Here is a 70,677-nt window from a genome sequence, read left to right on the forward strand (position 1 = left end):
AGCTAATCAGAAGACTGAACTGGGGTGGGGGGAGGAGCACAGTTCAAAGCCAGCCTGGGCAAGAAAATCCAGCCAAAAGCCTGAGTAGATGTGTGTCTCTAGTGGTAGAGCTCCCGCTCTGAGCCACAAAGAGCTCAGAGACTACGGCCCAGAACTCCAGGCCAAACCCCAGAAATGGCACAAAATGAAAAGAAAAGATAGAAGAAGAGCGCTATTCACCAAGGTGCCCCTGGTGCCCCTGACTGGAGCGCAGTGATCAGAGCTCTGGCCTAAGTGTGGATGACTTCCCAGAGCCAAGGTTCACCCCTGGTGCTAAGAATAAACCGCCAGGGCTTCCTCTCCCCTCCAGGGCGCTCGCCCAGGCGCCGGTCCCTGCGGACGCCGCCCTCTGGTGTCCATTTGCGGAACTTCAGCTGCCGGCCGCCTGGCCCTCACCTGGCAATTTGGGTACCAAAAGCCAGCCAAAGATGCTGACGGGGTGGAGCATGAGAGTGGGTGGGAAGAAGAGCTGTTCACCACACCCCCCAGAGGTGCCTCCCGCCTTAAGCTCCTCCCATAAGAGGCTCCTCCCGCCAGAGGCACCCTGGAGGAGAGAATGGAAGGCCGCTCCCCCACCCCCCACCCCCCCACCCCCAGATCTAGCCTGCGGCCTGGTGCAGTTACAGAACTTCAGCTGCCTGTGCAGCAAGCCTACAGCACATGGAGACCCCTCGGGCTGGGTCACAGGGCCCTGAGGAGCAGTGAGGAGATTTGATGCCCTTTAGTGGGCGGGGCGGAGGGGTGGGGGTGGGGTGGGGACGGTTTGGGTTTGCTTGTGAGGGCCTGAGGAGGGTGAGGCTAAGCCACAGCATGTCCTCCCCTCAGTCCTCCTCGCCTTTGTCCTCCTCCTCTGGTCTCCTCTTGTCCTGCAACTTCATCCTTGCCCTCCTCCCTCCTTCATTCCTCTTTCTTCCTTTCCGCTACCCCTCCCTCCCATCTCAGAGAACTTTACACAAACTAAGCCATCACATCACCCCTAAGCTATACTACAGCTCATTAAGCCAGCTTTCTTTCTTTGCCTCCCTCCCTTCCTTCCTCTCTTTTTCTTTCTTTTCTCTGGTCCAGAGCTTGAACTCAGGGCCAGGGCACTGTCCCTGAGCTTTTCTGCTCAAGGATACCACTGTACCACTTTGAGCCACAGGTCCACTTCTGGCATTTTGGGGTTTCATTGGAGATCACAGTTTCACAGACTTTCCCACCTGGCTTTGAACAACAATCCTCAGATCTCAGCCTCCTGGCTAGCTAGAGTGACAGGAGTGAGCCACCAGCACCTGGCCATTCTTTCAACTTCTAGTTAATGCCAATCAAAGTGCTCCATCCCCTTTCCTGGCTCCCACACCAGCAAACATGGACAGAGGAACTCTCCTGCCGGCTCCTCTTCCAGACAAGGGAGGAGGGCATGTTGTCCAGAGAAACAAGGTGTCTCTTTAGGGCCCTGGAAGTCCCAGAGAAAGAGAAAGATGAGCAAGGCAAGCACCATTCAGGGCTGCAATGATCTGATTTAAAAAAGAACAAAAGCCAGCCCAGGAAGGAAAGTCCATGAGACCCTTAGATCCAGTTAACCAGCAAAAAGCCAGAAGTGGAGGTGTGGCTCAAGTGGTAGAGCACCAGCCTTGAGCACTAAAAGCTAAACAAGAGCTGGAGGCCCTGAGTTCAAGTCCCAATACCTGTACACACACACACACATCCTGAGTGGTTTCCTTTCAAATTTGTTGCTGTATTGTGTGACCATTCTTTGCACAACTTGGCGTCCATATGGTGAGACTTTTCCCTTGTGCTCACAATTCTGTCTCCCAGATAGATGGGGCACAGATGCGAATCCCAGCCCAAGTGTGGGCAAGTGGAACGAGGGAGAAGGCCCGGCCATGCTGCAGGGGCTCACAGTGTCACACACAGAAATAGAGCAGGCATCTTCCATCCTCAGAAGAGTCTGCGATGAAGTTCACACCTTTTCCCTTCTCCTCACTTAAAATCAAGTGTTCACCCTGAACAATTCCTTTCAGAATGGCTCCAAAATGATGATGCGCCCTCCTGCATATGAATTACCCAACAAAAAGCATTTAGTCCTCCCCTGAGCTCACTAAAGCCTTTAAATCAAGTACATTTACAATTTCTAAGCCCGATGAAGCCAAAGGTGTGTGTGTGTGTGTGTGTGTGTGTGTGTGTGTGTGTGTGTGTGTGTGTGTGTGGTCTGTCCTGGGGCTTGAACTCAGGGCCTGGGCACTGTTCCTCAGCTATTTTGCTCTACCACCTGAGCCTCAGCTTCACTTCTGGCTTTTAAAAGTTCATTGGACATAAGAGTCTGACAGACTTTCCTGCCCAGGCTGACTTTGAACCATGATCCTCTAGATGTCAGCCTCTTGAGTAGCTAGGATTACAGGTGTGAGACACCAGTGCCAAGATGGCAAACCTTTATTCTAAACACACAGGCAGCACAGGTTTAAGATGTAAACAGCAGGTAACTTCTGAGGCAACAAGCCAGACAGAAAATCTCCTGAAGCCAATTGTCACCACTAAGTAGGGTTTTTCCTATTCCAGCTTTGCAGGGAGCTCAGGACATTAATGGAAACTGACACTAGGGGGTGCTGCCAGACAGGAAATCTGGGCCTGGAAGCCTCTCTGGGAGGCACGGGGTGCTGTTCCCCTCCTGAGTTCAACCTAAGGAAAGGAAGCATGGTGTTGTGCGGAGGACAGATTACAACAGCAGGACTTTCCTATTTGTTTGTTTTATTTCTTCCTGGTATCAAGTCTTGAACTCAGAGCCTGAGTGCTGTCCCTGAGCTCTTTTGCTCAAGGCTCATGCTCTACCGCTTTGAATCAGAGGTCCACTTAACTGGTTTTCTGGTGGTTCACTGCAGATAAGAATCTCCTTGGGCTGGGGATATGGCCTAGTGGCAAGAGTGCCTGCCTCGGATTCACGAGGTCCTGGGTTCGATTCCCCAGCACCACATATACAGAAAACAGCCAGAAGTGGCGCTGTGGCTCAAGTGGCAGAGTGCTAGCCTTGAGCGGGAAGAAGCCAGGGACAGTGCTCAGGCCCTGAGTCCAAGGCCCAGGACTGGCCAAAAAACAAACAAAAAAAAAACAAAAAACAAAAAGAATCTCCTTGACTTTCCTGCCAGGCTGGTTTTGAACCTCAGTCCTCCCTTCTCAGCCTCCTGAGCAACGAGGATGACAGGCAAGAGCCACTAGAGCCCAGCTCTTCTCATTCCTTCTTGCTTAGACTCTTGGTGACTGCTAGTCTACATCCTGCTCTTGCTTCTTCCCTTCATCCCTTTCTCCCTTCCTTCCTCCCTCCCTCCCTCCCTTCCTTCCTTCCTTCCTTCCTTCCTTCCTTCCTTCCTTCCGTCCTTCCTTCCTTCCTTCCCTCCCTTCCCTTCCCTTCCCTTCCCTTCCTTCCTGCTTTCCATTTTTCCATCCTTTCTTGCTTGCTTTCTCTCCTCCCCTCTCATATCTTTTTTGGTTGGACTGGGGTTCCAACCTACGGCCTTGATAAAAGAGGAAGGAGGGAAGGAAGAGAGGGAGGGAGGGAATCCACTTTAAATTGCTATAAAATAAGTCATTCTCCGTGATTCATGACTGTAATTCCAGCAACAGGAGGGGTAGGCAGGAAGGTCATAGTCTTGGACAAGACTAAAAATAACTAAAGCAAAAATGGAAGGAGGGGGGGAGGGGAGGAGGGAGGGAGAGAGGGAAGAAAGGAAGGGAAAAGAAAAGAAAAGCCGGGCACCAGTGGCTCACACCTTTAATCCTAGCTACTCAGGAGGATGAAATCTGAGAGAGTGGTTCAAAGTTATCCTGGGCAGAAACATCCCTGTGAGACTCTTATCTTCAATTAACCACTCAAAAATGGGAAGTAGAGCTGTGGCTCAAAGTGTTAGAGCACTAGCCTTGAGCAAAAGAGCTCAGGGACAGTGCCCAGGCCCTGAGTTTAAGCCCCACAACTGACCAAGAAAAGAAAAAGAAAGGCTGAGAGCATGGGTCAAATGGTAAAGAGCTTGTCTAGCAAACACAAGACTTAGTTCAAACCTATTAAAATTGGTTATTATATTCAAAATTGAACTACTGAAAACTAATTTATTTTCAATAGCATGGAACTAAATTAAATTTTAGTTATAACTGCCACTATTTTCTAATTCTTCAGGCAAAGAATGAGAGAAACTGTTCATCTTCCTTTCTGAAAGAAGGAAAAGGACAGACAGTTCCCAGCTGCAGTGGCTCATGCCTGTAATCCCAGCTACTCAGGAGGCCGAGATCTGAGGATTGTGCTTCAAAACCAGCCAAGGCAGGAAAGTCCATGAGACTCTTATCTCTAATGAACTAGCAAAAGCCCAAAAGCAGAGGTGTGGTTCATTGAGGAAAAAAAAACAAAAAAACAAAAAAAACTTGGGGACAGTGCTCAGGCCCTGAGCTCAAATCCCAGGACTGGCACCAAAAACAAAAAACAAACAAAAGTAAGGGGAATTATATTTGACTATATCTGTGACTTGTAAGATGTATCATATTTACTTCTGACCTCCATAGAGGTGGTCACCAAAACATTCATTTTTCTAAAAACGATAGCGGCTTTACCTAGTGAAATTTGAAAAACTCCCTTTTGATCCCCTATCCAACCAGTGCCCCATAATGTCTTTCTTTCTTTTTTTTTTCTTTTTGACGTTATCTGGGCAGACTGGCTCAAAGGTTTCACTGTGAGTGGTGCAAGGACTGATTGCTATCTGTCTGCCCGCTTTAGGAGATCCCGATGACTGACGGGCTCTTTACCCCTTTAGGATGCGATTCCATCTGGCCTGCTGCATTCTGTTGGCAGGCAAGGACCAGATCTTGAGGTCTTGATGTTGCCCTGATAGAGGGAAGGATTTTGGTACTAAGTTTGATTGTGTATGTATGTGTGTGTGTGTGTGTGTGTGTGTGTATGTGTGTAGTTGGCTGGAAGTGTTGGTTGAATTATTCTTAGGTTATTAATGATGATGCGCTATTCCTTCCAGGTCTGCTGGCCAGCTTTGAAATGGCAGAATAGTAGCGGGGGGGGGGGGAGGGAGAAAGACAGACATGTAAAAGACATGTGTCTGATTTTCCAGGCACTGGTTGCTCTCACCTGTAATCTACTCAGGAGGCTGAGATCTGAGGCTCACTCTCTGAGCCAGCCTGGGCAGCCAAATCCAAGAGACTCTTATCCCCAGTTTATCAGCCAAATGTTAGAAGTAGAGGCAGAGTACAGACCTTGAATGAAAAAGCTAAAGGAGAGCTCAAGGGCCTGAGTTCAAATCCCAGCACCTATAGACACACACACACACACACACACACAAACACATACACACATTCTCCACTCTGAAGCATCCTGTTTGAATCCTGAGAGATCTCTGATTCTTAAATTTGGGGGGCTCAAAGCAATGAATGTGAAAGAAAATTGGGGGACCTGGGGAAAATAAATAATTAAATGTCAATGCTTAAAGTGGCAGACTGTCATTATCGCCACTTCTTTCAGCTGGGGTGTGGGCTCTGGGTGATGACCTTTAACCTCCCTAATCCTGCAGCTACTTCTTATCTCAATAATGCCAAAAAATATAAAAAATGAAATTACTTTATTTCCTCAAAGATTGCCCCCCTTCCTTCCATTTTGTGCATCTTCTCCCTCCAGGTACTACCTCCCAGGCACCTCTGGTGCCTAAAGATCTCCATCTAAAAGGTAAACTGAGGGCTGGGGATATGGCCTAGTGGCAAGAGTGCTTGCCTCGTATACATGAGGCCCTGGGTTCAATTCCCCAGCACCACATATACAGAAAACGGCAGAAGTGGCGCTGTGGCTCAAATGGCAGAGTGCTAGCCTTGAGCAAAAAAAAAGAAGCCAGGGACAGTGCTCAGGCCCTGAGTCCAAGCCCCAGGACTGGCCAAAAAATAAATAAATAAATAAATAAAAATAAAAATAAATAAAAAAATAAAAGGTAAACTGAGGTCATTTGGGCCCCATGGTATACCCAAGGCCTGTCTCTACCCTAATTCCACCCCCTTTTGTTGTCCTTGGTCCTAGGGCTTGAACTCAGGTCCTGAGCCCTATTCCTGAGCTCTTTGTGCTCAAGGCTAGCACTCTAGCACTTTGAGCCACAGCTCCACTTCTGGTTTTCTGGGGGTTCAGTGGAGATAAGAGTCTCACGGGGGGGAAAGGGAAAGGGGGAGGAGGGAGGGGGGTATGAGGGACAGGGTAACAAACAGTACAAGAAATGTATCCAATGCCTAACGTATGAAACTGTAACCTCTCTGTATATCAGTTTGATAATAAAAATTTGGAAAAAAAAGAGTCTCACAGACGTTCCTGCCCAGGCTGGTTTCAAACTGTGACCTTCCAGATCTCAGCCTCCTGAGTAGCTAAGACAGTAGGAGTGAGCAACCAGTACTCTTCAGGGCCTTGATTGACTCCATCTCTAACCCAGCCCTTACGGCCTCTCTCTTAAAGGCCTGCAGGGAGCAGGGTGACATAGAACCTGCTTCTTGCTTTGAGGCAAATGATCCCTTTCAGCTTCATTATTTGGGACAAACCAAAAAGTTCATTCTGTTTAAACCAAGGCCTGTGTGTGTCTCTGTGGCCACGTCTACATTAGCATGGTGGCTGGGACTCATGCAAGGCCCGCCAAAAGGTGTGCCGCTGACTTCATGCCATGGCCAGCAAACAGCCTGGAGAAGTGGGGACAGCTCCCCAACACCTGATATGCCCACCCCCACCCCAGTCTCCAGGTGACCCATGTTTTTGTTTCTGTAAAAAGGGAGTAGGGTGACCTCAGCAATCTCCCAAAGACCACCAAGTCCCCATTAGGAACCCCACACCCGAGCCAGGCACAGGTTGCTCATGCCTGTCATCCTAGCTACTTGGGAGGCCAAGATCTGAGGATCATGGTTCAAAGCCAGCCCAGGAAGAAAAGGAAGGCTGAGAGACTCTTACCTTCAGGGGACCACCAAGAAGCTGGAAATGGAACTTTAGTGCAAATGGCAAAGTGCTAGACTTGAGCAAAAAAGCTCAGAGACAACACCCAGGCCCTGAGTTCAAGCCCCAGGATGAGCACCAACCAGCCCTGGGGTTATATGACAGGGCCACCATTGCCCTGGGACAGAGGGAAAGCAGGTGGGCCATTCATCAGGTGCCTTCCTAGTAAGTCTTCTTTCTCCTGGACACAGGTCTCCTGGGAGGCATCACACCCTGCCTTGGTGGTCAAAGAAACTTCCAGACTTCCCATCCCCCTCCACTGCTCCCGAATTCCCTTCCTTTGCTAGGCTGGGCAGCCACACAAGTGCCAGAAAAATCCTTGGGCTAAAAACCTGTTCCTGCCACACAGCTGGCACAGGGGTGCACTCCTTAGGGCAGCTGGCTTGGCACAAGTGTAAGAGTGTCAGCCCAAGGTTAAGAGTGCCGGCAGCCCTGCCCACAGGGCTGGGCTGTGTGCCACCCATTATAGCCCCTGCTATGCAGAAATGAAAGCAGAAGCTGGGAGAGGGCAGGGGTGTGCATGCCCAGGGCCACACAGCCCAGAAAAGGGCTTTCCCTCAAGCCTCCCTGGCCTACCAGTCTTTCTCTCCACTCTCCATGCCCCTGGCCTCACACAACACTGGTCAGGCCCCAAGATGTGTCACAGGGGCTGGGGAAGGGGGAATGGAATCAGCGTGCGCGTGCATGCTGCTTGCACACTCATCTGGTTTGCTGTGCCAGGGACCCTGAGCACCAACTCTGCCTCCAGTGAGCCCCTAGGGTTTGAGAAGACTGAGACAGGGGTTCTAGTGCCTGTCTGAAGTCTTTCTGCCTTTCTTCTCTTCCCCACACCCCTTCCCACCCTGGCTGGTCCTGGGGTTTGAACTCCAGGCCTGAGCCCTGTCCCTAAGCTTTTGTGCTCACAGCCAACACTCTCCCATTTGAGCCTTAGCTCCCCTTCAAGATTTGGGGTGACTAATTGGAGATAAGAGTCTTATGTACTTTCCTACCCCAGCTGGCTTTGAACCTACATCCTCAGATCTCAGCCTCTGAGTAGCCAGTATTACAGGCGTGAGCTAATCATGCCTGGCATAAACTTTTTCATTAGCACAGATGGTTTGTACAGAAGGTTTCATTGTGGTATTTCCAGACGTGCATACAATGTCTCCATTTTCTCTCTCCTTTACCCCATATTTCATTATTTCAGATATTTCAATATTTCTTAGAAATATTTCAGCTAGTTGCTCAAGCCTGTAATGGTAGCTACTCAGGAAGGTGAGATCTGAGGATCACAGTTCAAAGCCAGTCTGGGCAGGAAAGTCCACAAGACTCTTATCTCCAATTAACCACCAAAAAGCTGGAAATGGGGCTGTGGTTCAAGCAGTAGAATGCTAGCCTTGAAGGAAAAATCTTAAGGAAGGCACCCAGGTCCTGAATTCAAGTACCAGTCCCAGCATAAATAGATGAATCAATGAATGAATATTTTAAAATATGATCTCCAGAACAACCTCAGGGCTTGACAAAAATTACAGACCTGAGAGGCTGGGAATATGGCCTAGTGGTAGAGTGCTTGCCCCACATAAATGAAGCCCTGGGTTCGATTCCTCAGCACCACATATATACAAAAAGCTGGAAATGGCACTGTGGCTCAAGTGGAAGATTGCTAATCTTAAGCAAAAAGAAGCTGGGACAGTGCTTAGGCCCTGAGTTCAAGCCCCAGGACTGGCCAAAAAAAAAAAAAAAAGAAGAAGAAGAAAGAAAGAAATTACAAGCTTGAAGCCAGGGACTGGTGTCTCATACTTGTCATTCTATTTACTCAGGAGACTGAGATCTGAGAATCATGGTTCGAAGCCAGCCTGGGCAGAAAAGTCTGTGAGACTCTTACTACCAATAAACCAGCAGAAAGCCAGAAGGTGGAGCTGTGGCCCAAGTGATAGAGCTCTAGCCTTGAGCAAATAATGCTCAGGGACAGCACCCAGGATCTGAGTTCAAGCCCCAGGACTGGCACCAAAAAAATGTCTGAAAGAGGGTCTGCCAAGAATTAGCCAACAGGCCTGGCACTTGACACGTGGCATGCCCAGGGCCCAGGCACCCTGCATCAGCTCCTGGCAGGCACAGAGGGCCTGGGCTCAGTAGGCAGGAGGCAGCCTGGTCTTCAGTGTGCACCCAGCTTGGACGTCTGCATTGTCTGTTTCATAGTTTTACATTCTGATTATTTCATAAATGGCCTTGTGATGGAGTCGCTTGCTGGGAAGCTAAAGATATCCGTAAGTGCCTAAAAATATACCAGAGCTGCTAAAAATTCAGTGTTCTTCTCTGGCATGCGGTCTCTACCAGCTGGGCCTGTCTGCTTTTACGCCACCGCCATCAACAGCCATGAACAAGATGGAGAAAAGCCAGCAACTTCCTCAGGCTGAGGAGCGGGTCCACGCAGGTCTGCACTGGGCTAAAACATCCTGCCAATGTTGCAATGACTTTCCTTTCCTTTTTTTTTTTTTTAATGCCAGTCCTGGGGCTTGAACTCAGGGCCTGGGCACTGTCCTTGAGCTTTTTCACTCAAGACCAGTGATTTATCACCTGAGCCACAGCTCCACTTCTGGCTTTTTGCTGGTTTGTTGGAGAAAAGAGTCTCACAGACTTTCTGGCTAAGGATTGGCTTCAAACTTTGATCCTCAGATCTCAGTCTCTTGAATAGCTAGGATTACAGACATGAGCCACTGGTGCCTGATGAGACTTTCTTTCTCTCTCTGTTTCTCTCTTCCTCCACTTACTTCCCCCTTCCTTTCCTTCCCTTTCCTGTCCCTTCACTCCTCCATCCTCAATTCTTTCTGCCCTCCTTTCCTTCCTTCTTTCCACCCTTCTTCCCTCTCTCTCCCTCTCCTATCATCCCCCACCTTCCTTAAAAAAATATTGCTTCACTTTTCTACTTGTTTTTGTATTTAGGGAACAAGTTTTAACCAAGTGCCACCTTCCCCAATCGTTCCCTTCTAATCTATTACACCCCCATTTGCTACCAATATTTATTTTCAGACTAGAGGAAAGGTCCTTTAGTTTTTATGTGCATCACCTGAAGGCCAAGTAAGAATCAATCTATGAGCCAAGTGCTCATGCCTGTCTTCCTAGCTACTCAGGAGATTGAGATCTGAGGATTGTGGTTCAAGGCCCGCCCAGGCAGGAAAGGCCATGAAACTCTGATCTCCAGTGAACTACCAAAAGGTCAAAGTAGAGCTGTGGCTCATGTGGTGTAGAGCAGTAGCCTTGAGCAAAAATAGCTAAGGGACAGTGTCTAGGAGGCCCTGAGTTCAAGTCTTAGGACCAACAATCACACACACACACACACACACACACACACACACACACACACACACACACACAAAGGATAAATCTACAAAACCAATAAATTACATTCACCTTCATTTCCAAAGGAACCCTTTTATGCAAATATCTGCTAGAGAAATAAATCAGATAAATTAATCAGAACGCCTGCCCCACCCCAAACCAGACAGTGAAACGGTAATGGTTAACAGACCAGCTAAAAGAATCAACCTATTAGATAAATAAATTTGCTCAACACCAATTTCTGTCAGCAGTGTGGTTCAGGGAACCCTTTTAAGGAGGAGATTTACAGCGTACCCTGGGGCCTGGTAATTCCACCACGGAAGGCCTTACTTTGGGAGAGGATGAACAGCCGATACCTTTTTGATTTACTGGTTGGAACAGAAAAATGGTAAGTGGTATGAAATCAGCACTCATGGACTCATTTCACAAGACAGGAAATTTGCCTGATTTAGATCCAGAGCCCATCCACGATCTGTATTTCAGATCCAAGGAGATAAATGGCTGCACAAGTGGATATTTCGGCAGGGGATGGGGCGGGGGGAGAGGAAAAGAATCCGTAAAATGTTTGGAAGGCAAATGTAATGGATGCAGAGAAGAGTCCTGGATCGGGTACTCAACCTGCAGTCGGCAAAGGTGGGAGAAGTAAGGACGTCAGAAGCAAGAGGGAGGCTGGTGCTGTCCCAATGCTGCCTCGTTCTAATGGCTCCCAGCCCTGCTGCTCCACCAGCTATCAGACAGACAGACAGATGGACGCCCCACACAGGGGAGAGAGCAGGAAGCCATGGGCATCTTTAACTCACCAATACCTTAGTGGAATGCCATCTGTGCACCATCACAGTCCGGGCAGTGACTGCTCCTCCATTTCCTTCAAGGTGTGTGTGTGCACTGTGAAGCTGGATAACTCAGCACAGGCCTGCAGTCCCAGCACTCCAGAGGCCAAGGCAGATCCAGCAAGGCACCATCTGTAAAACCAAAAACAAACAATAACGGGCACTGGGGGCTCACATTTATAATCCTAGCTACTAAGGAGGCTGCGATCTGGAGGATCACAATTACAGGCTAGCTAGGGTTACATAGCAAGACAATGTCTCAAAACAGAATGAAAAAAGACCACCAGGTACACCAGCACCTGTAATTCTGGCTACTCAAGAGGCTGAAAGCTGAGGATCAGAATTCAAAGCTGGCCAAGGCAGGGAAGTCTGCTATTTCCAATTAGACTACAAAGACTCTTTGTTTTTTTTTAATTGTTGTTGTTGTTGTTGTTGTTGTTGTTGTTGTTGTTGTTGTGTGTGTGTGTTGGCCAGTCCTGGGCCTTGAACTCCAGGCCTGAGCACTATCCCTGGCTTCTTTTTGCTCCAGGCTAGCACTCTGCCACTTAAGCTACAGTGCCACTTCTGGCCGTTTTCTATATATGTGGTGCTGAGAAATCGAACCCAGGGCTTCATGTATATGAGGCATGCACTCTGGCCACTAGGCCATATTCCCAGCCCTCCAAAGACTCTTATCTCCAATTACACACACACATACACACACACACACACACACACACACTAGGCAATGATAGCTCACATCTGTAATCCAAGCGACTCAAGAGGCTGAGACCTGGAGGATCATTGTTTGAGGCCAGCTGGACAAAAGAATTCACAAGACTTCATCCCCAAAACTAACCTTCAAAAAAACAAACTGAAGGCCTGGTTCAAGTGGTTGAACACTAGCCAAGAAATACTCTGAACTCAAATCCCAGAACTAGCAAAAACAATTGTACTTCATATAACTCATCTAGAAACACCCTGAAACAGCCTCAGGAAGCACATTGTGAAAAGTACATGCCCCACATGTTTTCTCTTTCATTTTTAGTGCCAATCCCAGGCCTTGAACTCAAAAGAAGTTCAAGGTTAGTGCTCTACCACTTGAGCCACAGCTCCACTTTTTTTGGTGTTTAATTAGAGGTAAGCATGCCATAGACTTTCCTGCCTGGGCTGGCTTTGAACCACAATCCTCATCTCTCAGCATCCTGAGTAGCTAGGATGACAGGTGTGAGCCACCAGTGCCCAGACTCAAGGTGGTTGTTTGTTCTGTTTTTTGTTTGCTTTTCTTCTCAGTGGGCTGACACAGGCTTTCCGGGAGCCATTCTCCTGTTTGTCTGAGCATGTTGGACACAGAGTGAAAGGTAAGCCAGTGGGCAGGCAGGGTCTCCACGCTGATGTTCAGCCCAGCTCTGCCTGCCCAGCTGGAGCCATGACTTCTCAGAGCCCTTTCCCCAGGTCCACATCAGAACCCATTCTGGAGAGGTGAAGCCAAGTATTCCACCAACTCTCAGAAGTGGACTCTTCTGCTTATTTGATTTTCTTTTGTGCCAGTCCTGAGGCTTGAACTTAGGGTCTCATATGCTCAATTTGTCTTTTTCACTTAAGGCTGACACTCTACCACCTCCACTTCTGGGTTTGTGCTGGCTCTTTGGATGTAAGTCTCCCCGATGTGTCTCTTTGGCCTGGCTTTGTACCACGGTCCTCTGATCTCAGCCTCCTGAGTAGCTGGGATTACAGGTGTGAGCCAGCAGTGTTCTGCTCTTCTGCTGGTTTTTATCCAAGGGCAATAGACGAATGGTGCCAGCCCTGTGCTATGAGGTCTGCCTCAAGGTGGATGGATTCTTGTCCACAAAAAATGAAAAGGAAGCCAAGTGCTGGTGACTCATACCTTTCTTCCTCACTACTCAGGAGGCTGAGATCTGAGGAATGCAGTTCAAAGCCATCCCAGGCAAGAAAATCCATGAGACTATAATCTCCAATTGTCTACCAAAAGCTGGAAATGGAGCTGTGGTTCAAAGTGGTAAAGCACTAGCCTTGAGTTCAAAAGCTCTGACAATAATAATTATTAATTAGTTAATTAATTAATGAACAATAAGCCAAGCACCAGTGACTCACACCTGTTATGCTAGCAACTTGGGAGCTTGCAATTAGAAGTGAGCCAGGACAAGAAAGTCCACAGGACTCATCTCCAATCAACCACCCAAAAGCCAGAGTGGAGCTGTGGCTTAAGTAGTAGAGCATCAGCCATGAGCAAAAAAAGCTCAGGGGCTGGGGATATGGCCTAGTGGCAAGAGTGTCTGCCTCATATACATGAGGCCCTGGGTTCGATTCCCCAGCACTACATATACAGAAAATGGCCAGAAGTGGCGCTGTGGCTCAAGTGGCAGAGTGCTAGCATTGAGCAAAAAGAAGCCAGGGACAGTGCTCAGGCCCTGAGTCCAAGCCCCAGGACTGGCAAAAAAAAAAAAAAAAAAAAAAAAGCTCAGGGACAGTACCCCAGCCCTGAGTTGAAGCCCCAGAACTGGCACACACACACACACACACACACACACACACACACACACACACACACTGCTCTCCCATGACAACTATGCCCCTGAGTGCCACCCCGTGCCAACCCAGGGGAGTCCTCCTGTGAGGCAGGCAACACAGCCCGGGCTCTGCCCGCTGAGCTGTCCCTGGCTGAGACAGGAGGCCTCCCAGGGCACCCAGGCTCAGGAGCTGCCATAATTACCCGCTGGAAGTAGGCTAATATCCTTTGACCAGCTTCAGAAGAAATATGGTCCAACCAATTGTCAGTTTTATGGGTATTTACAACCAAAGCACTTTGCAAAACCTAAGGACTACTATTTCCCAGAGGAACTGTGGCTGTCAATTCTTGATAAGTGATTAAATACCCAAATCAGCTGAATGCTGGCGGCTCACGCCTGGAATCCTGAATCCTGGCTATTCAGGAGGCTGAGATGTGAGGGTCACGGTCAAAGCCAGCACGGGCAGGAAAGTCGGTGAGGCTCTTAGCTCCAATGAACCAGCAAAAAGCTATGGCTCAAATGGTAGAGCACTAACTAGCCTAGAGGGGAAAAAAATCATGATAAAGCTCAGGGACAGCACCCAGGCCTGGAGTTCAAGCCCTAGAATCAGCACAACAAAAGCAATGAAAATAACAGCAATTTTAGCCAGGCCTGTGTCCCCTGGATTACATAACTTTAGCTAAATAGGGGAAGAAAACAGCATTTGTTTCCCTGAGGTCATTTGCCCAAGCCTGGAGATTTTTTTTCTTTTACTTTTCCACAAGGGCAGGTGCTGGTGGGATGTAGTAGGGACTGATTAAAATTGCCATGGCCCCCACAAGCCGCCAGAACCAAGGACCATGGGGCCAAGGGTGGGAAGAGGGGAGGCCTTGCCCCAGGATTGCCTGGAGGAACAGGGTTTGGAGGTAGAGGGGTGCAGGGGCAGAATCTAGACTCACACCCTAGTTTTCCTTGGCCATAGGGAGTGCATGCAGGATAGAGTGGATGGTGGGGAGGAGGTTGAGGGAAATCAGGGCAGAGCCATCTCTCTACTCCCGTGTTCCAGCGGGGGCCACAACAGAGGTTGAGGAGTCCCAACCCTGAACTTGGCCTTGTGGGTCTTCATGGCTCCCTCAGAGGCACTTCCGGTAAGTATTTGTCCAGTTGGTTTGACAGGGTTGGAGACTGAGATGCAGGACAATGGGAACTATGTTGGCTGGAAGGCTGGGAATGGAGAGGAATCTGGATGGCAAGAGGCCAGGCCTGCTGGAGGGGCTCACCAGCACAAACTTGGGGGTCTACCCTGTATGTGTGGCTTGTACTTGCCAAGTCAGCCTGCTCCATAGGCAGGGGACACTCACAGTCTGGGTGGAGAGCCTGGGTGGGTGGGGCATGATTACCAGCCTTCCTTCTGGGTTCCCAACTCCAGCCCTGGGGCCTCCGTTGCCCTGCTGCCCTTTTGTGCCCACACAGGATTCTTCTTTCCAGAGCAACCCTGCTGTGTGGGGTGCCCTCACTCAGTCAGCACTCCCCCACTTCCCAATTCTTTTTTTGAGTTTGAATTTATAGCCTCACTTTCTCTCTTCCTTCCCTCCTTCTTTCCTTCCTTCCTTCTCTCTCTCTTTCTCTCTTTCCTTCCCTCTTTCTCCTTTTTTTTTTTTTTTTGGTCAGTGAGGAATCAAACCCAGGGCTTCATGTATGTGAGGCAAGCACTCTCCCATTAGGCTACATCCCCAGCTCCTAACCTCACTTTCTTGTTTGGCTATTTTTTTTTCTCAAGTCTGGTGCTCTACCACTCCATTTCTGGCTTTTTGCTGGTTCATGGGAGATAAGAGTTTCACAGACTTTCCTGCCCAGGCTGGCCTTGAACTATGATCCTCAGGACTTCTACTTCCTGAATAACTAGGATTATAGGTGTGAGCTACCAGTGCCTGACTTGCCAATGTTCTTGAGTCTCAGAAGTTTCGCCCTGACTCTATTACCATAAAGAGTTCCTCTTTCCACCCCCACCCCGATCTAAAAGTTTCAAACTTTAGGGGGTAACCTAAGGTGAGCCTGTCAGAGGCTCTGTTTCTCTGTGGGCATCCCAAGTATCCCAAAACCAGGGGTGGGGGGCTGGGAGTGTGGCTTAGTGGTACAGTGCTGGCCTGGCATGCATAAGCCCTGGGATCGATTCCTCAACACCACATGAACAGAAAAAGCCAGAAGTGGAGCTGTGGTCCAAGTGGTAGCCTTGAGCAAAAGAAGCTTAGGGACAGTGCTCAGGCCCTGAGTTCAAGCCCCAGGATTGGCAAAAAAATAAAATGCAGGGGGAGGGGTGCTCAGCTCTGCCCGTGACCCTCCTCCGTCCTCTGGAAATCATTTTTTTTTTTTGTTTTGCCAGTCCTGGGGCTTGGACTCAGAGCCTGAGCACTGTCCCTGGCTTCTTCCCGCTCAAGGCTAGCACTCTGCCACTTGAGCCACAGCGCCGCTTCTGGCCGTTTTTCTGTATATGTGGTGCTGGGGAATCGAACCTAGGGCCTCATGTATCCGAGGCAGGCACTCTTGCCACTGGGCCATATCCCCAGCCCTGGAAATCATTTTTTAATGCTGGTACTGAGGCTTGAATCCAGGGCCAGGATGTTGTCCCTTCGCTGGTCACTCAAAGCTGGTCACTCAAGGCTGGTGCTCTGTCATCATTTGAGCATCTGCCCTTTGGGTGGCTAATTGGAGATAAGAGTCTCATTATCTTTCCTGCCTAGGCTGGCTTTGAACCGTCGCTATCCTTAGATCTCAGCCTCAAATAGCCAGGATGACATGCCTCGGGCTTCCTGCTGAATATGTTCCTTCTTGTCTATTGCTGGCCACAGGGCCTGCTGGGGACTGAGACCAAGTGCATTTTTACAAATGACCAGCAGAGGGCACCAGACCCCAGGTTCTTATGGACATGATGGCCCTGTCTTAATTATAGAGCGCTTTGAGGCTTTATCCGTTTCTTCTTTCCTTCTTTTCTTTCTTTTCCTTCCTTCCTTTCCTTTCCTTCTTTCCTCCTTTGTTCCATCTTCCTTCCTCCTTCCTTTCTTCCCTGCTTCCTTTCTTACTCCTTCCTTTCTTTCCTTATGCTTGTCTGTCTGTCTCTGTCTCTCTGCCATCTCTGTGTCTCTGTCTGTTTCACTCTCTCTTGTACCAATACTGAGGCTTGAACTTAGGACCTATGCAGTATACCTTAGCTTTTCCACTCAAGGCTGGTGCTCTAGCACTTGGCTAAATGGAGGTAAGAGTCTCACAGACTTTCCTGACCAATGCTGGCTTTGAACTACAATCCTCAGATCTCAGCCTTCTGAGTAGCTAGGATTACAGGCCTGAGCCGCCGGCACCCCAGCCATCAAATTTTCTTTGGGTTTTTTTCTTTTTTGTTTTTTCATTCACACATTTAAAACCACCACAGAGACCCCTGAGCCAGGAAAGCTCATGTTTGTTGTCCTAGCTATTCAGGAGGCTGAGATCCAGAGGATCTCAGTTTTGAGACTAGCTTGGGTAGAAAAGTCTGTGAGATTCCATTGCTAAAATAACCAGCAACCTGACTAATAAGGAGATCTGAGAATTCATCGTTTGAAGTCAGCCTGAGCAGACAAATCTGAAAGAATTTTTACTTTCAATTAACAAGCCCAAAACAAGGTACAGATCAAGTGGAGAACACCAGCCTGGAGCAATAACGCCAAGCAAGAGCATGATGTCCTGTAGAACTAGAATACATAAAATAAAATAAAAATAAATTAAGTAATCAGCAAAAAGGAGGGACAGAGGCATAGATCAAGTGGTAGAGCAGCAACCGAGACTGAGAGTGTAAGTCCCGGAGTTCAAGGCCCAGTACTAGCACAAAAATTAAATAAATAAAATAAAATAAAGCAGCTTGTAATCCTAACTACTCAAGAGGCTGAGATCTGAAGGCTCGAGGCTGGAAGCCAGACCATGCAGCAAAGTTTGTGTGGAGACTTATCTTCAATGAACCACACACACAAATGCTGAAAGTGGCGCTGTGGCTCAAGCAGTAGAGTGCTAACCTTGAGCAAACAAAAGCTCAGGGGCTGCATCCAGACCCAGAGGTCAAGCCCCAGGACTGGTATCAACATAAAAAGGATAAAATAACCATCAAAAAGCAAAACTGGAAGTGTGACTCAAGTGGTGGAATACCAGCCATGAGCAAGGAAACTGAATAAACCTCGGAAGCCCTACCACACGTAATCTTCAGGTCTTCCCTACAGGGGGGAGTGGGGCTGAATTCAGATCCCAAGGAATTCCAGTGGATCCCAGGTCTGAGTCTGAGCTATTCTGTGGACCCCTGTGCACAATATGCTGTCCCCCCCAGATGCCTTACTGCCAGGCTGAGGGCCACAAGCGGACTTTGTCCTGGAGAAATATATGAGTCTCTACAGCACATCAAGCGACACCCAGGCAGGGATGAAATAGCAATATTTTATAAGTTTTAAAATAAGATTTTAACACAACTATAGCATAAGTCAACAGAGACACCCAAAAGAATGTTTGTGCAAGAAATGGAATAAGCTGATACGAAAAAGTGCCAACCGACACAGATGGCAGAGAAAGCCAATATTCTAATGTATGCTCTTTTATTCACACATTGAAATAAACATTTTACTACCTACTGCTCGTGATAGCAGGATTAAACACACACACACACACATACACACACACACACACACACCACACAGCCGGGTGTCAGTGGCTCACGCCTGCCATCCTAGCCACTCAGAAGGCTGAGATCTAGAGGATCATGGCTTCGAAGGCAGCCTAGACAGAAAAGTCAATGAGACATTTATCTCCAGTAAACCACCAGAAAACCAGAAGTGCAGCTCTGGCTCAAGTGATAGAGTGCTAGCCTTGAGCAAAAAAGCTCAGAGACAGTGCCCAGACCCTGAGTTCAAGCCCCAGGATCAGCACACACATGTGCGCGCACGCACACATACACACACACACACACACACACCACATAACACGAACTCATGTGATATCCTGACCCAGTTAGTGAAGACTCTTACAAAGAACTGTCAAGGGCTGGGAACGAGGCTTTGTAGTAGGTAGAGTGCTTGCCTAGCATGCAACAAGTCCTGGGTTCAATTCCTCAGTACCGCATAAACAGAAAAGGCCAGAAGTGGCGCTCTGGCGCAAGTGGTAGAGTGCTAGCCTTGAGCAAAAGAAGCTCAGGGACAGTGCTCAGGCCCTGAGTTCAAGCCCCAAGACTGGCAGAAAAAAATTGTCAAGCTCTTTCTAACTTGTGTGTGTATGTGTGCGCACACACGTGTGCACGTGTGTGCATGTGCATGCACATGAGTGTGTGTGTTTGTGTGTGCACCAGTACTGAGACTTGAGCTCAGAGCCAGGGTACTGTCCTTGAACTTTTCACACAAGGCTGGCACTCTAACACTTGAGCTGTCACTCCACTTCCAGCTTTCTGCGGGTTCATTACAGATAAGAGTCTCACAGACTTTCCTGCCTGGGCTGGCTTCAAACCTCAGTCCTCAGATCTCAGCCTCCTGAGTAGCTAGGGTGACAGGTGTGAATCACTGGCCCCTGGTTGGATGCAAGTTTTGTTTTTCTGCCAGTCCTGGGGGCTTGAACTCAGGGCCTAAGCATTGTCCTTGGCTTCTTTTTGCTCAAGGCTAGCACTCTACCACTTGAGCCACAGTGCCACTTCTGGCTTTTTCTGTATATGTAGTGCTCAGGAATTAAATCAAGGGCTTCATGTGTATGAGGCAAGCACTCCACCACTAGGCCATATTCCCAGCCCCTAGATGCAAGCTTTGGTAAGAGTGCTGAGAGTTTGCAAACAGCCTACTTGCCAAATCACCACTGCCAGGAAATTTACTACAGTTCCCAGACCATCCTGTAGTCCCTGTGCTTACAGCGTGTCCCTGTGTTCCTGGCCAGGGCAAACCATCCAGACAGTGCAATGAGGAGGAGCAGGGACATTCTGAGGACACCCTCCCACCCTGTAAAGCATCTGCAGATTTCTGGACAGGTGTGAGGCCTGAGACTGAGAGTCCTGTCATCACCCTTACCTATGAAAAACATGGCAGCAGGCTGGAGCCCCGTGCACCCCTTCCCCAAGAGAGAACCAGTCAGTGTATTCACACGGGTGGATGGGGATAAAGAGACGGATGCACCAGGTGGACAGAGAGATGGCAGGTGGATGGATGAAAGGATGATAGATGGGTAGGTAGATGAGGGGGTGGATGAGAGGATGGATGGGCAGGTGGATGGGTGAGTGCATGGGTGGATGGATGGATGGATGAATGGGTGATAAAGAGATGGATGCATTGGATGGATATGAGTGGCAGATGGGAGATGAGTGATGAAAGGATGATAAATGGGTGGATGGATGAGGTAGATGGACAGGTGAGTAAGTGAATGAATGGATGGATTAATAGGTGGATGAATGGATGAGTGGGTGGGTAGGTGGGTGGATGGATGGATAAGTGAATGAATGGATAGGTTAATTGATGATGGATGTGTAGATGGGTGGGTTGGATGGTTGGGTGGATGGATGGGGAGATAGATGGATAAGTAGATGGATGAATTGATGGGTGGGTTGGATGGTTGGGTGGATGGATGGGTAGATAGATGGATACGTAGATGGATGAATTGATGGATGGCTTGGTGGTGTGTGGATGAGTGGATAATGGGTGGATGGGTGGGTGGATGGATAGATGGATGGATTGGTGGTGGGTGGATGAATCGATGGATGGGATGGGTGGATGGATGGGTGGATGGGTAGATGGATGGATGGATAGATGGATTGTGTGGTGGGTGGGTAGGTGGATGGATAGATGGATAGATGGATGGATTGAAGGTGGGTGGATGGATGGATGGGTGGGTGGGTATACGGATGGAAGGATAGAAGAATGGCTTGGTAGTGGGTGGATAGATGGGTAGATGGATGGATGGATTGGTGGTGGGTGGAAGGATGGATGGATGGGATGGGTGGATGGGTAGATGGATGGATTAGTGGGGGGTGGATGGATGGATGGGTGCACAGATGGATGTGTGGATAGATGACTTGATGGATGGCTTGGTGGTCGGTGGATGAATAGATGGATGGGATAGGTGGGTGGATGGATGGATGGATGGGTGGATGAGTGGGTGGGTGGGTGGCTGGATAGATGGGTAGATGGGTGGATGAATAGATGGATGGATTGGTAGTAGGTGGATGGATGGATGGGTGCACAGACAGATGTGTAGATAGATGAATTGATGAATGGCTTGGTGGTGGGTGAGGACCTCACACTCTAATTTGTCTGGGCTGGGGATATAGCCTAGTGGCAAGAGTGCCTGCCTCGGATACACGAGGCCCTAGGTTCGATTCCCCAGCACCACATATACAGAAAACGGCCAGAAGCGGCGCCGTGGCTCAAGTGGCAGAGTGCTAGCCTTGAGCGGGAAGAAGCCAGGGACAGTGCTCAGGCCCTGAGTCCAAGGCCCAGGACTGGCCAAAAAAAAAAAAAAAAAAAAACACAGTCTAATTTGTCTTTTTCCACTGAAGGCTAGTTAGTGCTTTACCACTTGGGCCATAGCTCCCCTTAATGCTTTTTTTTTTTTTTTTTTGCCAGTCCTGGGGCTTGGACTCAGGGCCTGAGCACTGTCCCTGGCTTCTTTTTGCTCAAGGCTAGCACTCTGCCACTTGAGCCACAGCGCCACTTCTGGCCATTTTCTGTACATGTGGTGCTGGAAAATTGAACCCAGGGCCTCATGTATACGAGGCGAGCACTCTTGACACTAGGCCATATTCCCAGCCCCCCTTAATGCTTTTTGATGGTTTATTGGAGATAAGAATCTCACAGACTTTCCTGCCTGGGCTGACCACGAACTGCGATCCTCAGATCTCAGCCTCCTGAGTAGCTAGGATGACAGGCGTGAGCCACCAACGCATGCCACCTCATGCTTCTTTATCATCTCCTGGCAGCTAGACCAGGTGGTGCCAGAGCATGCCCACCCTGAGTGCCACATCTGTCATGTCCACCCAGAAAGGGATCTGAGGTAGAGAGAGGTGAGCACCCTGAACCTCACAACACTCCAGGACATCAGAAACACCCACTTCCTCCCACAGTGGGCTCCCACAGCATCCAGGCAGCCCAGACAGCCACACAAGGGCCCTGCCCACTTCCCTTCAACCCAGCCTGGGTGCGGGGCCAAAGGACAGGCCAGCGACAGGCCCTGGGAACTCTGGAGAATTCTCAGAAATTCTTGAGATTCCCCTGGGCTTTTATTATTATTATTATTTTGTGTGTGTGCTGATCCTAGGGCTTGAACTCAGGGCCTGAGCTCTGTCCCTAAGCTCTTTTTTGCTCAAGGCTAGTGCTCTACCACTTGAGCCACACCTCTACTTCTGGCATTTAGGCGATTCATTGGAGATAACAGTATCACGGACTTTTCTTCCTGGGCTGGTTTTGAATTGCGACCCTCAGATCTCAGCCTCCTGAGCAGCTAGGATGACAGGTGTGAGCCACTAGTGCCTGGCCCATGTTCTTGTGCACTAACCAAGATGTGAAGATGAGAATGGATAGACTCAAGGCCACTCTGTAGAACTCAAGTAAGTGTGTGTGTGTGTGTGTGTGTGTGTGTGTGTGTGTGTGTGTGTGTGTTCTAGCCTCTTGCAACGAGGTGCAAATGAAAAGCAACCACTGCCCCCCACCCCCCACCGGAGCCAGGCAGGTCAGCTCTGAATACCAGCCGCGTGCCTGATGTGCAGCTCACTCCCAGCGGATCCTCCCAGATCAACAAAAAGTGCTCACGCCTCGCTCAGGGAGCCACAGGCAGAGGACGAGCCTCCAGCCTCCCACCAAGAGGCCAGGAGCCGCTCCACGCGCCAATTACCAGCTCCAATTAATTCACACTTAATGGGGATATTTCCTTTTACTGCGCAGCTTTCAGGGGGGACATAAAAGCCCACTTCGTCTTCTGTGGCTTGATCTGTCTCTGCGAGCTCATAGAATTAAACAGCTCGGAGTGGCCCAGGGGTGTGCGTCAGGAGAGGTACAGGGGAGCCATGCCGGTGTCTCCCCATTTCCAATCTGGTGAGGAAGCCAGCTTGTTCCCTCTCCACTGCTACTTACAGATGTAAGGTCATCAAAACCTGCCTGGCTTGAGCTTTGCTTTCCCCCCAAAGTTTCTCCCTAGCCGTTTCCTCTGCTGGGGCTCAGAGCTCCAAAAGCATCTTAAACACAGTCCTGAAATGTCTCCCCAGAAATGGAGGCTCCCTCGCTGGCAGACTCCGAAATCACCTGCCAGGTATTTTAGGGTCGATAATCATAGAAATTCCCCTAGCTGCTAGTTGTACACACCTGTAATCCCAGCTACTCAGAAAGCTGAGATGGAGAGGATCATGACTTGAACTCTGTTAGCACCCAGGTCCTCCCCAGAATCTGACCAATGGGAGCTGAGGGAGGGCGCTCATGAGGGACACACTGAACCACCGGTTCCCACTTGATCCAAGCCACACCAATGTCGACCACCACCCTAGGGTGTCTCCTGAGATAGCTGAGATAGCTGCCTTTCCTACGGGTAAGGAAGATCCAGCCAGGACTCAAAGTGAGCATGGTCCTGACTGATGGGGCCCTGGATCCAGCTGTATCTGAAGCCCTTAGGGATTCAGTAAAATGTGACAGAAAAGGGTTAAAGAAGGGGGAAATTAAAAAATTGTAGCGACTGAGGATTTAGCTTAGTGAAAGAATACTTGCCTGGCAAGTGCAAGGCCCTGAGTTCAGTCCTCAGCTCTGCAAAAATAAACAAATGCATAAATAAATAGTGTAATACAGGATGCAAATGTGATCAATGTATAGCAAATAAATGTGTGGAAATCACAGAGTAAAACCCCACCCTCTACACTCTACAATTAATATTTGCTAACGAAATTTTGAAAAAAGAAACTTTCTTACTTAACAAGCTGGCTGCCAGTGACTCATGCCTGCAATCCTAGCTACTCTGGAGGCCAAGATCTGAGGATAGCAGTTCGAAGCCAGCCTGGGCAGGGAAGTCCCCATGATACTCTTATCTCCCGCCACTCAAAAACTGGAAGTGGAGTTGTGGCTCAAAGTGGTAGAGTGCTAGCCTTGAGCAAAAATCTCAGGGACAGCACACAAGCCCCATGACCAAGTCCCAAAAAAGTATTTCTTGCCAGGCTCCAGTGGCTAATGCCTATAATCTTAGCTACTCAGGAGGCTGAGATCTGAGGATAGTGGTTCAAAGCCAGGCTAAGCAGAAAAGTTTGTGAGACTCTCATCTTCAATTAACCACCTGCAAACCTAAAGTAGAGCTGTGGCTCAAGTGGAAGATCACTAGCCTTGAACAAAAAAGCTCTGGGACAGCTCCCAGGCCCTGAGTTCAGGCCCCAGGACCGGCACACACACAAAAATAAGTAAGTGAATAAGTAAACAAATAAATTAGATTAATAGATTCACCATCTCAGAAAGGAAACAGCAAGAGACAAGAGGGCTCCAAGGCCCAGAGTTATCTGTCTTCTAAACCACAAGATATCGTGGAGTGTGCTGAAGAACTTGGGGTCCTGGCCTCCAAGTTTCTACTTTAGTTTATTATTTTTTGTTGTTCTTTGTTTGTGCCAGTCCTGGGGCTTGAACTCGGGGCCTGAGCACTATCCCTGGCTTCTTTTTGCTCAAGGCTAGCACTCTACCACTTGAGCCACAGTGCCACTTCCAGCTTTTTCTATATATGTGGTGCTGAGGAATCGAACCCAGGGCTTCATGTATGTGAGGCAGGCACTTTACCACTAGGCCATATTCCCAGCCCATAGTTTATTATTTTTTGAACTGGTACCAGGGTTTGAATGCAGGGTCTGAAGGTTGGTTGTCCCTTAGCTTTTCCACAGAAGGCTGGTGCTCTACCACTTGTGCCACACACCCCCCCCTTTTAGCTGGTTCATTGGAGATAAGAATCACATATTTTTCTGCCTGGACTGGCTTGGAGCCGCCATCCTCCAGATTTCAGGCTCTGAGTAGTTAAGCCAGCAGTACCTGGCTGCCTCCCAGAATCCCTCAGTGCACACCCCTAGCAGCAGTGACCTTTCACACCTGGAAACCAAGTGAGTCACCACACTGCTTAAAAAACCCTCTGCAACTTTCAGGGGATGATGAGCGTGCAAACGCCCTGCACAGCTGCCCCGCCTGCGTCCCCCGTGCTCCCCCAGTCACTGTGCTCCCACAGACACTAAAGCCATTTCTGCTGCTGGGCCTTTGCACATACGACCCACTGGGCCGTAAATACTTGCTTGTAGTTCTTCTGGCTGGATTTTCCCCATGCCTTGGGTCACAGGTCAAACGTGGCCTCTTGTGAAAGAATTCATCTGGTGACGGACCTACCTGCCTCTGTCTCCCTATCTCTTTGCCCAGACACTCTCAAAAGCTCTCTGTCTCTGTCTCTGTCTGTCTCTGTCTCTATGTTTGTCTGTCTGTCTGTCTTTGTCCCTGTCTCTATCTGTCTCTGATTCTATTTCTGACTGTCTCTATCTTTGTCTCTGTCTGTCTGTCTCTGACTCTGTCTCTGTCTGTCTCTATCTTTCTGTCTCTCTCTGGCTGGCTGTGTCTGTCGGTCTTTGTCTAGACTCTGTCTGTCTCTGCCTCTCTCTCTCTCTCTCCCTTGCTGTCTCTGTCTCTGTCTGACTCTATCTTTCTGTCTCTCTCTGTCTGTCTTTGTCTAGACTCTGTCTGTCTGTCTCTGCCTCTATATCTCTCTCTCTCCCTCGCTGTCTCTGTCTCTGATTGTCTCTATCTTTTTGTCTCTCTCTGGCTGTCTTTGTTAGACCCTGTCTGTCTGTCTCTGCCTTTCTCTCTCTCTCTCCCCTTGCTGTCTGTCGGTCTCTATCTTTCTGTCTCTCTCTGTCTATCTGTCTGTCTTTGTCTAGACTCTGTCTCTGTCGCTCTCTCTCTTTCTCTCTCTCTCTCCCCCCCCTTGCTGTCTCTGGCTGTCTATCTGTCTCTGTCTGTGACTCTGCCTGTCTCTCCCTGTCTTTATCTCTATCTGTCTCTGTCTTTCTGGCTGTCTCTGTCAGCCTCTATCTCTGGTTGTGTGTCTTTGTCTGTTCCTGTCTTTCTGTCTGGACTTGAACTCAGGGCCTAAACGCTGTCCCTGAGCTTTCTTACTCTAGGTTAGCACTCTACCACTTGAGCCACAGCTCCACTTTCAACCTTGTACTGGTTCATTGGAGATGAGTCACAGATTTTCCTGCCTGCGCTGGCTTTGAACTGTGAACTGTGATCCTCCAACTCTCAGCCTTCTAAGTAGCGAGGGTTACAGGTAGGAGCCACTGGAGCCCAGCTGGAGCCTGGCTGTGGCACCTGAAACCGTTTGTGTTTTTCATGTCTACAGCAGGGATGGCCCTTGACCTGTGTCAGAAATCTCCTGAATGAAAGAATGTACATGGTTTAACTGGAGGCCATCTTGCTTTTGTGTTAACAGCATAGGGATGGACTAGAACTCACCATGTATCTTGTGCTTGCTGACTATCTATGCATATAGAAAACAGACTTAAAAAGAAAACAAACCTGGAAGGGCTAGGAATATGGCCTACTGGTAGAGTGCTTGCCTAGCATGCATGAAGCCCTGGATTCGATTCCTCAGCACCACATACACAGAAAAGGCCAGAAGTGGCGCTGTGGCTCAAGTGGTAGAGTGCTAGCCTTGAGCAAAAAGAAGCCAGGGACAGTGCTCAGGCCCTAAGTTCAAGCCCCACAACTGACCAAAAATAAAAGAAAGTACAAAAGGAAACAGAGTTCAGTGTTACTTAGCCAACCCTGTGTGAAGTGGGAGGAAAATATTACAATTAGGGAAAGAAGAGAACTTTGGTCCTAGCAGCTTGTGCCTGTAATCTCAGATACTCAGGGAGGCTGTGATCTGAGGATCCCAGTTCAAAGCCAGCCAGAGAAGGAAAGTCCATGAAACTCTTATCTTCGATTAACCAACAAAAAGTCAGCAATTGAATTGACATGTTGAACAGAAATCCCTTTGTACAATTATTTATTGATAATAAAATTAAAAATTAAATCATTAAAAAGACAAAACAAGGGGCTGGGAATATGGCCTAATGGTAAAGTGCTTGCCTATCATGCATGAAACCCCGGGTTCGATTAGCGCCACATATATAGAAAAAGCCAGAAGTGGTGCTGTGACTCAAGTGGTAGAGTGCTAGCCTTGAGCAAAAAGAAGCCAGGGACAGTGCTCAGGCCCAGAGTTCAAGCCCCAGGATTGGCAAAAAAAAAAAAAAAAAAAAAGACAAAACAAAACAGGAAGTGGCTCTGTGGCTCAAGGGATAGACTGCTAACCTTGAGCTGAAGAGCTCACTTAACAGAGCCCAGGCTCAAGAGTTCAAGCCTCACAACCGACAGATGAAAGAAGGAAGGAAGGGAGGGAAGAAGGGAGGGAGGGGAAGGAATAGGGAAGGGAAGAAAGAAAAGAAAAGAAAAGAGGAGAGAAAACCTTTCTTGGAGCACTTATTTGTGTCTTTGTTTAGTTTTGTAACAAAGCCTTACAGACAGATACACATAGTAAATCCACCTTTGCAACCCAGAACTCATTGTTGAATATGAGATTTTGGTACATGTAAGAAGGAATATGATTACTGGCCCAGTGGGGGTTTATTAACTCACAGAGGTTGGCTCTATGAATAAAGTTGATGTAAAAGCTCAAAAAACAACCTAAAAAACAAAAAACCTGGAAATGAAGGTGTGACTCCAGGGGTAAAATGCCAGCCTTGAGTGAAAAAGCTAAGCTGGAATGTGAAGCCTCAAGTTCAAGCCTCAGTATGGGCACAAATTCAATGAATGAATGAATCTGTCAATCAGTCAGTCAACAAACCCAAAACCAGGCACTGGTGTCTTACATCTGTAATCCCAACTACTCAGAAATCTGAGACCTGGAGGATAGAATTGGAAACTGGCTCAAGCAAGAAAATCCATGAGACTCTTAATTCCACTGAGTCATCAAAAAGCCAGACTGGAGGTGTGGCTCACGTGGCAGAGTATCAACTCAGCAAGCAAGCCTGAGAGAGCATGAGGCCCTGAGTTCAAACCCCAGTACCATTACAAAAAAAAATCACTGAAGCCATCAATGGCTTCTCCCACATATGAGGTCAGAGTCCTCTTAATCTAGTCACTTCTCCTCTCAGCACCAGAGCCAGGGTCCAGTCCTTCACCCCAGGAGCTCCAGGGGCCATTTTATATCCAAATGAAGGCCTCACCTCCTTCCTCCACTACTTGGTGAGGTTAGGATTTCAGATAAACTTTTTTTTTTTGGCCAGTCCTGGGGCTTGGACTCAGGGCCTGAGCACTGTCCCTGGCTTCTTTTTGCTCAAGGATAGCACTCTGCCACTTGAGCCACAGCACCACTTCTGGCCATTTTCTGTATATGTAGTGCTGGGGAATCGAACCCAGGGCCTCATGTATATGAGGCAGGCACTCTTGCCACTAGGCCATATCCCCAGCCCCGAGGTTAGGATTTCAGACACAATTCTGTGTATGTGTGCCAGTATTAGGGCTTGAACTCAGTTCCTAGATACTGTTCCTTAGCTTTTCCACTCAAGGCTGGTACTCTACCATACCTCCATTTCTGGCTTTGTGTGGAGATGAGAATCTCCTGGGACTTTCCAGTTTGTGCTAGCTTTGAACTGAGCTCCTCAGATCTCAGCCTCCTGAGTAGCTAGGATTATACGTGTGCTCTACCACACTTGGCTTTTGGTAGGATTTTATTTCTTTTTTTGCGGTACTGGTGATGGAAGCCAGGGCCTTGCACCTCTTGGGCAAGCCTTGTATCGCTGAGCCATGCCCTTTCCCGAGTCCCTTCGCCATTTTTCAGTGGGCTGCCATTGCTCTGGACCTCCATAGATGTCTTCCTTTGGCACAGCTAGGAACTCGTCCCCTTTTAACTGAGACTCTCAACTCACTTTTTGTGGCTCATTGGAGACAAAAGTCTCTCAGATTTTTCTGCCCAGGATGGCTTTGAACCATGATCAATCCTCAGATCTCAGCCTCCTGAGTAGCTGGGATGACAGGTGTGAGCCACTGCACCTGGTGAAGATTTCCTTTGCGTCCTCAAAGGCAGCAGAAGAGTGGGGCCTGAAATGGGTGCGTGCTCCCCGTTGCCTGTACAGCTGCAAAAGCTCTTTGCTGCTTTTACCTTTGCATCCATCGGTTTATTTACCAAGCAGATCTGGTTTGCCAGCAACTTGGCTGGGCCCAGGGGAATGTTTCCTGCCCATCCCATCCCCAATGCCACCCTCGCCACCTCTCCCTTTTCCCTCTCCTTCTGTCCTCCTCCTCCTAGTTTTTTCAAATCCAGACACTCCCTCATTCAGGATCCAACCTAGCAGGCTGAGTCAGCTCTGACAAGCACAGGGCCACATTGACCCCTACAGGAGTAAAGATGTGAGAAAGAAAAGAAAAAGCAGGCACGTGGTGGCTCATGCTGTATTCTTAGCTGCTCAGGAGACTGAGATCTAAAGATCATCAGGTGAAGCCAAGCTGGGCAGGGAAGTCCATGAGACCCTTATCTTCAAGGAACCACCAAAAGCCCAGAGGTGGAGGTATGGCTCAAGTGGTAGAATGCCAGCCCTGAGCAGAAGAAAAAGTTCAGAGATATCACCCAGGCTCTGAGTTCAAGTTCCAAGTATTGGCACCAAAAAAAAAAAAAAAAGAGTTAAAAGGAAAGTACATGCAGGAAGCTTTCTCAGTGCAGTGCCAAGGGCAACACCCTCCTGCTAGCCTGCCTGCAGTGGCAGCACACAAATGTGGCTGTCACTTTGCCAAATTGTTGCCCTTGTGTGTACAAGAATTCACTTCTGTCCAGTGGTGTTTGGGGTGGGGTGGGGTGAATATGGAGGGGTGGGGGGTCCAAATTGTTCACAAGTTGAGACTCCTTGGAGCTCCTGGGGGGATGGGGAGGCAGGATCCACTGATGCTGGACCTTAGGAAAGGAAGCACCCTTGAAGTTATCCGGCTGCTTCATTAGTGAATCCCAGTGGACCAAATGGTGACTAAGGGGTGCTGTCAGGGAGGCAGGGATTTGGGGGGAGCAGGGAAACTCATATCTGTTCTCTTCCCTAGATCCTGCATGCTAGTCAGTTGCATTCCAGGGCATGTATTGAAGAGTCTCAGGTTTGTGGCGCATGCCTATAATCCCAGCTACCAGGACCCAAGGATCACAGTTGGAAGCCAGCCCTAAGGCAAGAAAGTCCAGGAGACTCTTATCTCCAATTAATCAGCAAAAACAAGTCTGAAATGGAGGTGTGGCTCTAGTGGTAGAGCACCAGCCTTGAGCAAAATATAGCTAAGGAACAGCACTTCGGTTCTGAGTTCAAGTCCCACGACCAGTGGCACGCGTGCGCACATACACACACGGGTCTGGGTAATGAGCGTGGCATCTGTGGCTGGCTGAATAATGGGACACTACCCTTTGCTTAGTAGCTGAAACTGACTCTTGGTTGTCAGTAATAAGAAACTTCACCCCAACTGCCTATAAATCCGTGCAAACAATTAATTGGTTCCAGCATCCAGAACGTTCCTAGGATTCCCATCTTGAGCCGGATTGGCTCACAAAGGTTCAGCACATCAGAGGCCCGCCTAGCAGCTCCACTGGCTTTGCTCTCCAGGAAGAACTTCCCTTCCCAGCAGGTCAAATTATGTGGCAAGATGGCCTCATGGCTCCAGGCCCACTTCCAAGTTAGCCTAGCAACTCCTGAGGCTTGTCATTGGTCTGATCTAGGCCCTGGGTCTAAGTCTTAACCAATCACAGAGCTAGGAATGCGCTGCTCTGATTGGTCAAATTCCTCCCTAGCTTCAAAGTACAGAGAAGGGAGGTGCTTTTCAGAAAAATGTTGCTTGCTGACCAGGGGGAGATGTCTGGGCTGGCTGTCTCCAATCCCCCCTCCCTCTTCTGCAGCTGTGCCTTTTTTTTTTTTTTTTTTAGTCCAAAACGAGGAGATTTAACTTAAAGCTGGGGGATATGGTGGTCTTGAATAGAACAAAGCCCCCTTGTACCTTTGGCCAAGCAAGGAAAGTAACTGGATGCTGTCATAGTTGCCCTCCCCCAGTACCCTCTTCCCCAAGCCGGGACACACATCCCCAATTCTGGAAGTGTCTACAGAGTTAGTCTCTGTTCTTTTCCAGTCTTGAGTTTAGTGCAGGGTACATCCGTAGTTGCTGTATCCTATACTAAGTAGAAAAGCCCATGTTAATGTCCTTGGAAATGTCTAATTGATCACAGATTTCAGCTTGGTGGACAGGCTCTCCAGTAGTAAGAGGGGCTGATGCAAGAGCCAGAGCTGCCTATTGGCTTGAAGGTGTGCACAGAAATGTGAGCTCTAGGAATTATAGCCAGGTCTCAGCAACCCTATCCCCCTTCTCACCAGCCTTTTCCCACACCAGACTTCCCTATTCTGTTTGCGTGTCCGTGCGTCCTTAGAAAGTTGGTTACAAGTGGCAATAGGCAGTTTGGGGGGGGTCTCTAAAGCCTGTCAGAAATTGGGCACTAGTATGACTCATGCCTGTTATTCTATCTACTCAGGAGGCTGAGATTTAGAGGGTGCAGGTTCAAAACCAGCCTGGGCAGGAAAATCTGTGAGACTATTATCTCCAATGAACCAATTAAAAGTTGGAGAAGTGGAGGAGCTGTGGCTCAAGTAGTAGAGGTCTGGCCTTGAGGAGAAAACAAAAGAGCCAAGTGAGAGCCTGAGGCCCTGAGTTCAAGCCTCAGTACAGACACACACAAAAAAGAGCCAGGTAGGGCCAGGTTAAGGAAGAAAATGCTCTAAGTTTGCACTGAGTGTGGACTTGCTTCTCTGTAACCTTTGTATCTTGGCTCCTGTCCTGACTTTTCCACCAACAATCAGAGCCAGAGTCACACAGAAAGCTAAGCAAAAGCACCCCCAACTTTCATTCTTGAGGCATGGCTCAAGTAGAACACCAACCTTGAGTGAAAGAGCTAAGAGACAGCACACCAGGCCCTGAGTTCAAGCCCCAGCAATCTGTCTGTCTCTCTCACACACAAGAAAGCAAGCAAGCAAGAGAAAGAAAAAGAAAGGAAAGAAGGGAGGAAGGGAGGGAGGGAGGGAGGGAGGAAAGGAAAGGAAAGGGAGGGAGGGAGGGAGGGAGGGAGGGAGGGAGGAAGGAGGGAGGGAAAGGAAAGAAAGAAAAAAGAGCAATTTACACACTCACTCAAGGTGAATTAATGCTTTATGCTCTGGACCTACTGGAGACGTGCACTGAATAAAACTCACACCCCTGAGACAAGCTACCCCAGGCTAGTGGGCACCAGTAACTTGGGAAAACTCCAACTGTTAGGCCAGGCTATTGTGTCGCCTTGGCAATTTGCTCATCCTCTGCTTCACATTCTTCTCCCTTCATGTACACTCAGTGCCCAAGCCTGGGTTGGATTCCCCATCCTCACATGAAGTCATAGCCCAGGACTTTTTCATTCTAGCCCTCACTCAGCACAGCCACCTCTAGTTTAAACCTTTCCAAAGTATTTATCATTGATACCTCACGTGCCAGCTCCATTTCCGATGGAAAAGTCCAGCAGATGCAGTAAAACTATCCATATTAACTTTTTTTTTCTTCTGTTGTTGGTGTGATACTGAGGCTTGAACTCAAGGCTTGGGCTTTTTCTCTCGAGGGGGGGTGCTCTACCTCTTGAGCCACAGCTCCACTTTCAGCTTTTTGGTGGTTCATTGGAGATGAGTCTCATGGACTTTTCTGCCTGGGTTGGCATTGAACAGTGATCCGGGGACTCCTTGGGCCAGGACGGACTGGCTAGGCCCGATGATAAATAATTTGGAAGGGTTAAATTAGGGGTGGCTTCAGCGAGAATTCTCCCTGATCAGAAAGGCCAAACTCAAAAGGATGAATTCGTGGGGGAGGGGCCAGCAGGGTAGGAGCATATGGAAGGCCCCTGAAAAGTACAATGAATGAATGAATGAAAGAAAGAATGAATGGACGGGAAGCGCGAAGCTGGATAAACGCACTCACGGCCAGGAGTAGCAGCTGGGGCCTGAAGCTCCTGAGAAGGACCATGCACTTGACCGTGGGGACAGCCAGACTCTGGATTCAGGGTCCCAGAAACTTCATAAGGGGTGGGGGGCGGGGGGAACGAGAAGGGGATGTGGCGGGAAAAACGCGCGGCACAGCGGATGCCAGGCGGGTCTCTGCACCCAGACGGTCCTGCACCTGTTCCCAGCCCGCCCCGACCCTCCGGACTAGAAAATCCACCCGCGCGGAACACGTGGCTGTCCCCGCTGAGCTCCGCCTCCAAGGCCTCCAAGCCCCGCCCCCTCCTCTGGCGCCCGCGCCAGGCTTCTCCCGCGTGCGGCCCGCCCCTCCCCTCCGTCAAGCGCGCGCGCGCCAAGGCCGCGTAGCCCCGCCCATCACGCCAGACCCCGCCCACCACGCCTGGCTCTTTTGCCTTGTCACACGGCCCCGCCTTCCTCTCCGACAGGCCACGCCCACTCCCCCACCCTCCAATCAGACCCCGCCTCTTGTGTTGGCCCCGCCCCCTCGAGGTCCCGGGTGCGGGGCGGGCTGGCTGCGCGGCGCGGCGGGGCGGTGCCGTGGGCGGACGCTAGGCGGGCCCGGGCCCGGAGGCGGCCGCTCAGCTGCTTCGCGGCCGGGAGAGGCGGGGCTTTGGCGGTGTCAGGGCGGGCTTCGTAGGCGGGTCGTGCCGGTTCCGCGCGCAGGGAGTTTTAAATGTCCCGCTCTGAGCCGGGCGCAGGAGCAGCCGGCTGGGCCGCCCGCGCGGTGTAGGGGGCAGGCGCGGATCCCGCCACCACCACCACCGCCACCGCCGCCGCCGCCGCCACCACCACCACCACCACCACTACCACCACCACCATCATCGCGCCGCTGCCACCACGGTCACCATCACCACCATCACTGCCGCTGCCCAGCCCCGGCTTGTGCCTCGGTTTCCCGCGGACTTCGCTTCGGGTAGGGAGCGCGCTGGGGGCCGCCAGGCCCGGGGCCTGGGGCATGGGGGGGGGGGTCGAGGCCGGGTCGCTGGGACTTGGGGGTCGGAGGGATCCCCGAGACTTACAGAGCGGGAAGCCCGACCCGGAGACGCAGGACTGGGGGGGGGGTGTCCTGAAAGGGACACTGAGGCAGCGCGGGCCCCCTGGAGGAGATGGGTGCGGTGGTGGTGAGCGGGGGAGAGGAACCCCGTCTCCCCCCGTCTCTACCTCGGACTCGGGATCGTGGGCCGTGCCGGAGGCGCCACGGGGGTGACAGGGCCACCCGGGGCCCCATCGGCCATTTTCCAAGGCGGGCCAGGCCAAGAGAGACTCCCGCCGCCGCCCGCCCGCGCGGGAGGGGGAGGGGAGGGGAGGCCGGGGAGGGCGGCGGGGCCTGGTCCCCCACCCGGCCTGCTGCTTAGCCCCACGCTCCCCCTCCGCCCTTCCCCGCCAGGCCTCAGGTCGGAGCCTCCACCCCGCGCCATGCCGAGGGAACTGAAGGAGAGGTGAGTGGCTGTGGCCTGAGCCCCGCTGCGGGACGGGCTGGGCGGGGAGGGCCCGGCGAGATTGGGGAGCACTTATCGCCATCCCCCTCCCCCGCCACCCCGGTCCCCCCGGCTTGTGCAGGGATGCGGACGCGCAGGACACCGCGAAAGAAGAGGGTGGCATCGAGTCCACTGTCCGCTCCAGAAAAAGAAAGGCAGATGTGGCGGTGGTAAGCTACAAAAGACACAGGTGGGGGGCGGGGAGGGCACCCCACCCCCGTCATTTTACCTGGGTACCACACTTGGGTCTATGCACACGTGGATCGATGGGGATCGTGGGGGAGGGGAGCTCCCAGGATAGAAATGGTGCTCAGACCCTAATCAACTTTTTCCTCCTGTCTCTTCTCTCTGTTGGCCTTTTTTCCCTTTTTTTTTTTTGTCTTCGGTATTTTCTTAGTTTTTGCAGGATCCAGATGAAGAAATTGCTAAAATTGACAAGACTACAAAGAAAAGCCAGTGTGACAGTCAGGTAGGTCAGGGGAACTTTGCTGGGCTTGCCTATATGTGTCTTGGGGGGCCCACTTGGAGGTGCTGGAGTTGGAACTCAGGACCTCACTCACACTCTCCACATTTGGCTTCTAGCTCAAGGCCAGTGTTCTATCTCTTGAGCCACACCTCCACTTCCTGCTTTTTGCTGGTTCATTGGAGACAAAAGCCTCATGGATGTTTCCTGCCTGGGCTGGCTTTACTATGATCCTCAGATCTCAGCTTCCCAAGGAGCTGGGCTTACAGTCATCAAGGCCAGGCTGCAACCACTTGTTCCATAAACACATGGGGTGTTTTGTCTCTGGGCTTTCTGAATTTCTTCCCATCCCCTTTAGGTTAGATTTCTTGTACCTCTTCCCCTTTGTGGCTTTGAACATCCCCTCAGGCCACCAAGCTACTCCTTCCTATCTTTAACCTGCCCCTAGTCAGAGCCTTTGCTGGTGATTGAGTACATTTTTTTTTTTTTTTGCCCCTGCTAAGGGAGGGCTCACCAGATCTCTGCCTTTCCAATGTGGTACTATTGTAATGTGAAACGCGCCTTACAGAGAGAGCTTGTTTTATCTCTGCCTCCAGAGATGGCTGGAGCCTGTAGTTATGACTCTGGTAAAGGAGTAGCTTATCTCCAAACTAACTAGCCAGGCCTTTGGCCTTTATCACAGATAAAGCTGAGCAGGAGCAGAATCCAACCTCTGTGCTGTGGTCCCTAGGGAGTCAGCAGTGGACAACACATGACTAGCAGCCAGGGACAGCTGGTCTGGATGGGTGACCACTACAGAGTTGACAGCCAGCCACGTGGGGGGCGGTAGATCCTGGAAATAAGAATTTCTGGGAAGGTACTCTGCTGTGGGAGTCTGTCATAGACTTTCTAGTCCCAGCTGGCCTCAAACCACAATTCTCAGATCTTAGCCTTCTGAGTAGCTAGGATTACCTGCCTTTCTACACCTGTGGTAGAGTAGATTACTTACAATGTTCCCCATCAATTTATAGAGCAATGTCTTTACTCTTGTCTGTAAAGCAGCCCAAGCCTGCCTTGAATGCAGAATTCTCCTGCTTGGGCCTCTCAAGTCTGGGGTTGCAGGCATGTGCTACCATTACTGGTTTTGAGACTATTGTTAATGAAGAGAATGACCTCTGCACTATCTAAAAGCTATTTCACATGTCATTCTGTTCTAATTTTCACAAGATAATAATATTTTTATTGTCTTTTTAGTGAGCAGGTGAATTCTCATTTTTTAAAAAACATTTTTATTATTTTGAAGTAGTTGTACAGAGTTTCCATTCAACAAAGCAGTTTATGAATACAGCATATCTCGATCAATGTCATCCCGTTCAATATTCTCATCCACCCCTCCCAAACTACCCCCTCCCTCATTTTTCTTAATTCTACAGTATATGAATTGAAATTTTTCATTTTATAATTTTTTTTTGTTAAAACAAAAAGGGGGGGGGGACCCTTGGCTCACACTTGTAATCCTAACCATTCAGGAGGCTGAGATCTGAGGATCCAATTCAGCCCAGGCAGACACATGATGCATGGGACTATTATCTCTAGTTAACAAGCTAAAAGCCAGAAGTGGAGCTGTGGCCTAAGTGGTAAAGTGCTAGTCTTGAACAAAAAAAGCTAAGGGAGAACACATAGGCCCTGAGTACAGGTCCCAGTACTGGTACCCAAAAAAGGACAGGGAGTCAGGAACTTAGCAGTCTCTCACGGCTTGCCCTTTTCTTCCTAAACAATATTTGAGAGATGATCTTTTTGAAGGAAAGACTCAAGCTGGAGCATAGGTGGACTGTTCTGCCATATGCCCCCCCCCCCTTGAAAAGACCAACTTCATGGTTTACCTGATTGGTGTGTGAATTATAGATTGGGAAGTTCAATGGCTTTGCTTTTGTCCAGTGGCTGTCAGTGTAGCATCTGACCTTGAAGGCTGGCACATGGCTGTGCCTTTAAAACTTAGATTCAGTGGGCTGGGAACTTAGATTCACATTGTGTGTGTGTGTGTGTGCGTGTGTGCGTGTGTGTGCGCGCGCGCGCGTGCATGTGCATGCATGCCTGTACTGGTACTGGGGCTTGAACCTGGCCTGGGTACTATCCCTTAGCTTTTTTGCTCAAGGCTGCTGCTCTGCCACTTAAGCCACAGCTCTACTTTTGACTTTTGCTAGTAAGTTCGAGATAAAGAATTTCACTGACTTCCTGGTTGGCTTCAAGCCTGTCGACCTCGATTTCTCAGCCTCCTGAGTGGCTGGGACGGCAGGGGTGAGCCACCAGCATCCAGCTTGAGTGCACTCTTGAATGGGAACTACTTAAATCAAGGCACTGCTCGCAAGCCCAGAGCACCGGAACTGAAAGGAAGTGGCTGTTCTCAATATTTGGGCACAGCTGTTGGCGGGGACAGTGGTAGATAATTTGCATGCCCAATGCTTTGTGTATGTCAAGTGCAGAGGAATTTTGTCCAGCTTTACTCTTCCCACTCCTGAACAGCACATGGGCCTCTGAGGGCAACTTAATAGCTTACTTAGTCCTTTTTTCTTTCTTTCTTCTTTCTTTTAAACTTAGTCCTTTTTGTTTTGTTTTGTTTTTACTTTTTTGTTGGTTCTGGGGCTTGAACTTGGCCTGGGTGCTGTCCCTGAGTCTCTTTGGGTCAAGGATAGTGGTCTACCATTTGACCCACAGTGCCACTTCCAGCTTTTTTCTAAGTAGTTTTGTTGGAGATAAGAGTTTCACAGACTTTCCTGCCCAGGCTGGCTTTGAACTGCAATCCTCAGATCTCAGCCTTCTGAGTAGCTAGGACTACAGGCGTGAGCCACTGGTGCCCAGGGGCACTCTACTACTTGAGCCAGCCTCCTTCTGGCTTTTTAGTGGTTCACTGGAGATAAGATTCCCAAAGATTTTCCTGCACTCAAACCCCCTTTGAACCACAATTCTCAGAACTCAGCCTCTCCTGAATAGCTGGGATTACAAGCATGAAAGAACCCCTGCTCGGCTGATTTCCTAGCTTTTTAGGGATTTTACTGCATAGATTCCCAAGTTGTTAATATAAGGGAACTGGAAACCCCAAGTGATCCCCATAGATTTTACTTAACCATGTTAGGCGTCTAGGGTGCCGTCCTTCCCCCCACCCCCAAACTACTCCAGTTGAAATCCTGCCTCATTCATTCATAAATAATCAGTGAGTGTAAAATGAATGAGGTGTTTCACAAGCAATAATTTCCTATTGTGTTGTTTTTTTGACAGCCTTGGGATAGCAGTTTGGTTTGTGCAGATCCCTGCTCCTTGATCCCCACACCCGACAAAGAGGAGGATGAGGAGTCACTGTTCCCCATTTCCATGTTCCAGCCTCGCAAGCGTTCACCACCCAGAGCCTCACCACTGCCTTTACTGAAGTAGGTGTGGGCTTTGCCACATGATACACACACATACACACATGTGTTCTTACTCTTGTTCTTACTCCTGGCCATACATCCTAACACCTGTCTGCAGGCCATTTGACTTTTCTGTTTTTTTTTTTTTTCTATAGCTGGGCGAATCGAGATGAAGTCTGGAACATTATGTTGAACAAAGAGCATGTGTATTTAAGGGATGAGCACTTTCTGCAGAGACACCCTCTCCTGCAGGCTAGAATGCGAACTGTTCTTCTGGATTGGCTAATGGAGGTGAGTTGGGGCTTTGTGGTTTCTAGAACCTTCTGTGCCATTACTGTTTCTGCATGCGGTATGTGTATGTATGTACTGGAGCTTGAGCTCGACCCAGGCACTTGAGCTTTTTTCTTTCCTTAAGGCTAGTGCTCTACCACTTAAGCCACAGCTTTTCCAGCTTTTAGCTTGTTTACTGAAGATAAGATTCTCACAGACTCCTGCCCAGGCTGGCTTTAAACCATGATCCTCTAGATCTCAGCCTCTTGAGTAGCTAGGATTATAGGTGTGAGCCACCACTTCCTGGCTTTTTTTTTTTCCTTCAAGTATCTGTTTTAAAGTGCATTTATTATTTTTTTCCAGGTGTGTGAAGTCTATAAGCTTCACAGGGAGACATTTTACTTGGCTCAAGACTTCTTTGATCGGTATATGGCAACACAAGAAAACATTGTGAAAACCCTCCTACAGCTCATCGGGATCTCAGCCTTATTTATTGCTGCCAAATTAGAGGTAAGTGATGATCACATACTTGTTTGCATAGTAAGAGCTTGTTTTTGAGCTCCAGAGAGATAGAACGGCTGTCTATCATATATATTTTTTCTTTTGTTGGTCCTGGGGCTTGACCTCAGGACCTGGGCACTATTCCTGAGCTTTATTTGCTCAAGGCTAGTGTTCTAAGTCTACTTGAGCAACAGTTCTACTTCTGGCTTTCTGATAGTTCATTAGTGTCTCATAAGAGTCATCTCTACTTAACCAGCAAAAAAGCTCGAAGTTGAGCATTTGAAAAAAAAAAAGCTAAGGGCTAGCAGTAGAGTGCTTGCCCTGCATACCCGAAGACCTGGGTTCAATTCCCCAGCACCACATATATAGAAAAGGCCAGAAGTGGCGCTGTGACTCAAGTGGTAGAGTGCTAGCCTTGTGAGCAAAAAGAAGCCAAGTAGCTGTGGTTATAGACGTGAGCACCAGCATCCAGCCATGTTTTGTTTCTTTAGGGATGGCGGTTCATTTCTTTTTTTGGTCGGTTGTAGGGCCTGAACTCAGGGCCTCGGCATTGTCCCTAATCCTCTCTGTGCCCAAGGCTAATGCTCTACCTATACCACTTGAGCCACAGCGCCATGGCTAAATAGGGGTAAGAATCTCACAGGGACTTTTCTGTCTGAGGTGGCTTTGAACTGTGGTCCTCAGATCTCAGCCTCCTGAGTAGCTAGGATGACAGGTATGAGCCAGGGGGTTCGTTTCTTAGACAAGTGACTAGTGTTGAACTGTTTGAAATGGTTTCAGTGTGCTCTCTTGCTGATGCCATCTCCCTTGTACTCCCAGGAGATCTACCCTCCGAAGCTGCATCAGTTTGCTTATGTCACGGACGGCGCCTGCTCAGGAGATGAAATTCTCACCATGGAACTGGTCATTATGAAGGTAATGTTTTTCTGGGTTCTCATGGCCATTCTAGGATATAAAGTCAGGGCCTTGTCTTCTGGTTATCCTTTTTTTTCTCTTTCATTGGAAATAAGTGTCATAGACTTTCCTTGCCCAGGTTGGCTTTGAACCATGCTCCTCCGTATCAGCCTCCCTCCTGAGTTCTGGATTGTAGTTGTGAACTTGAGCCATCTCTGAAGTGTGACTGTGTCTTCTCAAAGCTAGACACGTGGTGACATGGTGCCTGGCTGTGTCCCAAAGTCCTCCTCCATCAGTTTGTCTCCTGTCTTCCTCTAGGCTCTGAACTGGCGTTTGAGCCCTCTGACTGTCGTGTCCTGGCTGAACGTGTACATGCAGGTTGCATTTCTGAACAACATGTGTGAGGTGCTGCTGCCTCAGTATCCCCAGCAGATCTTCATCCAGGTCGCAGAGGTCAGTGGTCCCCTTGCATCGGGGCCTCCCAACCCCAACAGTTCCACTCCAGTGACGGGAAGCACGTTGTGCCGGCATCTGTCTCAGGGTTTTCTCCCCCTCCTCCCTAGCTCCTGGATCTCTGCATGCTGGATGTTGAGTGCTTAGAGTTTCCTTATGGGGTGCTTGCTGCTGCTGCCTTGTTCCACTTCTCTTCTTCCGATTTGGTGGCGAAGGTTTCAGGTAAGGTGCTATCCAGCCATCCTCAAGACAGTCACTTTACAAAACACTGGTTGCAGCCTCAGACTGCACCTGCGCTGTTTCTTATGCATGCAGCCTCAGGTGAGCATGCACCGATTCTCATGGCAGGGTATCAGTGGGAGGACATCAAGAAATGTGCTGAATGGATGACGCCCTTTGCCGAAGTCTTCCAGGAGACGCCAAGCTGTAAGCTGAGGCACTTCCGGGGGATCCCATGCGAAGATGCACATAATATCCAGACCCATGCCAACAGCTTGGACCTGCTGGTCAGTACCCAGCCCATCAAGCCTTCCAGGCAGGATCTGGATCACCTGGGGTTTGATTTTTTTCTCCCTCTCACTCAACAACACACAGGCGGGCACTGGCATCAGTGGCTCGTGCTGGTCATCCTAGCTATTCAGGAGGCTGAGATCTGAGGATCATAGTTCAAAGCCAGCTCAGGCAGGAAAGTCTGTGAGACTCTTATTTCCAATTAAGCAGCAAAAAAGCTGGACTGGAGCTGTGGCTCAAGTGATAGAGCACCAGCCTTGAGCAAAAATGCCCAGGGACAGTGTGTGGGACCTGACTTCAAGCCCCAGGACCAACACACCCACACTCAAAAGAAATACATACAAGGGAAAGATTCGCTTGTTCTAATAGTCTTTAAATTTTTAGTTTACTTACAGATTTGGTTTGGGGGTTTTGTTTTGTTTTTAATTTTAATTTTTTTTTTTTTTTTTTTGCTCAAGACTAATGCTCTACCATTTGAATTTGAGGCACAGCTCCACTTCTAGTTTATTTTAGTTGTTACTTAAAAGGATCTCAGCCACTTGAGTAGCTAGAATTATAAGCATGAGCCACTGGTAACCAGCTAGTTTTAGGGTGCCTTGTGTCTTTGTTTTTATGCCATTACTGGGGCTTGAATTCAAATGCTGTCCCTTAGCTTTTTCACTCAAGGCTGTGCTCTTACCATTCAGCAACACTCCACTTCTGACTTCTGGTGATTCATTAAAGATAAGGGTCTCGTTGATTATTTGCCCAGGCTGGCTTCAAACCATGATCCTTGGCTCTCAGCCTCCTGAGTAGCTGGGGTGATAGTCATGAGCTACAAAGCGTTGGCTTGGTTTGATCTTTTCTTCAAGTCCATATTGATTCCCAACCCTTGAGAGATAAGGTGTCCATGTGAACTCATCCCAGTTATTTTATACGAATCATTTCTTACAAAGCCATACCTTTGGGCTTGGAGGTGTGGCTCAGGTGGTGGAGCTCCAGCCAATGAGAAGCATTAGATACCTAGTTCAAATTTTGGTCTCAGACCAAAAGAACAAAACCAAACATCAAGAAAAGCCCACATCCTTATCCTTTCTTTCCACCCACAGGAAAAAGCCCAGGCAAAGAAATCCGAGTTGTCAGAACACCACAGATTGTCCCCTATGCCCCCTGGGCTCCTCACCCCTCCGCAGAGTATTAAAAAGCAGAGTGAGCTGGAGGAGGAGGAGGAGGCCTGACACCCAAAGATGGTGTGCAGAAAGGCCTGGATGTTCCTCTGCTGCCATTCAGCTTTTGCAGATGCTCAGTGAGTGACGGGCCCCGTTCTACTGAAGTTGTGTGGGTGGCGTGGACAGGGGCAGCGTCTTCTACGGAACACGTGGTCAAGGACAACAGCCACCTCCAGAACACCCGAGGGTGCTTCCCTTGCTGCTACGGATGGTGTCCTTGACTCCCCACAGAGGACTGCGGCTTTGAGTTCAAGGCCCCTTCCCCACAGTCAGCGGGGTGGGGCCTGTCCCTTCACATTGTCAGCCCGCTGTCCCTTGCCTTTATGAACTTTGGTTTTGTAATTGCTGCTATGTCTACCCATTTTTAATAAAGTGATACTATGTTTGAAATATGTCTGTACTCATTTTGTGTGTTACCAGAATTTGAATTCAGCTTGCTTATTTGCCTGGTGCTCTACCACTTGAGCCATACCTCTAGCTCTAGATCTCATTTTTGGTGCCAGTTCTAGGGCTTGAACTCAAGGCCTGGGCACTGCTCCTAGCTTCTTTTGCTCAAGAGTTGTGCTGTACTTGATCCACAGCTTCACTTCTGGCTTTTTATTTTTTACTTTGGTGGAGATAAAAGTCTTACAGATTTTTCTGCCTGGGCTAGCTTTGACCCATGATCCTCATATCTCAGCCTTTTGAGTAGCTAGGATTATAAGCATGAGCCACTGGCACTCAGCTTAGAACTTTTTCTTTGTACTGATCTTGGGGTTTGAACTTGGTCTGGGTGCTGTCCCTGAGGTTTTGCATAAGATTAGAGCTCTACCAGTTGAGCCACAGCTCCACTTTTGACTTATTGCGATTAATTGGAAATAGCCAGGCTGGCTTTGAACCATGATCCTGAGATCTTCAACCTTCTGAGTAGCTAGGATTACAGACATGAGCCGCCAGCGCCCAACCCTAGATCTATTTAAAAGTCAAAAATAGGGCTGGGGATATAGCCTAGTGGCAAGAGTGCCTGCCTCGGATACACGAGGCCCTAGGTTCGATTCCCCAGCACCACATATACAGAAAATGGCCAGAAGCGGCGCTGTGGCTCAAGTGGCAGAGTGCTAGCCTTGAGCGGGAAGAAGCCAGGGACAGTGCTCAGGCCCTGAGTCCAAGGCCCAGGACTGGCCAAAAAAAAATAAAAATAAAAGTCAAAAATAACCAATGTGGGTAGTTCATGCCTATAAGTACCTGCTTGGGAGGTAAGATCAGGAGGATTGTGGTTCAAGGCCCGTCAGAAGTTAACGAGAGCCTTTGACAAGCAACAGCTGGGTACACTGGCATGCAAATCCTCTCAGCTGTGAGGACCATTGGAGGATTGATGTTCCAAGCCAGTCCAGGCAAAAAAAAAGAGACTCCTATCTCTATGGAAACTAAATGTCATGGCATTCTAGCTGCTACAGAAAGTAAACAGGTTTGCAGTTCAGGCCCAGGCAGAAAGCAACACCTCTTGGAAGTAAGGCTTCCAATAGGTCTAGAGGCACAGCCTAGCTGTAAGAGCACTTGCTTGCATGTGTGAAGTCATTCAAACACTAGTATAAACCCCCAAAGTATTCATGTATATATATGATCTATGAGTACACACACACACACACAAAAAAAAAACCACACACACATAGGTATATATCTTTTTTTTTTTTTTTTTGGCCAGTCCTGGGGCTTGGACTCAGGGCCTGAGCACTGTCCCTGGCTTCTTCTTGCTCAAGGCTAGCGCTCTGCCACTTGAGCCACAGCGCCACTTCTGGCCATTTTCTGTATATGTGGTGCTGGGGAATTGAACCCAGGGCCTCATGTATACGAGGCGAGCGCTCTTGCCACTAGGCCATATCCCCAGCCCCCGGTATATATCTTTTAACGTGACCCGTTTTCCCAAATCTAAAGAATGGATGGCCCAGCTGAGAACCTGTGGCTCATGTCTACTATCATTTTAGTACTCAGGAGGCTGAGATATGAAGATTATGGTTCAAAACTAGTTCAGATGGGGCTGGGGATATAGCCTAGTGGCAAGAGTGCCTGCCTCGGATACACGAGGCCCTAGGTTCGATTCCCCAGCACCACATATACAGAAAATGGCCAGAAGCGGCGCTGTGGCTCAAGTGGCGGAGTGCTAGCCTTGAGCGGGAAGAAGCCAGGGACAGTGCTCAGGCCCGGAGTCCAAGGCCCAGGACTGGCCAAAAAAAAAAAAAAAAAACTAGTTCAGATAAGAAAATCTGAGGGGCTGGGAATATGGCCTGGTGGCAAGAGCACTTGTGTCCCATAGATGACGCCCTGGGTTCGATTCCCCAGCACCACATATATAGAAAACGGCCAGAAGTGGCGCTGTGGCTCAAGTGGCAGAGTGCTAGCCTTGAGCAAAAAGAAGCCAGGGACAGTGCTCAGGCCCTGAGTCCAAGGTCCAGGACTGGCAAAAAGAAAATCTGAGACACTGATCTCCAATTGACTACCAAAAAGCCAGAATGGATCTGCAGCTCAAGTGGTAGAGCGCCAGCCTTGAGCAAACAAGCCCTGAGTGCCCAAGCCCTGACTTCAAGCCCCAGTACTGGGATATACACTCGCATACACAAACACGATGGCCCCTGCATCACCAAAAATAAAGTTTATCTTTGGAAAACATTAACATGTAAGTTTAAGACTAATTTTTATTCTTGAGATGGGGTCACCAGGTACCCCAGGCTAACCTGTAACTCTTGATGCTCTGCTGAGTGACTGCTGGAATTACAAGCATGCACCACTACCCATGGCTCTTACAGAACACCTCTGCTAGGCACCAGTGGCTCCCACTGTAATCTTAGCTACTCAGAAAGCTGAGATATAAGGGTCCAGGTTTGAAGCTAGCCTGGTGAGACAAAGCTGAAAAATTCATCTCTCCAATTGACCAGCAAAAAGCCAGAAGTGGAGGTGTAGCTCAAGTGGTAGAGTGCCTGGCTCAAAGGATTTTTCCTTGCTAAGGGACAGCACCTAAGCACTGATTTCAAGTATACTGACAGAAATTTAAAAGGAAAGGAAGGAAGGGAAAAGAAAGGAAGGAAAAGACAGAAAAAAAAAAATCAATCATCGGGACAGAAGCTAGAGTGCCCTCCCAGAGGAGGCCACACCTCTCCCCAGCTCACTCCCAATACCTTTTCTGCATCTGCTCTCAAATTTTTTTTGCCCCTGGACCTTTAGAGAACATTCTAGTCCTGAGTAGCAGGATGCTGGAGCTGCATGAGGGCCTGTCCCCTATGTGGAACTCTGATGGTTTATTCCTTCTCCATGACCCTCTGGTTCCAAATGAGTCACCAAATTACAGTCAGTTCCAAGTGGACTAAGAACTTGAGACAGAGAGGTAAAGCCAGGAATGTGTGTGTGCATGCACGTGGGTACAAGCGCGCCAGTCCTGGGGCTTGAACTCAAGACCTGGGCACTGTCCCTGAGCTCTTTTGCTCAAGTCTAGCACTCTACCACTTGAGTCACAGATGTTGTTCGGGAGTTTTGGTGGTTCACTAGAGATTAGTCTCAAATTTTCTTACCCAAGCTGGCCTTGAATTGTGATCCTCAGATCTCCGCCTCCTGACCAGCTAGGATTACAAGTGTGAGCCAGGAACTTTCCACTGCCTGATGCACTTCTATCCCTTAACTCATACCCAAACAAGATTGGAGTTTATTTGAGCAGAATTAGACGAGAGCTCCACATGAAGACAGGAAAGAAATCAAATCTGATAACGTCTCATCATATTTACCCAAGCGTGCATTTTCCCAGCACACGTTCACCCTTTTTTTTTCTGAAATTCAAATCACATTTCTACCTTTGGACATTTGTTAGAAGACTATTTTTATCACAGCTGCAATCATCTAATTTGCTGATTACAGGTCTCAAATTGCCACCAAGCACTCAATTTTTTTTTAAAAATGGTCCTATTTGATCAAATATGTTATTCAAGCAATGCATTCATCTGTTATACACACTTACCTGCCAGGCAGAGTTAACCAGGAGTAATAGTATTAGCTGTCTAGACTTAAAATCAAGCATTAGCTAATCTCCCAGAGACAATGGAGACTTAAATGTAATTTGCCGCAGACACTTCAGTGCCTACCTTGATAGACAATTCCTATTTTGTATTCAATGAGCATAGATTATTTTTTTCCCCCTCCTTCATCCTAATTCCAGATTTTACTGCAAGATTCTAATGTGTTCAATTGCACTGGCTTACAAGGTATCATGCCCCAGGAACAGAGAAATTCTATTCTTTGTGAGATAAATTAAACAATAGAAAGATATAAAGAGCCAGGCACTGGTGTCTCATGCCTGTAATCCTAGCTGCTTGGGAGGCTGAGATCTGAGGAGTGTGGTTCTAAGCCAGACTGAGTAGGAAAATCTGAGATCCTTATCTCCAATGAACCACCAGAAATCCAGAAGTGGAACTGTGGTTCGATGTGGTAGAGCAGGGGCCTTGAGCAAAAAGAGCTCAGGACAGCGCCTAGACCCAGAGTTCAAGCCCCATGACCTACAGTAAATAGATGACTAGTACAAAATCCTCTCTTCCTTTCTCCACTATGTGCCAGAATTGGGACTTGAACTCAGGGCCTCACACTCTTGCTTGGCTTTTATACTCAAGACTGGCTATCTCCTACTTGGGTCATGGCTTCATTTCCAGCTTCTTGGTGCCATTTAGGAGATAAGGGTCTCCAGGATTTTCCTTCCCAGGGTGGCTTTGTGCCACAATCTTCAGACCTCAGTCTACTGAGTAGCTGGGATTACAAGTTATAGCACCAGTGCCTGGATTTTTCCTCCTTTATTTATTTATTTATTTATTTATTTATTTATTTATTTATTTATTTTTGGCCAGTCCTGGGGCTTGGACTCAGGGCCTGAGCACTGTCCCTGGCTTCTTTTTGCTCAAGGCTAGCACTCTGCCACTTGAGCCACAGCGCCACTTCTGGCCATTTTCTGTATATGTGGTGCTGGGGAATCGAACCCAGGGCCTCATGTATATGAGGCAGGCACTCTTGCCACTAGGCCATATCCCCAGCCCCCTCCTCCTTAATTTAAAAATCATTTTCTGGACCACTGCCAATTCCCTAAAGCTGCTTACGACTCTGCAGGGAAGTTCAGGGTTAAAGTGACTTTTGTCACTTTTTTTTTTCCTTTTGCCAGTCCTGGGGGTTGAACTCAGAGTCTGGGCACTGTCCCTAAGCTTTGTGCTCTACCACTGAGCAACAGTGCCACTTGCGGATTTGTATGGTTTATTGGAGATAAGAGTCTCACAGACTTTCCTGCCTGGGCTGGCTTTGAACCTTAATCCTCACACCTCAGCTTCCTGAGTAGCTAGGATGACAGACATAAGCCGTGGGTGTCCAGTTACTTTCCTTTCTTGTTGTGGGGTTCTTGTTGACTGATGGGGACAGCTATGGCTAGAGAGTGCACTCAGTGTGGCTGAGGGACTGCAGGAGTCTGCAGAATGAGCCGGCAGCCCCTGGGCACAGAGGGGCTGGGCAGTGCGCCCACCTGTCCACAGTAGTCACCACAGCCCTCTGGGTTTTCAGATGGGATAGAAGAGAATGGGTGACAACGACTGTGTCACTAGCTCTTGCCCATCAGATCAAAGGCAGAGCAGGTACCGGTGGCTCATGCCTGTAACCCTGGCTATTCTGGAGGCTGAGATCAGAGGATCACACTCAAAGCCACTCTGAGCAGACAGCACCAAGAGACTCTCATCCCCAAGGAACAGCAAAGAAGCCAGGAGTGGAGAAGATGTTATCAAGTGCAAGAGCATCAAACTTGAGCAAAAAGCCAAGTGAGAATTGGAGGAGCTGAGTTCAAGTCCCAGCAAAGAAAAAAAAAAAGCAGAGGGAGGAAGGGAAGGGTGGCAATGTCTAAAAGGAAATGTACTTTTAGCTGGTGCTGGTGCCTCACTCCTGTCATGCTAGCTACTCAGAAAGCAGAGATCTATGGAGCCTGGTTTGAAGCCAGCACAGGTGGAAAAAGTCCCAGTAAGACCTTTTTTTTTTGCCAGTCCTGGGGTTTGAACTCAGGGCCTGAGCACTGTCCCTGGTTTCCTTTTGCTCAAGGCTAGCACTTTATCACTTGAGCTGAAGCACCACGTCTGGCTTTTTTGTTTATTTGTTTTTGCCAGTTCTGGGGCTTGAACTCAGGGCCTGAGCACTGTCCCTGGCTTCTTTTTGCACAAGGCTAGCCCTCTAACACTTGAGCCACTGCCGGCTTTTTCTATATATGTGGTGCTGAGGAATTGAACCCAGGGCTTCATGTATACACTTTTAGCGCCAATGAACTAGCAAAAAGAAAAAACAGGGGCTGGGAATATGGCCTAGTGGCAAGAGTGTTTGCCTCATATACAAGAAGCCCAGGGTTCAATTCCCCAGCACCACATATATAGGAAATGGCCAGAAGAGGCGCTGTGGCTCAAGTGGCAAAGTGCTAGCCTTGAGCAAAAAGAAGCCAGGGACAGTACTCAGGGCCTGAGTCCAAGGCCCAGGACTGACCAAAAAAAAAACAACAAAAAAAAACAGGAAGTGGAGTTATACTCAAGTGGTAGAGTGCTAGTTTTGAGCAGGAGTGCTCAGGGATAGCACAGTGCCCAGAACTAAGGTCAAGACTCACAACTGGCACACACACTTCACCTGAGTAATGTAACTGTAACTCCTTTGTACATTATCTATATAATAACAATAATAAGATAAAATAAAAATAAATCAATTCAAAAGACTGGCAATTTCAAAGACTCTCTTTCCTAGTAATAAAGAACATTTGACTATTGCTATTATTATGTTTTGATCAGTCAGAGGCTTGAACTCAGGGCCTACACATTGGCCCTATGCTTTTGCACTCAACACTAGCAATCTACTACCACTTTGAGCCACAGCACCAGTTCAGGTTTTCTGGTGGTTACTTGGAGAAAAGGGTCTCACAGACTTTCCTGCCTAAGCTGGCTTTGAACCGTGATCCTCAGATCTCAGCCTTGAATAGCTAGGATTATAGCCTTGAGCCAGGATTTGACTTTATTATTATTATTATATATGCTGGTCCTAGGACTTGAATTCAGGGCCTGGGCTCTGTTCCTTAGCTTTGTAATTCAAGGCTGTTACTATACCACTCAAACCACATTGCCACCCAGCTTTTTGGTGGTTATTGGAGATAAGTGTTGCATGGACTCTCCTGTCAAGGTTGGCTTTGACCTATAATTATAAGAGTGAGCCCCAGTGCCTGGCTGACCATTGCTAATATTTGGCACAGAATGTTGTCCTAGTATCCAAAGATAGTTTCCCTTGCCTGGCTCCTAAACACATCTGAATTTGTAATTGCTGGATGTATGGAAGCATATCTAAGTCAATTCAGCTTGGTCCTCACCTCTAGGCCTCAGTTTCCCACTCAGAAGGCCACCGCATGTTGTCCCAGGCTGTGTCCAGCAGGTAAGTCCATTCCAATTGCTCAGAAACTAAAAGCCACTTTTAGTCAGGAAGCTGAGATCTAAGGATCACTGTTCAAAGCTATCTCAGGCAGGAAAGTCCACGAGATTCTTATCTCCAATTAATCACCCAGAAAAACAAAGTAGGGGTGTGGCTCAAAAGGGTAGCATGCTAATCCTGAGTGAAAAACATTCAGGGATACTGCCTAGGTCCTGAATTCAAATTCCCAATACTAGCACAAAAGAAAAAAAAAATCTGTCTGTCTATCTGCATTGCCATGTTAGCTCCTGGAGGAGTCTCAGCATGGCAGTCTGCAAAGTAAAATCCTGCATTTGAATTTCATCTCCAAACCCTAGTTTGCTCCAGACAAATACAAACTAGCACAGATGGCCCTTCACACCAAAAAATGTAAAAATAACAAAGCTTGTGATTCGGGGCCTCCTTTTTTTCTCTGGGCAGATGTGCAGGCTGCACATTTTGGGAATTATAGCATCTGCATCTTAGTAGCAACCTGTCACCTCCTGTGCTCTCTCCCTCTGCCCTTCTGCCATACTGCTGGGTAGCAACCACCATCCTTTGTGAAGTGCCTGAGTTGTGTGTGAGGTGTGTGTGTGTGCGCGCGCGCACACGCCTATGCACCAGTCCTAGAACTTCAAACTTGAGGCCTGGGCTCTGTCCCTTTAGCTTTTTCATTCATTGGTGCTCTACCACTTGAGTCACATCTCTACTTCTGCTTTTTGCTGGTTAACTGGACACAAGAGTCTTGTGGACTTTATGGCCTAGGCTGGCTTCCAAGTGCAATCCTCAGTTCTCAGCCTCCTCAGTATCTAGGATGACAGGTATGAGCCACTGGTGCCCCTAGTTCTTAATTTTTGAGTCCTTAACCCTTTACCATCCACAAGAGTCATGATTCATGATCTCTTTCCATCAACTTTTGCTAAGGGCCAGGAACCAGTGGTTCATGCCTATAATCCTAGCTACTCGGGAGTTTAAGATCTGAGGATCGGGCTGGGGATATGGCCTAGTGGCAAGAGAGCTTGCCTCGTATACATGAGGCCCTGGGTTCGATTCCCCAGCACCACATATACAGAAAATGGCCAGAAGTGGCGCTGTGGCTCAAGTGGCACAGTGCTAGCCTTGAGCAAAAAGGAAGCCAGGGACAGTGCTCAGGCCCTGAGTCCAAGGCCCAGGACTGGCAAAAAAAAAAAAAAAAAAAAAAGATCTGAGGATCGTGGGTTGAAGCCAGTCCAAGCAGAAAAGTCCATGAAGTTCTTATCTCCAATACACTACTAAAAAATAAAAAAAAGCTAGAAGTGGGACTGCAACTCAAATGGTAGAGTGCTCACCTTGAGCAAAGAAGCTAAGGGATAGCCCCCAGGCCTGAGTTTAAGCCCAATGGTTGGTGTGTGCGCACACACACACACACACACACACACATTTGCTAGGAACCTTTCTTCTTGGACCTGGGAATATAATTACAACTATATTATGCACAAGAGGGAAGATGCATCACAAACACACAAGTCAAAGTCATCACACTGGTTAGGAGAGGGGCCAGACAGACAGAAGTCCCTGTCAATTACAGACTAGTTCTGACTCTGATGACCCAGAAATGGTGACTCTAGTCTTTGGTCTTCCAGATTGAGATAAAAGTTCTGTTGTGAAATATAATTTAAATTGCCAAGAGGAGAAAAAAGAGGGTATCTACTATTATATGCATTCAAAGGAATAAATAGCCAAGGGGCACCTGCAGGTTTGGCTGGATCTGCATGTTTATAGGCTATCATCAGGAATTTTCTGTGCTCAGTCCTGCTTTGTTCAGTGCCGACTTCTTTCTTCAGTGTCTCCAAGCTGACATTCCTATCAGCAAGTACTTCCTTCCCAGTCTCTAGCAGAAGTCCAGGGGACTGAGTCCCATTGGTCTACTTTGAGTTGCTATTTACTATGACTAAAGGAATGCAGTGCTGGACTGGTTAGGCATGTGGCATGTCAATCTCTGGGGCAGGGCTGGAGTCAGTACACTGCCCCACAGCTCAGAAGAGGAAGGGATACTGATTTGTGAAAAACAGCAATTACAGAAACGAAGACTCTTACGAAATGACACGGGACCACCACCCTAAAACTCCACCTCTGGGGAACTCTAGTGGCTCACTCTTGTCATCCTAGCTACTCAGATCTGAGGATCACAGTTTGAGGCCAGTTGGAGCATGAAAATCCATGAGATTCTTACTGAGATGCTCCAAGGAACTACCCAAAGAAGTCAGAAGTGGAGCAGTGGCTAAAGTGGTAGAGTTTTAGCTTTGAGTGAAAAAGCTAAGATCAGTGCCCAGACCCTGAGTTTAAGTTAAGAGAGAGGATAGGAGGGGGAGAGAGAGGGGGAGAGGGAGAGAGAGAGAGACAGAGACAGAGACAGATAGAGACAGACACAGACAGAGGAGTCAACTTAGGCGCAAGGACATTCAAGGGCACACATGCCCAGCATGGGCTGGGTTAAGGAGACATCTATTCGCCAGTTCCCAAGCCACCCTCCCCGTCGCGGTTGGTGGGGGTCCCGGTGTCATCTTGGAACCCCCTGGTCTTGCCTTGATTTCCCCCCACCCCTCACGCCCACACGGGATTTGCAAGGCAGGCCTCTTCACTCCCTCGGAGCCTGGCAGTCAGCTCTTCTGCCTGGAAGGAAGATGCTCTTTGTGTGGATCCGGAGTGCTCCTGTCCCCCTCCTAGGCCCCTCGGCTGGTCGGGGCTGACCGCTTGGCTGGGGCCCCAGGCCTGGCGGGACTCGGCGTGAGGCGCCTCCCGCCACCCCTGCCCGGTCACGCGGCGCAGACTCAGGCGGAGGAGGAGAAAGGGGGAGGAAGGAGCCCGTTAGGGGGCCGGGCCACTGCCCGGCAAAGGGCCGCCCCGACCCCGGGGAGCAGACGGAAGCCGTCCGGGAGGGAACCGAGCTCTCGCGAGTTCGCCGGGCGCCGCCCAGAAGCCTGGACTTTAGGCCGGCAAGCGCCGGGTTAGTCCGCTCGCAGGGACAGGGCCGCAGGGACTCCCAGGAGTTCGGATCCTGCGTCCCCCATCCGCCGGCTAAGACCCAGCACCGAGATACCATCTAGCATGGTAGCACTTTCCAGCCACGTGGCTTTGTGCAAGTTCCTTAACTCCCCAGTCTGTGAGATGGGACGGCGCCCGCCTCCCGGGTTCATTAGGCGTCCTGATCCTCTGGGCCCGGCAGAGGCATCGCCGGGAGTCCCCGGCACCACCCGGCCTTCGGCCAGGGTAGGAAGCCGGCTCCGACCCCGCCCCCGCGCAGCCGCAGTCCAGGAACCGCGGTCCCCAGGCTCCTGCAGGCCCCGCCCACCGCGCTCCACGTGCGGCGTGTTTACCCACGTGACCTCCCTCCCCCGCTGGTCCCGCCCTGTGATGGCTCCGCCTCGGCCCCGCCCCCAGCGGCGACGGCGGCGCTGCGCGGGAGAACGGAGCGCTGAAACGCGCGGCCCCGATGTCCACCTAAAGATGGCTGCGGCGGACGGCTTCTTCCCTGGGCGAGGCTTGGTTGTAGGCGCTGTGTGGGGTCAAGGGTGAGGGTGCGAGAAAGCAGCCCCCGCCGCCTGGCTGGACGCTTGGGTCCCAGAGAGCGCCACAGGGGGTCGGGGCCAGAGTGGTGGGAGGCGGGACCAGGTTTGCGTGGAGGGGAGTGGAGGGGTTCTTCAAAGGAGCTAGCAGAACCAGGGGGCGTGGTCAAAGCGGTCATGAGCTCTGCAAAGCGCGCTTGGGAAGGGGCGTGGCCATCTTATAGGGGCGGGGTCAGTTTGCGCCTCTGAAAGGCGGGCGAGGTGGAGGGCGTGGTCAAGTGGTGGGAGGTGGAGCCAGACTACGACGGAGCTGGGGGAAATCGCGCTTGGTGCGGAGGCGTGGTCTGCCAGAGTGGCTGGGGTGCGAGTCATCTTAGTGTCATGCAGGTGGGAGGTCGGCTTCTCGAGGGGGCGGGGCCTGGCCATGCGCAGGTGCCCTACCGGGCGACCTGGGCCTGGAGGCAATGCGCAGGCGCCTCGCTGTCCTAGGCCTTTTCCCTGCAGGTCCTGATTAAGTGCATGGCTAGCTTGGTGACAGCTTTGCTTTGGAGGGACAGAACTGGGTAAAGAGTGGACGGACAGGTGGACCTCCCCCCATTCCACTGCACCCGCACCCCGAGGTGTACTTGTTCCTTTCTGCATGCGCCTACTGTTCTCCTGTGACCCAGGCCCCATGGCCCCTGGCCTCTGGGCTGCTGCTGACAGGCCTCTCTCCTTTTCTGGTTCCGGCTTTAATTCTCTTCTGTATGAGTAATTTGACAGTGCGGCCATAGCTACTCAAGTACCTGCAGGCCAGGCATGCTTTGCCAAGTGCTTTGGGAACTTGAGCCGGCACTCAGTACCCCGAGACCCACTGCTCTGGGCTCGGTGCTCTAGATGAAGGCACTCCTTGCTTTGGCATTTTGACTTCTGATCATTTACTTTACTTTTTTCTTTTTCCTTCCTTCCTTCCTTCCGTCCTCCCTCCTCCTCCCCTCCTTTCCCCCATCTCTTTCTTTCTTTCTTTTTTTCAAGCCCATTGTGGGGTTTGAACTCAGGGCCTGGCTCTGTCCCTGAGCTTATATTTGCTCAAAGTTAGCACTCTACTTGAGCCATTTTCTGCTTCATTTGGTAATTTATTGGAGAAATGAGTCTCGCTGACTTTCCTGCCCAGGTTGGCTTTGAACCTGGATCCTTAGATCTCAGCCTCTTGAGAAGCTAGAACAACAGATGTGAGCCACTGGCACCTGGCTTGGCTTGCAATTTTTTTTTTTCCAGTCCTGGGGCTTGTACTCAGGGCCTGGGCACTGTCCCTGGCTTCTTTTTGCTCAAGGCTAGCACTCTGCCACTTAAGCCACAGTGCCACTTCTAGCTTTTTCTATATATGTGGTGCTGAGGAATCGAACCCAGGGCTTCATGTATGCGAGGCAAGCACTCTACCACTAGGTCATATTCCCAGCACAGCTTGCAACCTTTATATCACTTAATTTTCTCCTTAAAGTATGGCTACAACTTTGAAGTAGTTGACCGTCCACACTTGCCATGAACACACCCAGAGATTCAGTCAACTTCAGATTAAAAAAAAAAAAATTGGGGGCTGGGGATATAGCCTAGTGGCAAGAGTGCCTGCCTCGGATACACGAGGCCCTAGGTTCGATTCCCCAGCACCACATATACAGAAAACGGCCAGAAGCGGCGCTGTGGCTCAAGTGGCAGAGTGCTAGCCTTGAGCAAAAAGAAGCCAGGGACAGTGCTCACGCCCTGAGTCCAAGGCCCAGGACTGGCCAAAAAAAAAAAATAAATAAAAAAAAAATTCAGAAAAACTGGGCGCGAGTGGTGCATACCTGTAATCCGGGGCTACTCAGAAGGCTGAGATATGGAAGATCGAGTTTTGAAAGCAATTCCGACATTATTGTCAAGTGCTCACCAACCTAGCAAATAAAAAACATAGACCAATGGGTTAATTAACCTAGTTGGAGAGTCACAAGGGTTGTTTGCTTTAGGTTAGAATATAAAGTGAATAATTATTCCTCTATAAAAATAATATAGTTCTTGAGAATTTAATAAAAATAGGGTATCTTGTGCAATACTGAAGTACTTATGCATTAAATGTACAAAAGTGCATAAGATCTTTGAAACAAATCTAAAGCTAATGTATAGACTTTGCGGGGGGAGTTATGGGGACTTGAACTCAGGGCCTTGTATTCTAGCTTAGCTTTTTCACTCAAGATTGATGCTCTAGCACTTGAGCCACAACTCCACTCCTGGCTTTCACTGGTTAACTGGAGATAATGGTCTTGCAGATTTGTTTTCCCCAGGCTGACTTTGAACCTCAGTTCTCAGATTACAACCTCCGGAAGTGGAGTTATGGATCAAGTAGTAGAATGCTAGTCTTGAGCAAAAAAGCTCAGAGATGGAGTTCAGCCCCTGAGTTTAAGCACGCGCATGCACACACACACACACACACAGTAGACAAAGATTTCTCATGACTTGCAGTGCCTAAGAACTAATCGATTGTGTGTGTGTGTGCGCGCACATGCTGTCTGTTCTCAGCTGTGTTCTCTTTAGAGTGGATCACACCCATGGCTTTGTCAAGAGAGGAAAGCTGGGTTTGGGCTGTGAAGCTAACCAGATTACTTAATCTATTTTTTTTTTTTTTTTTTTTTGGCCAGTCCTGGGCCTTGGACTCAGGGCCTGAGCACTGTCCCTGGCTTCTTCCCGCTCAAGGCTAGCACTCTGCCACTTGAGCCACAAGCGCCGCTTCTGGCCGTTTTCTGTATATGTGGTGCTGGGGAATCGAACCTAGGGCCTCGTGTATCCGAGGCAGGCACTCTTGCCACTAGGCTATATCCCCAGCCCATATTTTTTCTTTTAAATTGTTATTTATTTTAAAAATTTTAATTTTGATCCTTGTTTAGGAGAGTTGAGTTGTCCATTAGACATAGACCACCTCTGTGCCAGACTCTCCTATCCTTAGATTTTATTTAGTTAATTTATTTTTATTTTTTGTCCACAAAAGGTGGAAAACAAGCTCAAATCATTCTAGTAAAACTCTCAGGGCTGAAGCTCATTGGCCTGCCTGGGGTCACATGACCACTTAGGATGGCGTTCATACAACCCAGTCACTTGGACAGAGATTCAGGATGCTGCCTAGAGAGGGAAGGGGAGAAAATGCACAGACTTCCCTTCCAAACTTAGGACTTTGCAGGTAAGGCAGATGATGCCTCTTGCTTTGTTGCAAGCATGGTTCCAGTACTTTCCATACAGTTCTAGATTCTTCTTACAATACTCCTGGGAAGCCAGTGTTGCTTGAGATGTTGGCACTTATGGATCAGAACTGTGGTCCTGGGCTGTGGCCCAATGGACCATTCATGTGTCCTGGGCGTGTGTGTGTGCACACACAAGTACACACATGCACCAGTACTGGGGCTGGAACTCAGAGTCTGGGTGCTGTCCCTTAGCTTTTTAACTCAAGACAGATGTTCTACCACTTGGGCCACAGATTTACTTCCAGCTTTTTGGTAGCCCACTGGACATAAGAATCTCATGCACTTTCCTGCCCCTGCTGGCTTTGAACTATGATCCTCTAGTCTCAGCTTCCTGAATAGCTAGAATTACAGCATGAGCCTCTGAACTGGCTGGCCTGGTCTTTTTTAGTGTCATCTACTTCCTGCTTCTCTCCTTTTTCCTCTGTCTGCCCTGCTGATTGGAAAACACTGCTAGTGTTTCAAAAAAAGAGAGAGAGAAATTGGCAATAGCCACGAGTTGAAACGACATGATAAAATATTTCTTGTTTTCTCAAGTTTACATAGACCGAGTTTTCACTGTTGCTACGGGGTAGGTTGGCAGAGAGATGAAAATAAATCTGTGTCATTTTTTTTCCCTATGTTGGATTGGATTTCAGCTTTCTCTCCACGCACACATACACGCACTCACACACAGACACATGCACACATGCCCGTACATATAGGCTTTAATAATATACTTAGACCCCTTTTATGCTTTCTGTGGAAAGAATAAATATGTACTGTACTTTCAACTTCTGTTCTTTGAAATGCCATATGGTCTGCACTGTGAGCTAGAAATAGGCTGGTGAGTTTCCATGCCGTTAAATAGCCAGGTGGAGTCCCCCTGCCTCAATCTCACAAGGTTAATTAATCCTTTCAAATAGAGCACAGAGGGGTCCCCACCGTCAGGAAGGCACACTGTCAGAGGGAGGAGACCCATGGGCTGCACGGGGCTGGGAAGCGAATACAAAGGCAGAGGCAATGTGCGCTGAGCCCGGGCAGCCTTGCTGCCTCTGCCCGCAGAGCTTTTGATGAGCAGCGAGTCACTCCGATTCTGATGGTTTGCATTGTGCATAATCAGGAGGAGGATGCCAGGGCCATGTGTTCATCACTAGGCTTGTCACGGCGTGTGATTCTTCCCTTCAAAAGAGCCCTCTTCCCCCTGCTAGCTGGACACCCTGTTGCCCACGCCTGTAATCCTTGCTACTCAGGAGGCTGACATCTAGAAGATCATGGTTTGAAGCCAATGTGGGCAGACAAATCTAAGAGACCTCTCTCCAGTGAGCCACTAAAAAGGTGGAAGTGGAGCTGTGGCTCAAGTGGTAGAGTACCAGCCTTGAGCAAACATGCACAGCGACAGAGTTCAGGCCCTGAGTTCAAGCCCCAGGGGAGCCCTCCCCTCCATCCTCCCCCATCCTGGAAGCCCAGTGTGAGATGGCAGAGGTGGTGGGCCCCAGCTGGGCACCTGGATTGTGCCGGGGTGACAGGCTCTGAGGGAGCTGCTGGGGAGTGGAGGGTTAGCCTGGGGTGCAGCGTCCGTGTGGGCTAACCTCTAGCCTGCTTTGGGCTGGTTTCCTCATCTGCCATCTAGGAGGAGGACCTGGGTCATCTGACCCCAGCTTTAGGGACTGCCATCTCCAGAGGGAGTCACCCAGAGGCAGAGGGAGAGGCAGGACTGGCTGGTGTCTGCCCAACAGTTTTAGAGGTCTGATTGTCTTCCCTGAAGCTGTTCTGTCCAGGAGCAAATATTTCTTAGACTAAACCACCTGTTGTTCTTGTGAAAAGGCCTAATTACACCCGTTGTATTTGTTTTGGTATAAAAGACCAAACCAAGTGCCAGAGGTACAGGCCTTGTCATCCTAACTGCTCAGGAGGCTGAGATCTGGAGGATCACAGTTTGAAGCCAATCCAGGCAGGCAAATCTGATAGCCCTTATCTCTAGTCAACTGGCTAGAAGCCAACATGTTTGAACAAGAACAACAACAGATAGCCAAATGAGAACTCAAGGTCCTGAGTTCAACTCCCAGTACCAGGGGAAAAACACCCCCTCCCATTACCCATTAAATGGTTTATTTGAAATAACCTAGGCTAAGCGGGGTGCCGGTGGCTCATGCCTGCAATCCTAGCTACTCAGGAGACTGAGATCTGAGGACTGCAGTTAAAATCCAGCCCAGGCAGAAACGTGTGTGAGACTCTTAGGTCCAATGAACCACCAGAAAGCCAGAAGTGGCCCTGTGGCTCAAGGTGGTAGAGTGCTAGTGTTGAGCAAAAAAGCTCAAGAACAACACCCTGGCCCTGAGTTCAAGCCCCACAATTAACCAAAGGCTATTTTTTTTTTTTTCTAGTCCTGGGGCTTAGACTCAGAGCCTGAGCACTGTTCCTGTTTTTTTGTTTTGTTTTGTTTTGTTTGTTTTTCTTTTGCTCAAGGCTAGCACTCTACCTCTTGTGCCACAGCGTCACTTCCGGCTTTTTCTGTTTATGTGGTGTTGAGGAGTTGATCCCAGGGCTTTGTGCATGCTAGCAAGCACTGCACCACCAGACTATGGTTTTTGTAGCCTTGTTCCTGGCAGGTTTGATTTCCAGCTCTTGGGATTTCTCGTGCTCAAGGCCAGGCGGGAGAGTAGAGGGGAGACTTAGCTCTGGCTGAGCTAGTTTTCTCAGGACAATTCTCATAGTTGCCAGTAGGTGGCAGTGCTGAGCTTCCGGTTTGGCCATCCACTGTTCATCTCTAGGCCCGCTGGTCCTTGTCACCTGCCACAGCCCTTCTTCCTTGGGAAGCTGCTGATCTCTGGAGCCTGGGTTTGCCTGGGTGCTGGATAGGGGCAGCCTGGTGGCCAGCTACCCTGCCTAACATCACCTGCCTGCCTCTCTAATCCCAGTTCCATGCAAAAGGCAGTGGGCTTCCTGAAGGAGGTGACTGAGCCATGCATCAGTGGCCTGTAATCTCAGCTATTCAGGAGGCTGAGATCTGAGGACTGTAGTTCAAAGCCAGCCCCGGCAGGAAAGTCCCTCAAATGGTAGGGCACCAAGTAGCCTTAAGTGAAAAAGCTCAGGGACAGTACCCAGGTGTGAGTTCAAACCCCATGATCACCCCCCAAAAAAATACATAAACAGGTAAATAAATAAATATAAAAAGATTGACTGAAAAAGGATGGAGAATTTCAGATCAAAAGAAGGGAATGTGCAGACCCTAGACAACCCAGACCCCAAAGCTTCCAGGAAGTGGTGTGGCTAGAATGTTTAATGGAGGATAGGGTCAGACAGAGCCACAGTCAGTCACTGATGATGGATGCCCCGCAGGGGCCTCCTACAGTCCTGCATGCCACACCAAGGCTGCAGGGCTCCGGTCCCCAGGGTCACTGAATGACACATGACCATTGAGATGTAATGTCCACTAAGTTACATCTGAGTCTCTGTTGAACATGTAAATATTTCATTAATTAAGCATGCTAAATAGTTAATTAACCTTCACCAAAACCACTAGGCAGCTCCCCCACTGTGTTTGCACAATTCAAAGGCAGGCCAGCCTCCTGCCAAGCTCCCACTCTTCTGCCCATCCCTTTGAGCAGCAGGAAGACACCTCCTGGGGCTTGAACTCAGGGCCTGGGCACTCTCCTTGAGCTTTTGTTTGCTCAAGGCTGGTGCTCTACCACTTTGAGCCAGAGCTCCACTTCCAGCATTTGGTGGTTAATTGGAGATGAGAGTCTCAAGGACTTTCCTGTGTAGACTCAGATCTCAGCCTCCTGAGTCGGTAGGATTACAGGCATGAGCCACCAGCACCCAGTAGTGTTTCATATTTTTTAAAAAATGGATACTGACAAATTGCTAGATCACATGCCCTGGAGTGAGATTAGTAAATACTACAGAAAAGATTTTTTTTTTTTACCAAAAATAAAAAGAAGAAAATAGTTTGGCTTTTATGACAGAAAGGGTAATGGCTACACAAGATTTATTATCTTCTCCCTGACATGAACCTTTCTTTCTTTCTTTCTTTTTTTAAATGCAGGTCTTGGGGCTTGAACTGAGGACCTGGGCACTCTCCCTGAGCTTTTCTACCACTTGACCCACAGCTTCATTTCTGTTTTCTTTGCAGGTTAACTAGGGATCAGAATCTCACAAACTTTCCTGCCTATGCTGGCTTTGAACCACTATCCTGTAGATCTCAAAACAGCTGACTAGCTAGGATTACAAGTGTGAGCCCCTACCTGGAATGCTTTTTGATAATGAATGCCTGAGAGGTTAGAGGCTTGGCTCAGTTGGTAGAGCGTTACCCAGTCAGTGAGAGTAGCAGGTACCAAGTTCAAGTCTTGGTCTCTGACCTTCAAAAAGAAAGAAACAGTAATGGATGCATGGTGGGGGTGGGCATGAGTGGGGATGGACCCCTTCTGCCATAGCCATCCTGGGGGCTTTCTGAGCCGAACAACTTGGGGCAGAGGTGATGAGTGGAGAAGGGTGGCAGAAAAACAAAAAGGGCCAGCTGCGACCTCTGAGCTCGGGGGGACACGGCTCTGCCCCATCCTGGTGGCCACCCCTGTGATCTAGGCTCCTCATTAGTCGGAGATCTGGGGATTAAAGATCTGCTGCTTGAAGTGGTGGAATGCTAGCTTTGACCACCAAAGCTCCCAGGCAGCACCCAGACCCTGAGTTCAAGTTCGAAAACCGATTAAATGAAAAAAGTATATGAGGGTGCCCGTGAGTTCGGGCCCCAGGACTGCGTGCAAACCCTAGGGCCTCCTGCGCATACGTGCAGGCTCCGGGCCTGGTCTGGGCCCGGTCGGTGGGGAGGGAGCTCGCTGGGGCCGTCACTCTGTGCCGCGCTTCCTAGGAGGTGGGGAGGGTGACAACTCCCCTTCATCCCTACCGGCGAGTGCGACTGGCTGGCAGGAGGAGGGGCGCGGCCTATGGGGTTCCCCCCTCCCCACGCCACGCTCCTAAGGGGGTTGATTGCGCCTGGGCCCCTCCACCCTTCTGCATCCCGAGCCAATCAATGAATTTGTGCTTGAAACAGCGGGAACCGGCGGGTCCAGGACCGGGCGTGCGTGTGTGTGGTGAAAGCCTGAGCGCGGGGCTGCAAAGGTGCAGGTCCAGCGGGCACTGCTCGCCATCCCCGGGTGGGGGGGAAGGGGGAGACGGGGCGCTGCAGGGGGCCCCCAAAGGCCTGCGCCCCACGTGCCCGGTGCGCTCCCTCCGGGCTACGCCATCGCCCGGCCTCTGCTGCCATCTGGTGGTGGTGCGTGGAACAGCAACGGCTCAGAGAGAGGACGATTAGAAGCGGGGTGCGCGGGAGAGGCGAGCCGGGCCGCCCCTCCGCATCCCAGGCCCGGGCATCCCCTCCCTGCGGAATCCCGCCCCCCTCCCCGGCAGAATGAGCGCCTCCGGGGACCCCAAGGGGGAGCGCGCACTGGCGGGGGCAGGTGCGGGGTCGTCAGGAGGTGGGGAGCTTTAAACAAATAGTGTATGTATATATATATATATGTATACATATACATATATATACATATGTTTACATGGGAACCTCTTTTTCGGTGGTGCACAGTAGGGATTAATGTAAGCACGTGCCTCGTGGGGCTTTTGAAAAATAGAATTTTAGCCAGGTGCAGGCGGCTCACCCCTGTGGTCTTAAGCTAGCTACTCAAGAGGCTGATCACGGTTCTTCAAAGACAGCCCAGGGCAGGAAGCTCCGGGAGACCAAGAGAGAATCCAAAGTGGAGCTGTGGCACCCATGTTAGAGCACTAAGGAGCAAAAGAGCTCAGGGCCAGGGCTCACGCCCTGAGTTCAAGTCCCAGGATTGGCACATACAAAAATAAACTACATAATGTAAAATGTTATTGTTCTCAATAAGGTGTTATACAAAGGAATTACAATTCCATAAGTCAGGTAATGAGTACAGTTCTTTTTTGGACATTGCCTTTGCTTTAGTTCCAGTTTTCCCCTCTTGGCCCTAGGCACAAGTTACATTGTTCATTTTCTACATCCTGCATATTGATTACCGTGACTGCATTTGTTCACATTTCCTCCCTCCCTTTCAGTGCCCCACTTTTGTACCCCATAAAAAATATCCAAACCAAGAACAAACAATACTAACAATAGGAGGAAAAAGAACAAAACTGTTTGCAAAGACGATTCTTGCAGTGCCTGGGACTCTAGGTGAGAGCATAGATATTCTCATATTTTTTCTTTTCTTTCTTTTTTTTGTTCAAGATGAGGGACCAAACAGTATTTGATGCTTTCACTCATTGGCTGAACCATGCCTCCCACCCCCTCTTTTATTGTATGCTGGTCCTGGTGGTTGAACTCAGGGCCTTGGCACTGTCCCTGAGCATTTTTTGCTCAGGCTAGTTAGTGCTCTTCCATTTGAGCCACAGCTCCATTTCTGACATTTGTTGACTAATTGAAGGTGGGCATCTCACACACTTTCCTGCCTGCGCTGGCTTCAAGTCAGGATCCTCCAGATCTCAGCCTCCTGAGTAGCTCCTGTGACAGGCGAGCCACAGAGCCCAGCCAGTCTGGTCTGTTTCTGTAGCAGACTCCTCCTGCCCCTGCCGGCCCCCTGCCCTCCCCCGCCCCCCTCCCCTGGGTAGGGATGTGCCTACACTCCGTGCCAGCCAGCAGCTTTAATTGCTTTTTAGCATGTTTCAGAAGAGAAGGCCGCCTTATCCTTATCGGGCACGGGCGGGTTGGGACATCCAGGTAGAGGCTGCAGGAAGAGGGGGCCGTCTTACACAGCCGGCCTCAGCTCTTGCCTGGGAAAACACGGACTCCGATTCAAAGGTATCAAATATTTGCCTAGCTGTTGAACATTTCTTCAAATAATATACTCACAAGGAATTCATATCTAGACTCAACGTCTTCATTCTCTCACTGGCCTTCCTCTTGGGTTTGAGGTCTTGCCTATTTCTGGAAGAAAGTTGTCCTACATTCTAAAAATAAACCAGAAACTCGGACACAGTCTGATGCTGTCAGAGCAGGCTTTATTTATCTTGAGCCCTGTCTTCGGAAACAGCGAAGTAGGAGTCAGGGGACACTCTGATCAAACAGTCAACATGGATGCTGGGGTGGGGTGGGGGGCAGAGGCCAAGTCCTCCCCAGCAGTACGAAAGGGTGATGCCCTTTGATACGTGTGCCAGTCCTGGGGCTTGAACTCAGGGCCTGGGTGCTGTCCCTGAGCTTTTCTGCTCAAGGTTGGCGCTCTACCACTTGAGCCACAGCTTTACTTCCAGCTTTTTGGTAGTTGATTGGAGATAAGAGTCACATGGACTTTCCTTGCCCCTGCTAGCTTCAAACTGTGACCCTCCAGACCTCAGAATGACACGTGTGTAGCCGAAGCTTTGGTGGGGTTGTAGGCCATGCCCTCCAGGGCTGCTTGGTGGGCAGGGGAGAAGTATGTGGCCCAGCTCTGGCCCAACTCAGCTGTTCAGTGTGGTGGTCCCAGCGATGTGGTTCCTTGCAGCCCCGGCAGGGCTGGGTGATGGGGGCTGAGGAGTCGGGCTGGGGTGAGGGGAGAAGCCCTTTGGCCTCCTGGGCTCAGGCCACACAGACTGTACTTTCCAGCCAGGGTTGAGGTGGCCCAGCAGGGAGCAGAGAACCAGCTCCTGGCTAATTTAGCCAAAGGCAGGAAATTGTTAAGAGGAAGAGAATGAGGAAGTGCTCCAGGTAATGAATGCAAACGAATCCTTATTGGCTTGATTGAGAGCAGTGTTGAGAGACAGAAGGGCTCTGGATGAAAGGAACTCCCAGTCCACTATCATTGCTGCTGCTTCTCCAGCAAGAGCTCAGTAGACACCAAGAGGCTTTGGGGGCCCCTTGTAAATGGTCCACTTGGGAAAGGTTCGTGGGATAGCCTCAACCTACCCTGAAGCCCAGAGAGATGAGGGGCTCCCACTGGGGGGGAAGGGAGAGGGTGACTCACAGAGGCAGGGAGATAGACATCAAAGAGAGATAGAGACAGACACAGAGAGAGACAGAGAAAGAGAGACACAGAGAGACAGACAGACATAGAAACTGACAGGACATAGAGACAGACAGAGACAGACAGAGAGACAGAGACAAGGGGAGAGTTACAAGTACAAGGGACAGAGAGAGGACCAGGAGAGCCCCAAGGGGAATCACCTGGCTTTCCTCTGCCACCCACACCTGTCTAAAGACTCCACCAGGTCCTCTGGGTACTGTGCCCCCACCCAAGCAAGATAGCCTCCTTTCCAGACACTGGTGACTCACACCTGTCATACCCCTGCCACTCAGGAGGCTGAGATCTGAGGATCATGCCTCAAAGCCAGCCCAAACAGGAAAGCCCATGAAAGTCTTATCTCCAATGAACCACCCAAAAGCTGGAAGTGGAGCTGTGGCTCAAGTGATAGAGTGCCAGCAGAAAAGCTCAGGGATAGGCTGGGGATATGGCTTGCCTCATATACATGAAGCCCTGGGTTCGATTTTTCAGCACCACATATGTAGAAAAAGCTAGAAGTGGCGCTGTGGCTCAAGTGGTAGAGTGCTAGCCTTGAGCAAAAAGAAGCCAGGGACAGTGCTCAGACCCTGAGTCCAAGCTCCAGGACTGGCCAAAATAAAAATGAAAAGCTCAGGGACAGTGCCCAGGCCCTGAGTTCAAACCCTAGGACTGGCACACACACACAAAAAGCCTCAATTTCCCTTCCGGTGAAGCAGAAAGGACAATACCTATCTCACAGGTCCCCCAGGGGTGCTAGGGAGTCCCAGAGGCCAGAGGCTTGCAGTTCTCATGGAGTGATGGGGACTTTGGTGCTTCCTCTGTTTTCAGAGGTCTACGTTTTGGTTTTGGGGGTGGGTGGGTTGAGAGACAGGTCAGAGAAAGGCTGCAGCTGCAGGTCTGAGGGCCCGGAGCCATGTGCTTACCCTCACTGGCACAGATGTAGGCTTGGGGCTCTGCTATCGCTCTGGTGTATTTATTTATTTACTATTATTATTTGGTGTCATTCCTGGGGCTTCAACTCAGGGCCTGTCCTCAACTCAGGGTGCTGTCCCTGAGCTTTTCTGCTCAAGGCTGCTGTTCTTTCACTTGAGCCACAGCTCCACTTACAGCATTTTGGTGGTTAAATGGAGGTAAGAATCTCACTGACTGTCCTGCCCAGGCTGGCTTGAAACGCAGATCTCAGCCTCCTGAGTAGCTAGGATTACAGGGGTAAGCCACTGGCACCTAGATTAGGGTTACTTTTGTTGTTGTTTTTGTACTAGGCACTGTCATTTAGCTTTTTCACTTCAGGTTGGTGCTCCATCACTTGAGCCACAGCTCCGATTCTGACTTTTTGGAGACTTATTGGAGATAAGAGTCTCCTAGCCTTTTCTGCCCTTGGCTGGTTTCGAATTGCTATCCTCCGATTTCAGCCTCCTGATTAGCTAAGATTAAAGGAAGGAAGGAAAAAGGAAAGAAAGAAGAAAGGAAGGAAAGTTGGAAGGAAGGAAGACGTTCGCTTCTCATCTTGGCTGATAAACACAGAAAGCTGATGCAAAATGAATCTCCTGTTCTTTTTGCTTATTTTTCCAGTCCGCTGGGTGTATGGTGGCTTATGGCTGCTCTGACATTTTTCTTCTCTCATTAAGAACGATGCCCCTGGTGAAATAGCTGTACCTGGCTCAGAGCAAAAAATAAATATCGCTGGCATCTACGTTCCTATGCTCTGTGGGTGTAATTAAGAGAAAAGCACCTGCGGAGGAGCCCAGGCGGGAATGGCTAGTGCTTACGCCCACGGGAGCACCGAGGTCCGGAGCCAGCTTTCTAGATGGCTATGGTGTTGGCCTGGGGTCCATTGGAGAGATGGGTCTCACCAACTCTCCTGCAGGGGACTGGCTTTGAACTGCAAAGCTCAAGTTTCAGCCTCCTGATTAGCTAGGATTTCAAAAAGAAAACTGAAAAAAAAAAAAAAAAAAAGGAAGCAAGAAAGGAGGGAGGGAAGAATGGAAGAAGGGGGCTAAGAATGTGGCCTAGTGGTAGAGTGCTTGCCTCATGTACATGAAGCCCTGGGTTCGATTCCTCAGCACCACATATACAGAAAAAGCCAGAAGTGGTGCTGTGGCTCAAGTGGTGGAGTGCTAGCCCTGAGCAAAAAGAAGCCAGGGACAGTGCTCACTCAGGTCCTGAGTCCAAAGCCCCAGGACAGGTTAAAAAAAAAAAAAAAAAAGAAGGCATGTAAGAAGGAACAGTGGGAAGAAAAAGGAAGGAAGGAAGGGAGGGAGGAAAGAAGGAAGGAAAAAAGGACAGGAAGAAAGAAAGAAGGAAAGAAAGAAGGAAATAGCTCACATAAGATTGGACACTGCCCAGAGATCTGAGAGGGAGCTGGTAGCCTGCTGGGCAGAGATATATTTTGTGTACAAAGATTTAAAGCAAGCACAGAAGGAGAATGGAAAGTTCTAATCATCTATTGTTATTATGAATACTACTACCACTATTATTATTACTAGTGTTAGTCCTGGGGCCTGAACTCAGGGCCTGGGTGCTGTCCCTGAGCTTTGTCACTCAAGGCTGGTGGTTACCACTTGAGCCACATCTCCACTTCTGGCTTTTGCTGTGGTTCGTTGGAGGTAAGAGTCTCATGGGCTTTCCTGCCCAGACTGGCTTTGAGCATTGATTTTCAGATCTCAGCTTCATGAGTAGCTGGAATTACAGGTGTGAGCCACTGAACCCAGTCAGTGTTTATGCTTATAACCCTTCCCCTTTGTTTTCTTTCTTTTGGTCAGTCTTGGGGCTTTGAACTCAGGGTCTGGCTGTCTTTGAGCTGTTTATTTGCTTAAAGCTAATTTTTTTTTAACACTTGAGCCACAGCATCACTTCCAGTTTTTTCTGAGTAGTTTATTGGAGAGAAGTATCTCATGGACTTTTCTTCCCTAGGCTGGCTTTGAACCATGATCCTCAGACCTCAGCTTTCTGAGTAGCTAGGATTACAGTTATGAACCACTAGCACCCAGCTAGAAATGACATTTCCATTCCTGAGTTGTTTAATATTGACACCTGGTCTTCAAGACTCCTGTCTTGAGTAAAGGTGTAGAACATCAGGTTTAGGTTCAAATCTCAGCTTTGCTGCTTAGGAGCAAATGCCAAGCCAGGAGCTGGAGGTTCACACTTGTTAGTCTAGCTACTCAGGAAGCTGAGATCTGAGGATCAGAGTTCAAAACCAACCCAGCTAGGAAAGTCAATGAGACTCAACTCCAGTGAACCAGGAAAAAGGCCACAAGTGGTATCATGGCTGAAGTGGAATAGCACTAACCTTGAGTGAAAAAGTTCAGGGACAGCTCCCAAGCCCTGAGTTCAAGCCCCAGGATCAGCACACACACACACACACACACACACACACACACACACTCACACACACACGTCTGTGTGTTGAATGATATGTGCAAATACACAAGCACCCAATGGACTTGATAGAAATAGCACATTTGCAGCTGAGCGTTGGTGGCTCATGGCTGTCATCCTAGCTGTTGAAGAAGTTGAGATCTGAGGATTATGGTTCAAATCTAGCCTGGGTAGGAAAATCTGTGAGACTCTTCTCACTAAATAATCAACAAAAAGCTGGAAAAGGAGTTGTGGTTCAAGTGGTAGAGCACATTAGCCTTGAGAAAAAGAATCTCAGGAACAGAACCCAGGCCCTGAGTTCAAGACCAGGACTGGTGTGTGTGTGTGCGTGCACACACACACACACACACACACACAGAAATAAGGAAAAAGAAATAGTCTATCCATGAACTTGCCCCTCTCTCTGCAGCTTCTTGCATATCAGCTGTGGCCCTGAGGATAGAAAGAAGGGTCTTTGTAGACTTTGGGCTCAGCCAGTCAGGAACAGCAGGGAGCAGATGCAGGAATAATGTCCTCTCTGGGTGCCCACACATGGCTGCCCACAGCCTCTCCTGAAGTGGCCCAGCTCTGGGGGAAGCCTGAGACACAGCAGGGGCTGCCCTCTTCCCCCTGCCCTCCCCAGCAGGCCAGTAGATAGGGAGATAGCCATTCAAACGCACAGCTCTGCAGGGATTACCTGCAGAGTCGCCTGCAGATGCAGCGGGTGCTCTGAATTCAAGCTATTCCATAAAGGCTTCATTATCCCAAGTGGCTTCCCGAGTCTGGCAGGGGGCAGCAGGTCTGCACTTTACCAGGGCTGAGGTTCAGGGGCTGTTCTGACTGTAAATTGAACATTTGTCATTTGTGTCCAGTCTCAGTCTTCAGAGATAAACTGGGCCCAGGCTGCCGTCTTTTCCCATAGACTTCCTTTTGAAGTCCAAATTGGAAGCCCTGGTCCCTGGCATTGTCTTACAGGGATTTCCCTCCCTCCCTCCCTCCCTCCCTCCCTCCCTCCCTCCCTCCCTCCCTCCCTCCCTCCCTCCATTTCTCCCTCCCTCCATTTCTCCCTCCCTCCATTTCTCCCTCCCCCCCCCCCCCCCCCCCCGTGTACTAGTACTGAGACTTGAACGTAGGGCCTCATGCTCTTGCTAATCAAGGCTTGTGCTCTACCATTTCCTCTACCACAGCTTCACTTTGGGTTTTTTGCTGGTTAATTGGAGATAAGAATCTCACAGACCTTCCTACTGGGCTGGCTTTGAATTCAGGGCCTTGGCACTACCCCTGAGCTTTTTGTGCTCAAGGATAGTATTCTACCACTTGAGCTATAGCTCCACTTCTGGCTTTTTTGACAATTAATGTGAGATAAGAGTATTATGGACTTTCCTGTCAGACTGGCTTAAAATCGAGATCTTCAGAGCTCACCCTCCTGAGTAGCTAGGATGAGTAGCTAGTGCCAAGGGCACCCAGCCTCTTGGGAAAATCTTAAGGCCAAAGACACAGAGGGTCTGAGGGGATTAAGGGAGTAAGGCTAGATCAGGAGTGAGATTCTGGGCCAACTGGAAGCTCAGGGAATGGCTTGTATCTAGAACAATCTCTGCAACCAGGCACCAAGTGACAGCCACGAAATTTTTTTCCCAGTGACATTTCTAGAAGCGTTTATTTTCTTGCCAATTGGCAAAGAAGAAGAGGAAGAAAAAGAGGAGGAAGAAGAGGAGGAGGAGACGAAGAAGAAAGAAAAAGAGAAGGAAAAAGAAGAGGAAGAAGGGAAAAAGAACAATAGATTTGAGCTTGAATAATTTGCATTTATGATGAACGCAAGGACTATCTACCTTGCATTTTCCTAAAAAAAGAAAAAATTAAACCTCGCTTTTAATTAACTGATAAACTATTAATCAAATTTTTGCAATGTTAGGTGACACGTTATTCATTTAGATAGAATAGCTGTGAACTTAAACTAATCAAATCTGATTTGCCCACATAGGCTTGATTGAAATACATTTTAACTAGCATATACAAAGAGAAAAATCTTGGATTTCTTACCTAATCTTCAGAGTATACTGCTGTGTTAATAAGGGCAGAGTTTTTTTTTTAAAATGAGACCACCATTCCTTCATCTGCATATCAAAATCAAGAGAAACTTAATTGCAAAACACATATTCCTGAAATCTAATCATTACACTGCTTTAGGCTATTTTATTGAAGCATGTTAAATTATGGACAGAATATTAATGATGGAGCTAATCAAACCCAATTAGTCACTTCTAACAATAGTCACATAAATATACAAGTCAGGTACCAAAGTTGTGTGGCTACGATGTAAAATTGTTTAAAAAATTCAATGTATGGGATATTATGAAATGTTCACAAATACAGCTTCAATCCAAAAATTAGGGGGCAAAAGTCACTTTAAAGAATACAAGTTAAGCATTCCCTACCAAAATTTGACTAGAATTCACAGATTTTTAAAAATTTATCCTTCAAGTCAATTCAGATTCAGGAGATTAAGAAGCCTATAATCAATCAATCAGCAAATTTTAATAAGATGACTTAGCATATTCATGACCCTCTTTAATTCTTCCCACCTAGAGATTTTCTGATTGTTTCAAGGCCTTTTGGGAGAAGTTGATCTGGGGGATCTTTGAGACCCTGAAAACACTGATGGATTGGAGACTAAAGTTTAGGGGTTTGTTTATTCCCCACCCCCCAAGCCTTAGTTCAGGGACAAAATAGGTCCAGGCAGGGGACTGCCTGCTTTCTTCTTCCTTTTCATTATCCAAATCCCAGGAGTGGATCTAGGGGCTGGGGGATGGCCAGGCTTTGTCTTGAGGAGAGTGTAGAAGATTCCAGGCCTGGGAAGTAGTGAAAAGTGAGTTAAGTTAGCATCAGAGCTGGCTACTTTGGAGACAGAGATCTGATGATTGCAGTTCAAGGCCAGACAGGTCAGGAAAGTCCATGAGACTCTTATCTACAATTAACTACCAAAAAAAACCCCCAAAAGCAAAAATAAAACGCACACATACACAAAATGAGCCAGAAGTGGAGCTGTGGCTCAAAATGGTTGAGTGCCTTGAGCAAAAGAAGCTCAGGGACAGCACCCAGGCCATGAGTTCAAGTCCCAGGACTGGCAAAAAATAAAAATAAAAAAGGAAGCATCAGATCTGTTTCCTTCTAGGCTTCTCACCTCTGGTAACCTGACCTGGCCTGGCCTGGGCCTACCCATTAAATGGAAA

General features: G+C 49.1%; 1 protein-coding gene and 1 non-coding gene across 2 annotated transcripts; both read left to right on the plus strand.

The window, feature by feature from the left end:
* Window positions 1-27,146: 27,146 nt before the first annotated feature.
* LOC125339154 lies at window positions 27,147-27,275 on the plus strand. Its single transcript, XR_007208442.1, has one exon. It is a non-coding gene; the product is annotated as a small nucleolar RNA SNORA40 (small nucleolar RNA).
* A 6,254-nt stretch (window positions 27,276-33,529) lies between these two features.
* Window positions 33,530-42,265, plus strand: Ccne1 (cyclin E1). Its single transcript, XM_048329719.1, has 12 exons — window positions 33,530-33,631; window positions 34,106-34,157; window positions 34,279-34,366; window positions 34,594-34,665; window positions 37,915-38,063; window positions 38,198-38,333; window positions 38,676-38,822; window positions 39,633-39,728; window positions 40,026-40,160; window positions 40,271-40,382; window positions 40,509-40,666; window positions 41,759-42,265. The coding sequence occupies exons 2-12, from the start codon at window positions 34,135-34,137 to the stop codon at window positions 41,885-41,887; spliced, it is 1,245 nt and encodes a 414-aa protein (XP_048185676.1). The 5' UTR covers window positions 33,530-33,631; window positions 34,106-34,134; the 3' UTR covers window positions 41,888-42,265.
* The last annotated feature ends 28,412 nt before the right edge of the window (window positions 42,266-70,677 follow it).

This window comes from Perognathus longimembris, chromosome 20 (assembly GCF_023159225.1).
Source record: "Perognathus longimembris pacificus isolate PPM17 chromosome 20, ASM2315922v1, whole genome shotgun sequence".
NCBI lineage: Eukaryota > Metazoa > Chordata > Mammalia > Rodentia > Heteromyidae > Perognathus > Perognathus longimembris.

What these genes read in the sequence shown, in the direction of transcription:
- Ccne1 (XM_048329719.1), top strand. Translation starts at nt 34,135, where the DNA reads ATGCCGAGGGAACTGAAGGAGAG. An exon ending in TTATTGCTGCCAAATTAGAG is followed by an intron (nt 38,823 to 39,632) that starts GTAAGTGATGAT and finishes TTGTACTCCCAG; the next exon opens with GAGATCTACCCTCCGAAGCT. An exon ending in CCAACAGCTTGGACCTGCTG is followed by an intron (nt 40,667 to 41,758) that starts GTCAGTACCCAG and finishes TTCCACCCACAG; the next exon opens with GAAAAAGCCCAGGCAAAGAA.